The sequence below is a fragment of the Abramis brama genome (genome assembly GCF_963993115.1).
Source record: "Abramis brama genome assembly, chromosome: 3".
In the NCBI taxonomy this organism is placed as follows: Eukaryota; Metazoa; Chordata; class Actinopteri; order Cypriniformes; family Leuciscidae; genus Abramis; species Abramis brama.
The window spans coordinates 15,367,775-15,439,863 of record NC_139965.1 but is presented as its reverse complement, the minus strand read 5'-3'; the positions used below and the strand labels follow the sequence as shown (position 1 = coordinate 15,439,863).

General features: G+C 39.0%; 4 protein-coding genes across 4 annotated transcripts in view; 3 read left to right on the top strand and 1 right to left on the bottom strand.

Annotated features, from left to right (window-relative positions):
• Positions 1 to 6,824, top strand: part of focad (focadhesin) — a 61,339-nt gene extending 54,515 nt beyond the window's left edge. Inside the window, exons 39-44 of the mRNA XM_084109336.1 lie at positions 1,322 to 1,411; positions 2,799 to 2,976; positions 3,154 to 3,251; positions 4,500 to 4,751; positions 6,197 to 6,272; positions 6,416 to 6,824. Of these exons, the coding sequence (XP_083965462.1) occupies positions 1,322 to 1,411; positions 2,799 to 2,976; positions 3,154 to 3,251; positions 4,500 to 4,751; positions 6,197 to 6,272; positions 6,416 to 6,489 (768 nt within the window). The 3' untranslated portion in view covers positions 6,490 to 6,824. The remainder of the gene's footprint in view (positions 1 to 1,321; positions 1,412 to 2,798; positions 2,977 to 3,153; positions 3,252 to 4,499; positions 4,752 to 6,196; positions 6,273 to 6,415) is intronic.
• Positions 6,825 to 12,071: 5,247 nt separating this feature from the next.
• Positions 12,072 to 12,571, top strand: LOC311080309 (snaclec 6-like). Its single transcript, XM_084110198.1, has one exon. The coding sequence runs from the start codon at positions 12,168 to 12,170 to the stop codon at positions 12,540 to 12,542; it is 375 nt and encodes a 124-aa protein (XP_083966324.1). The 5' UTR covers positions 12,072 to 12,167; the 3' UTR covers positions 12,543 to 12,571.
• Positions 12,572 to 22,815: 10,244 nt separating this feature from the next.
• Positions 22,816 to 23,630, top strand: LOC311079894 (snaclec 3-like; the record flags this gene model as incomplete). The annotated part of the gene is made up of 1 exon (XM_084109616.1): positions 22,816 to 23,630. One exon carries the CDS (start codon positions 22,816 to 22,818, stop codon positions 23,593 to 23,595), a length of 780 nt encoding a protein of 259 aa, XP_083965742.1. The 3' UTR covers positions 23,596 to 23,630.
• Positions 23,631 to 24,830: 1,200 nt separating this feature from the next.
• hacd4 (3-hydroxyacyl-CoA dehydratase 4) lies at positions 24,831 to 33,209 on the bottom strand. Its single transcript, XM_084107807.1, has 7 exons — positions 33,076 to 33,209; positions 32,326 to 32,432; positions 30,827 to 30,954; positions 30,371 to 30,480; positions 29,451 to 29,557; positions 25,391 to 25,525; positions 24,831 to 25,036 (listed from the first exon to the last, which is right to left on the bottom strand). The coding sequence occupies exons 1-7, from the start codon at positions 33,078 to 33,080 to the stop codon at positions 24,954 to 24,956; spliced, it is 675 nt and encodes a 224-aa protein (XP_083963933.1). The 5' UTR covers positions 33,081 to 33,209; the 3' UTR covers positions 24,831 to 24,953.
• Between the last annotated feature and the right edge of the window lie 38,880 nt (positions 33,210 to 72,089).

The following is a 72,089-nucleotide window of genomic DNA, read 5'->3' as shown; positions in this document are numbered from 1 at the left end:
AGGAGATTATAAAAATCGTGCCAAAATCGGGCTAAAATCGTGTAATCTGAACCAGGCATTACACGCAGACGCAGAACGCACAAGCTAGTTAGCAGTCGCCTACAGTCTTAGCGGTGTGTTCAAGCGCATCTTTTTGGCCGAGACGCGGCCGACATGAAGCAACAACATTGTCAGCTTTCGTCAATTCTAGTTCTTTTACGTTGGCTTGGTGTGTCACAACCTTAATGGAAGATGTGTTATAGTCAGGGTTTGAAATGAACACCCGCCAACACGTCAAATCTGGGTAAAAATTAACTGTGGCGGGTAACGCTGTCAAATCACTAGCCAATTTGTGACCCTGGACCACGATTTTTTGAGATTTATACATCATTTGAAAGCTGAATACATAATCTTTCCATTGATGTATGGTTTGTTAGGATAGGACAATATTCGGCCGAGATACAACTATTTGAAAATCTGGAATCTGAGGGTACAGAAAAATCGAAATATTGAGAAAATCGCCTTTAAAATTGTCCTTTTCTATTGGCGATAGTGCTGCATTCACTCACAAAAATAAATGTTTTATATATTTAAGGTGGGAAATTTACAAAATATCTTCATGGAACATGATCTTTACTTAATATCCTAATGATTTTTGGCATAAAAGAAAAATCTATAATTTTGACCCATGCAATGTTTTGTTGGCTATTGCCACAAATATACCCGTGCAACATAAGACTGGTTTTGTGATCCAGGGTCACATTTGGTGCGTTACTCATTATTATCTTTACTCAGTTTGCTTGGGAAATTTGTACAAGACAAATCTGCGCAGATTTAGCGCAAGTCATCATGAACATCATCTTACTTGAACATACACGTCACTACACAACAAATAACGGCGCGCTTGTTCATTTGCATTGAAACAATGGCGAAGATTAAAAAGCATTTGGTTAACAGAAAATACATTGTTATTTTCCAACATCCTACATTTTTTATGTTCTTTGTACTGTGTTGATCTGTCCACCTAAAACACATTTTTGGTAAAAGGGATGAGGATGAAAGAGGAAGGGATGAGATGGCTGGATGACAGGATTTTGTTTGAATAAGAAATATATATATATATATATATATATATATTATAAATATATATTTTTATTTACTTTTTGGCTAGTAGAAGTTCTGAATGGCCGGTAACTTAAAAATTTAGTAGCCAAATTGGCTGGTAAGTGAAAAAGTTCATTTCAAACCCTGGTTATAGTCAAACATGTTGATTAAGCATTGAACACTTAGCCAGTCCTGCTGCTGTACAGTGATATTTTTGGGGTTTTGTGTTGGTCTGTAGGCTGGTGAGGTGGACCTCTATGAAGAGATGTGTTCCTGTCTGTCTGAACTGAGCGACACTGAGGTAGACCGCATCATCAAAGTCACCGAGGTAAAATAGAACTGTAATGTTTGTGATTTCTAACTTTATAAATCTGATTCCTTTGATTCTGTTGATAGTCACAATATCTTGCCTCAGGGTAATGGACACATTTCTTCACTGTGCAAGCTCAAGATGCGTATAAAATGACATCAGATGGTTAATATTGAAGAGAAGATTGAATAACCAAATGAAATGCTTTTTCTCGGTCACACCACATCATAAGGGTCATTTCATAAAGTGTGTGCCTTTGGTTTTTCATGAACATGTAAATAGTGACTTTAACTGTGTACAACTAATGTCAGCAGCAATTATAGAGTGCAACAGTCTAGAAGTAAAAACCACTAATTTTCTCCTTGATTTTAAACAACAACTTATAAACCTTTAAAAGTAGAAGCCCGCATTTTTCAACTTTTTTTTTTTTTAAATAATCATGTTTAACTCTTTCCTTCCCAGCGTTTTTTAAAAAGTTTACACCGTAATTTTTTTAAATCATTTTCACAAAATTTTAATGGCCCAAAGAATATTTTTTTTGTATGAATATCTGACCATTTTTTCCAAAAAAAATGAAAGAAAATAGCCTCTTCTTTTAAACAAAACAAACAAAAAAGTTTAATTCTAGCTTAATCCATTGTTCCACACTTGTTGAATGTGGGTAAGTTTAATTTTAAAAAAGCAACATTTTGAGTAAAAAGCTGAGAGAATTGTGCTTTTGTTAAAAACTACATCCGGACCGGATTCAGAATGAGTAGATCGAGTCCATCAACACGCCTAATGCTTGCACAGTCCTATAGCTATTCCTGGGTCGACATTTCATTCAGTAACATTACGCGGTTTTGATTTATATGCTGTTTAATGTTGATGGTCGTGCTATTTTACATATTATGTATCTTTACATATGCTATGGCTTGTTTCTGCTGCTGCTTCTCACTCTTTCAGACGACGTGTCATAGCGCCCCCTACCGTTTCATTTTAATTCCTTTTATTTGTATTTTGTTTTAATGCCTTCATTCTTCATGAAGATGCCTTTATTTGGAAATAAATAGATATGTTTGATTACATAAATATTAATAAACAATACATATTGCAATGAATAGATCAATATCTATTATAATTATTATCATTTATTGTATATATATATATATATATATTTGTTGGGTTTTAGTGAACATAATATTTTGTTTTAAAGACTTAAAGTTGTGTCCCCAGGTTATGCATCATGCAGTGGATGTAAGAGTTCTGTTAGCGTCAAACTGAGTCATTTATCATGTCATGTAACAACCATCCCAGATCCAATTTACAAGTTAAATGGCTTGCTCAGAGGTACACTGACGCTGACTAGAGACATTAAATCAACATATTTGTACAACCTCACACTGGTTTTGTGCTCCCTCTACAGGCTAATGTCGAAAAAACAGCTTTCATCCTATCCTACCTGACCTCTAAAGGCAGAGTCCCTCTCCTCGGGCTCAATGATGTCATCAGTACCATCCTCCGGGTGGGGAATAAAAAACAAATAAGCTGGCTTCTTCTGCAGGGCCTCCACCAATCACGGTTCGCCTCTAGTCCCAATACAGGTAGGCTAATAATACTGATATATATAATAGTAGAAAAAGTGCTTAAGTAAAAAGGCACACTACCGTTCAAAAGTCTAAGATCAGTAAGACCCCAAACCTTCCATTTCTAATAGCCACACTTTGATGAACTCGAATCATTATGTTGCTTCAGAAAGTAAAATGTTTGTTTGTTTTCAGGGGTCTCGAAACGAATGGAGTGGCTACTGGAATTAATGGGCCACATCAGAAACGTTGCATACGGATCTCCCTCTGTTAAATGTGTCAACGTTATGGAGGTATGTGCGATATGACTGCGCTGCAAAATCTTTTCGCTTTAATTTATTGGCCACTGGTTTCTTTTAGGCCGCTTTACAGTCGTATGTGGATTTGCCTCTCAGAAGAGCAGTCACTGACATCTGGAAAGTGTTTTTAGTTGCCTTGCTGTGGGCCTAATGATATAAACAGTTATTTCCTCTATAAAACGCGTTACCCGCTGCAGGAAACAAGAAACTACCTGTTCACTGACAGATTAAAACTATGCGGTAACGCAACGCTGGTTTACTTGGTCAAAACAATCATACTAAAAACACATTTGAGTGTGTTGAAAGTTACTCTGTGCGTTCGCTATGAGACACTTGTTGCACACTGCAGTAAGCTCGATCGATATTAGAATATCATATTAATAAAAGCTGAATGACTAGTGTTGCTAAATGGCATGCAATTGATTTTAAAATATAGTGTACGGCAGACAAAATGCTAATTTACTACAAATAAAGCTCTTTCTGATTATGCTATGTTAGCCACTTGACAGAATAGTGTCTCTGAAGTACAAACATGTTACTCGCGGTAAATCAAGAAAACAAGAGATTCAAACAATAAGACTAACCATGTTGAGCTTTATAACAATGATTCATTTTCTGTCGATAAAGGAATCCAAACAGTTGCTCACCGGTCTAATAAAACATATAATATATTAAAGCGTCTTTTGTGTTTTCATGGTTTCTACGGAAGTAAAACTGAAGGGTAACGCAGATATGACGTCACGTCATTTGACGACACATTGACACGGACTGTTACACTGGTTAAAATTGCTGATTTTTATTGATTTAAACATTATTGGAAACATTTGGCATGATGTAAGCACACAAGGCAACAAAATATATAACACCGTTCTAGTGGATTTTGCATATTTTAATCCAAAAATCGTACATATTTTGCCTTTAAATCGGCATGAAACAAGTCTTTTTATGTGCTGGTTTCTCAAACAAGAAAAAAAAAGTTATTTTGTCTATCGGGAATTGTTCGGATGGTTGTGCTTTGCTATTGGTCGATCTCATGTGAGTGACAGGTTGCCCCGCCCTCGTGCCAGTAAACACATCATCAGAGATGAGATGAGATGTTGATGCAAGAGAGAGGGGAAGATTTTTTGATTAAAGATTGTGAGGTCACGTGAATAACAAAGAATGACGTGCTCGGATAAATCGTTTATAATGCAGCAATATTTTACTGATTTCAAGGTGACTCTAAACGTAATGTCTTTGCAGGGCACAGACTTCCTCCTCGGTGTGTTTGCTGCAGCAGTGGCGTCCTGGGCGGACCATTGCTCCCCGCTTCTCATTGGCATCAGGGCCCAGTGGTTTCCCTGGCGTCAGTGCTCTCAGACAACAGAACTGACTCATGGCCTGTACGTCAACCCTGCCACCACTGAGCTGTCGGTCTCCTCATGCCTCTCTGGAGTCCCACACAGCATCAAGCAGCTCCTCGCCAAAGAGCCGTGGAAGGCCCAGTCACAAAAGGCATGGCATGTTTTACCTCTCCTTTTACTATTTAAAGGCCCCGTTCTTCGTGATCCCATGTTTCAAACTTTAGTTAGTGTGTAATGTTGCTGTTAGAGTATAAATAATATCTGTAAAATTATAAAGCTCAAAGTTCAATGCCAAGCGAGATATTTTATTTAACAGAAGTTGCCTACATCGAACGGCCGTTTGGACTACATCCCTCTACTTCCTTCTTTAGTGACGTCACTAGAACCGTTTTTTGACTAACCTCCGCCCACAGGAATGCTCCCTCAACTCTACCGAAATTCGTTTATGTACTTGCGCACTTCTTATAACTTACTGTGTTTACTCAGCTCTTACGGTAAGTAAAACTGACGCTTCATCTTTTGTGTGATGTACAATAAACTTTATTAAACTCATCAGTATATGTTTGATCATCATTCAGACAGCAGACTTGTAGGCTATTAATAAATAATGGATACATACAAGCAGATGACAAATACGTTATAGCCGTAATTAAACTACTAAACTATACCTGTTTCATCTCTATACAGCACTCTGACTCCGTAGGCATTATTGTCCGACTCGAAATGAACACCGTTACTGAGAGTTTCTGATATTATCATCATTCCGTGAGATGAAATTGTCCTGAGAGACTGAGCGCGAGCTCATGAAGCTCCGCCCCCTGGGTCGTCCAGCAGCAGCTTATTTGCATTTAAAGGGCACACACTAAAACAGCGCGTTTTTCTGAGCCCCAAAAAATGACAATTTAAACATGCTGTAAAAAATAATCTGTTGGGTATTTTGAGCTGAAACTTCACATACACACTCTGGGGACATCAGAGACTTATTTTACATCTTGTGAAAAGGGGCATAATATGGGACCTTTAAATATGTGGAGTTCTGGTTGATGTTATGGGTTGCTTTGCACAGTTTAAGATGTCATTCATGTCCATTGCACAAATGAGTTACACACCATTGTAATAAATACAGTCCTCAACCTTAAATATGAGCAATATCAGTAGTAATTAAAAATAAAGCTAATATTTTCCTGTTTATCTATCTACTCCACTGTTCAACATTGCATTTATTTGATCAAAAATACAGTAAAAAGTAATATTTAGAAAAAAGATTAAAATAACAGTTTTCTATGTGAATATATAATTTTCAGCATCATTCCTCCAGTCTTCAGTGTCACATGATCCTTCAGAAATCATTCGAATATGCTGATTTGCTGCTCAAGAAACATTTTTTATTATTATCAGTTTAAAACCGTTAATATTTTTGTGGAAACCGTGATACAATTTTTCAGGATTCGCTGATGAATAGCAAGTTCAAACGAACAGCGTTTATTTGAAATAGAATGTTAAAGTCTATTATCACTTTTGATCAATTTAGTGCTGCTTTGCTAAATGAAAAAAAAAAAAAGACTGACTCCATTCTTTCTTTCTGTATGCCATCAGTTCATCGACTGGCTGTTCAGCATCACTGAAGCTCCTAAGCCGAGTTTCTCCGAGACTGCCGTACTTACAGCCAGAGGTGAGAAGCTTTGTTTTAAACAAATGAAATGATTATTCTTTAATCTGTTTTAATAGCATGATCATAAGAAGCAAAGGATTGTTATATAGACTTTTTATATACATTCTCTCATTTGACTGATTTGTATCTCTTGTTTGTCTTAGCGGCATTAATGTCTCTGAGATCCACGGTGGAGTTCAGGAAGAAGGGTGTGTGGACCAGGGCGTATGGCTGGTGATCCTGTGAAAGCGACGGCACACCAACGGATAGATACTGTTCACTTGCCTGTGTGGAGGAGCATCTACATAACAGTGCTAATGTTTGAACAATTCACAAACTCCCCATAATCTCCATCTGTTACCAACCAGAGAGAAAACTGACATGTTTAATAGACTGAAAGTAGGAATACCATAGTATATTATTTTAAAAAGATGTGATGGTGCACATAAAAATGGGCTCAGAAAGCATCCTTTTCAACTTTTGTTAATTTCCACTTTCATGCTTTGCATGTAAAATGTATTGACTATTTTTTGTGACCAGTTATGTAAAATAAATGTATCTGTGCCATGCCAAGTATCTTTTTCTGTTTAAACGAAGCTCACTCTTTTCGCATAAATTTCCTTTCATTAAGAAGTTGAAATCCAGATCAAGCTGATTTTAACCTCTTGCTTCCTTTAACCCGACAGCTTTCTGTTTCCCATCAGCCACTCTGATACTGAATACAATATCTGATGCCTGATGGTCTATATTGTAGTCTGGTCCACACTGTAGCTTAGGCTAGCCAAGAACTGCCCATTTAGGCCACCATTTCAAATACCCTAAACAGACTAAATTGGGCTTCAAAGTGAATCAGGGTGAGACAAAAACAAAGAATTTATGATGTATTGACTCATTATTAGAGTAAAGACATTTAGAATATCACACAAGATTTCTATTTCAAATAAATGCTGTTCTTTTGAAATAATTCTGAAAAAGATTTACCACGGTTTTCACAAAAATAAAAATAAATTAAGTAGCACCTGTTTTTAACACTGATAAGAAATGTTTCTTAATTATCAAATCAGCATAACTGAATGATTTCTGAATGATATCTGAAGGATCATGTGACACTGAAGACTGGAGTAATGATGCTGAAAATTCAGCTTTCAGCACAGGAATAGATTGCATTTTAAAATAGGAAATGGTTGTTTATTTTTTAAATTATAATATTTTGCTGTTTCACTGCATTTTAATCAAATAAATGCAGCCTAGTTGAGCATAAGACACTACTTTCAAAAACATTTTAAAAAAATCGAACCAATCCCAAACTTCTGAACTCTTCTGTACATACTGTGTATTTTTCCAATGAATCAAATTACAATTTGTTTGAAGGAATGCAGTGTTCTCTTCGTTTCATCAGATTTGCCTAGCAGAAGATTAAACGATTTGTTTAGGGAATGGTTCAGGAGCCTCGCGCAGTGATTGGTCCGTTCCTTCTTGAGAGGAGTGGAGAGTCACTTTAATTCAACAAATAAAGCTGCAGCCATTCACAACTTAAGTTTTGTTTTTGTTTTTCAGCATAACTGCTCAACAAAAAAACATTTTAAAATCATTAAATGATTCATATTAAAATGAAGGCAACCTTTACAGTGGGTCTCTTTGGAATGAACATCAGAGACTCAACTTTCTCTGCGTCAAAAAGGGATTCTCTAAACAAGTCAATGTCAAATTCATCTTAAGGATACTTCAGTATAGCATTAAGCTTTGTATCAGTAGAAAACCTGTAGTATTTTCGAATTACCGTGCTTCCTACCCTCATATCCCCCTGAGACGAGAGATTTATGTATTTTTTGTCTGGAAAAAATCCTCCGATGACACAAAAATCGTCATTTTGCATCATCGGAGGATTTTTTGGCCAGAGGCGAGAGACTACAGCCAAGTAGGGGCTGTCCCGCATGTTTTCAACCCGCCCCAAAAAGGATGGGTTCTCACTCACAGAATGTACAAATAGTGTCAGCCATCTTTTTTTGGAAGGTAAGCCAACCATAGACAGTAGAAGCCAACAGGCTCTTGTTCTGTGGAGAAAGCTGAGTAGTAGGGGTTACCATACATCCTCTTTTTCCCGGACATGTCCGGCCGTCGAGATCGTCCAAAATGTCCGGGATTCAGTTTTTGCTTTCTAACAGTCGCCATTCATTGTTTACATGCACACCTTTTGTTTCAATCTAACTGAATTCATTCCGATTGGTGAATCTGAATAGTGTTTACATGAACGCTAATCAAGTGATCGGTTGATGTGCGTTATAGCATTGCGCGCAATCGGGGGGACGTGGAGGCAAAATAACAAAGTAATTAATCAGAATACTTAGCAAAAGTTTCTCTTGCTCATAGCTCATGGACACTGAGCTATGAGCAAGCACTCTGCAAGTTTCAGAAGGGAATGATTCAGATTTCTCTTGGCACAGCTACTAGAAGACAGACGGGTTGCTCACGTCACATCTACGTCGTCAAGCTCAGTTTGAGTCTGCGCAGTACGCTCGGCCATCAGGAATTGACTTCACTTTTCTCTGTTGAATCCAATGGGGTCGCTGTGTCCATTTATTTTACTGTCTATGGATAAAACGGCATCTTTTCAGTTTCGAGTCAACTAGTAGCTGCCCTCTGTAACCGGTAGGCGTGGCTTGGGAGTGGCCTCGTAGGGCAGCGAAGTAAGTGCATTTTGGGAGTTGTTGTCTTTCATTCACATGAGCCAAAAATATTTTTTTGGGCTTTTCTCAGTCTAGAAGGCTGAATAATTCAAATTCAAAAATAATTTTACATTTCTACTACATAAATGACCCAATTTAAATACACATTCATCTTTCCAGAGGTGAAGTATCCCCAGAGAATGTCTAATAAGGGGAGAAGTTTCACTTTCAGTAAACTTCCGGCTTCTGAACTGGTTGCAGTTCCACTCTGGTTCCATATGAGGGCGCTCACAGGATGAGTGCAGAATGAATGGAGGTCTATAGCGCTATACCCCTCAAAATCCACTTTCCTTAGGATATAATTTTTTGTCTAGTAATTTGAATGTTGTATTCGAAAGGAGATGCAAAGAAATTACACATTGCGGGGTGTTCGATTTTTTAAGAGTCACTTATTTGCTTTAAAAAGTCTTTTAAAGTGTCAATGACGTCATACACATCATACGACCAGAGATACTGCTTTACGGCAATCCTTCAGTCACTTTGATGCTTTCGCGCTCTGCACTTTCTTTTCTCTCGAGGCATCGACAACACAGCTGACACAGGTAAATAGACGTGCTAGAAGAGTTTTTGTTTTGTTCGTTTCTGGTCCCATTTCGGATGCCACGATGCCATCAAGTGGTATCTCTGGTCGTAATCAGTCCTTCACTGACCAATCAGCGTTCATTAGCAGAATGCTAGCGTGTTATGGGCAACAACAACTCAACCTGTAAGAAATTGAAAGGACATAAGTACTCGTTCATTCAACTTTCGACCTATAACCCATGTTGAACTTGCAAAACCTACAATCAAATCTGAGATTTCTCAACGGCAATTGGGTGAAAGAGACAAATTTAGCCGTCTAGCCCCATAGACTCCCATTCATTTTGCACTCATGGGCGATCGCCCCCAGTGGAACTGTGGTGGAACTACAACCAAAATTCGGTACAATAGGACTTAATAGGGAGTGGGCAGGCTGTCCGTAGACGGGCTCTGGTATCCCTTTAACATTTGGTTTGTCTCTTTGTTTACGTTTGCTGCCATCTACTGGTGCCTGAATATCACCGCAGTTTTCACTACAAATTACATACAAATAAAATGACTGTCATATGGTCAACTACTGAATTTTTGAGAATATGAGGTTTTATTGAAAATGGGAATGACTTTTGGAACTCTCAGTAAAATGGGTTGCAAATTACAAACCTATTAATGATCTTCTGCAATTTATGCCATTGTTTTCTAGCACAAGTCTGTTCCTACAGGTGTTGGGTCCGAGTCGAGTCCAAGTCCTTAACAATCGAGTACGAGTCCAAGTCCGAGTCTAAAATGTCAGAATCTGTGTCAAGTTCAAGTACAAATTCATCCGAGTGCGTGACAAGTCCGAGTTCGTTCAAAATTGGACTAGAGTCCGAGTTCGAGTACCCCAACTCTAGTTCCTACATTTACAGCTGTCTTAAAAAAAAAGAAAAGAAAAGAAAAAAAGTTTCTTAATGTACTCATTAAATTACTGAATTTAATGTAATTCTCAAATGTGCGTACGATAGTTACGTATGACACTGAAGCTTCGATGTGCGTATAGCACATGCTACACAATTTCTAGTGAAGCCCCGTATCGGGGTGTGTATTGGTTTACTAGAGTCACGTGATCAACGACAAATGAAGCCTCACTTTCTGTCCAATCACGTGCGCGTTTCGCTTTGGGTGTCAGAAGGCTCGAACCCCACATCTTATTTAACGAGTCAGTGTTGGCTCAGTCTGGTTGATGGGTTTGTGAGGAGAGACAATTTATTTATTTAATGAAAAAATCAAACACAAACATGTAAGGCTTTTATTTGTATACATAACATTGAAACTATGGAGTGTGTTGTGGTTGCTTCATCTGCCAGAGCTTCTAACACAGGCTTCTGGCTGCTTTATTTTCCATCTCGACACTCTCGAAGCTTTGAATCTTTTCCCGGAACAGTCAGGGGAAAGCCTCAGTGATTCATGAGGCTTCATTTCCCCATCCCTAGCGTACGAGTGATTCAGACCCGGACAGCAACACATGGAATCTACGTGTGCCAGATGTGGGCCGGATCTGGGCCGACACTTTGTTGCTGTCTGGGGAGAAATGAACGAATCCACAAAAAAGAACGTGTCTACGCCTCTCTTCCAGATGTGAAATCTAAATTGCAAATTCTCTTGAAATTGTGCGCAGCTGAATGGTTTCAGATCTCCGCCTTGTAAACGCCCCCTAATTAATGTCATTAACATATTAAACAGCACTAGTCGACGTCTAAATGCTTTACTTGAGAATGGCGAGCGGCAAGAATTGCTCAGATTTCCACATACCTGCAATGCTTCACATTAGGCCTGGTTTGACAGACTGCATGGTTAAGCAAGGACTAGGACATTAAAGAATTAAAAGACATTAAAAAAACATTACTGTGCATCTTGAGACAAAACAATGGCAGTGACATATTTTAAGATATGCCAGTCCAAGTTGCTTTCAGTTAAAATAGCTCAAACATACATTTTAGTCTGAGACTAGAATTAAGCCTTGTTTGTGAAACCGGGGGTTCATTTATCGATATTTCCTTTCTTTGAGTAACCTGATTTGCCTGTTGTTCACGTTTTGAGTAAAGAAATTTGTTAGTGTAATGCCTAAAGGACACAAAGCAGTGAAGGTCACTGTGATATCAGAGCTGACCTGGTTTTTATTGGTCTATTCATGGCAGAAATTTGTGAAAGGTGTGGCGAGTCAGCAGCATCATGACATAAAAGTGGAATCCCACATTTATTAGGAGTCCAACTGCTTCACTGGGAGATGACCTGTAGAGACATGAAGGCTTCAGTAACCGTGTTGCTCTTTTTGAGTCTCTTTGAGCTGAATCTCAGCGTCTACAGAAATCACTCTTTAGTGAATGAGAGAAAGTCCTGGAAAGACGCACAGAAGCATTGCAGAGCGCACTACGATGACTTGTCCACTGTCAGAAGTGAAGATTTAAAGAATCTCTCTGACAATCCTCTAATTAATGAGAATTTTTTTTGGATTGGACTTGAGAGAGACAGTGAAGACAATAACAAGTGGATATGGTCCGAAGGTGGGCAGGCGACGATTACATTCTGGGCTTATGGAGAACCAAATCATGATTATGAAAAATGTGGCGCTATTGATAAACGCACATATAAATTGTGTGACGCCGGCTGCTCTTGGAATCTAAGATTTTACTGCATGACGGTCTTTGAGCTGATCCTGGTGCAGCAGGAAAGCACATGGAAAGAGGCTCTGGAATACTGCAGACAAAACCACATCGACCTGGCCATACTTAACTCAGAAGACATTATGGAAGAAGCGCAGATAAACAGCACAGCAGCCAAAACAGCTGACGTGTGGATTGGTCTGCGCTTTATCGCTGGTAACTGGATCTGGGTAAATGGAGAAGATCTGGGCTATAAGGCCTGGTCTACGGATGGAGAGCTCCAGTGTCCTGCCATGGATCAGCGCTGTGGAGTTTATGATGTAAAGAACAAGGTTTGGAAAACCGCAGACTGTGAGAAGAGACTCAACTTTCTCTGCGTCAAGAAGGGATACAACAGAGTCTATTAATCTTTGAAGGTTAGCAGATACTGTGAACGGGGAGTCATTTTCAGAAACATTTACTTTCTTTGCTTTGTTTGTAATGGCTGAACATCAAGATGAAATTGACAATGTTGTCCTGAAATTTTAGCTAGTTTACAGGCAAATGTTGATGTGTAATGCGTAAGAAATCCCTTTTAGCCGCACTCATGTAACTTATTTTATTCAATGCATAGAAATGTTCAAAAACTGAAAAGAAAAAAAAATTGTTTGAATTTTTTTATTTAATATTCACTTGTATTTTGGTAACAGCACAAGTCTCGCTGCGTAAGTGACACTGTAGCAACTTTACATCATGACATATAACGTAATCACGTTGGAAAGGTCACAATTTTTTTTTTAAATAATAATAATAATAAATTAAAACAAAGATGTCGGACGATTTTGAAGTTGGAGGAGAAAATGAGATGGAATTTTTCACCCTTCCCTACCTTTTTGAACCAGAGTACACAGACAAATAACTTAGATAGATGACGTGACACGTGACCTTTCCAACGTGATGATCAAATGCTATCCAGAAGTTAGGTAGTTTAATACATTATCTTATTTCATAACTAAAATGAAATGTGAAAAGCAATAGATAATTTCATTAGAATGCAAAGTAATATTAGTGTCAGTAGAGTGCAGTCTTATGAATATCGATATTGTCCTATTAATGCATTATCTGGCTGTGGTTACTTTGATTTTAAATAAATGAATATCAACACTCTGGTAGATATTTTCAATGAATGTTAATTCATGAAAAAATGTTTGTTACAACATGAGTGGAAAATGAGCTCTTTTGCATTGCAATTGCATTGAGGCCGGTTTCACAAACAGGGTTTAGATTAAGCCAGCATTAGACTTTAGTTCAATTAGGACATTTAAGTAGCTTTTATAAATGTGCCTTAGAAAAGAAAAACATTACTGGTGTGCATTTTTCTTGAGACAAAACAATGGCACTGACTTATGTTAAGATATATCAGTGCAAGTTCCTGTCAGTTCAGACAACTCAAACATGCATTTTAGTTTGAGACCAGTTTAAGCCGAATCTTGCAAAAAGTGTTTTGTTTTTCAGATTAGTAAAGTCCCTCATCTCACGTAACTCTCAGGCAAATCTGTGTTTGTTTTGTAATTCAATCGGTTTCTACAGTCTCTTGATTTCCCTTTCCAGCTTAGTTGTCCCTGTTTACTGTGCATTCAAAACAGCCGGTGATGAAGTGAAGTAATACCAGGGTTATTAGTTAAATAAAACCTGAAAAGTTTGTTACATGAAATAAAAATAAATAAAACTTATTTTATATCAGCTAGTTAAGCATTTTCATTTAGTTTATCTTTATGTACTAAAATAACGTATTAATGTGCTAACCCTAACTACTAAAAAATATATTAAGACATTTAAAAATAATAATAAAAATGACAAAATTACTAAAACTTCAACTAAAATTAAACTGAAAAAAGAAAATATAAAAATAAAGAGTAATTCAAAATATTAATAAAAACTATAGTAGTTTCTATATGATAAGCTGTTAAAATAACACTGTGTAATACCAAGTACCAAAGGCCAGTTTCGTCAGATACCATTTTTTATTTCTGGGAATGAGTTAATTATAGTCGTTAAACATTATATTTGTTATCGCAATTTTTTTATTAATATTTATAATTACAGAGCATGCTCAATATTAATTATTATTCTTGTGTCTTTCAGCACTTAGGCGCATGTTCAGAAGTAGCTCTTTTTATAACCTTATTGCAGAATAGAAATAATTCCTTTAACTATAGGCCTATTAGTTATCGCTAGTTTGATTGCATGCAAGGATCGATCCACTTGATACAACCCAGTAGCACACGTACATCTCCAAGATGTCTTTTAAAGAGTACTTCATCTGGAAAACATCTGTTGTGTACAAACATCTAATAAACATCTTTTAAAAAGCAGTTTTACATACATTCTGAATCATAATCTTAAAGCCATTTAATGTCTATATAACATCTGACAGGAAACGTCCAGAGAGGTATTGCAGATGAGCAAACACTAAAAAAATGAAAACATCAAATAGACGTCTCTGAGATGTATGTGTGCTATCAGGGAACATCTGTATCACAAGTACCGATATTGCTCCGCCCATCTCGATCGCTAGTTTTCACGTATAAAACTACAGGATAGACCAAGTGAACATCCACGAGAGCATCTTTGTGAGCATCATTATCCGCTCGAGCACACAGAGGAACGAGTGTGTCTTAACATTATTTGCATGGCTAATGTAAATAAGGGTAATGCCCGACGAGGTGTCCATTGTCAGGTATTAATGGACGACGGCGAGCGCGGAGGACGGTTGCCTCCGCCGAAGTCCATAAATTCCTGACAATGGACACCTCGAAGGGCATTAACCCGCTTATACCATGGTCACTTGCCAAATAACACATTTTTAAAACATTAGTTTATATTTTAATTAGTTTTACAATCGAAATCTAAAGTTTTTACAAACAATAACTTGGTTTCCCTGGTTACGCCTGACAGTTTATTTAGCAACCGGAGATATTTATAGTCCGCTCAGCTCATAGAACCCTTCAGTTTACTGCCTGTTGTTATGGTTACTCACAGCTGATGTAGCCAGCACATTTATTTATTAATTTCGAACGGTAAACAGTCAGTTTCACCAGAACTCCTTTACTAGGTGTCCTCTATCACTTGGACACCCTGCAGCCAATCAGAATCGAGTATTCACCCAGACCATGGTATAAACAAGAGTAATAGCAAAGAGTATAGAAGTAACAAGGCGAAACTCCGTTGCAGTTTTGACAACAATCCCTAGAGGGCGCTGCTGTCGCCATTTTGGACTGAACCAACGGCTTTACCGTTAGCACAACTACCGTATACAGCATTAACATTATGTCTGGAAATAATTGGAAACAAAGAAAACAGTGTTCTGCCATCAACTGCAACAACTACCAGTGTACAACCAATCAACTAGCATTGCATAGATTCCCCAAAGATCCAGAGAGGTAAAGTAGAAAAGGTTTTTATTAACGTTAAAGTGAGCTAATGTCAACGATAACGTGCTGTAACGGTAATGTAAGCTAGGCTATCCCTTAACCACTGCGGTCATTTGGTCGAAATTGAGTCAAGACTCGAAATGGGCTTTTTAAATCGCATATTTTCAGAGATATATGAACACCTAACCTGACCGCAAATGACCGCTTTATTAATTCATTGTTATCACTAAATTAACCCTGTCACCCCCCGCCTGCATAAACATGAAAAACACTATCCAAACTTAAATGGTTGTAATTCAAGAATGCTTTGGAATATAGACCTATGGTTGGTCTTGTTTTAAAGAAGACATTTGCCAGATTATTCTGAAAGTGAAACAGAAAAAAAGTTATATAAGTTTGAGTTTATTAAAATGTCCAAATTTAAAAATATAATTATTTATATTTTATATAAAATAAATATATATATTACAAAATATATTTTACTCTATAACTGCAAGAAAATTAAAGCAAAAAATCTGAACAAGTTGTGTTCCACATTTTAGGTTGATATCTCAAAAAATGAGCTCACACGCACACGCAAGGTCTCTCGCTCCCTCACCCTTTCTTTCTTGTTCGCTCGCTCTAGATTCCGGGAGATTTTTATGGCGGCATAATAATGTCAATAATCGCGAGAGGGAATGAGATCCTCGCGAGGGGAAATTAGATCCGCGCGCGCACAAGCAAAAGCCGCACGCGCGCACATTACTTTTGCGCGCAGAATTTCTCTGCTCGCGCGAGCAGGATTGTAACCCGCGAGGAGAAAACTGTGCTTTAAGCGCGCAGAATCCCATGTACGTCTCATCCCATCATACATCTCTGCTGCTCGCGAAGCTTTAAAGGGGTGGTTTACTGCTTTTTTTCTTTGCATGATTGTGTTTATGGGGTGCAATATAACATGTCTTCGGGGTTTTTTTGTTTTGTTTAAGTCTTATTTTTCATAAATTTCACCTTTATTGTAAGCCGCTTTCTCCTCTGTCATTTGAACGACCGGTTGACTTCCTGATTCTATGAAAACACTCCCTCGGAAACAGGCAATGGGCTCAGATTGGTTAGTTGGGCCGATGTGTTGTAATTGGCTAAACTGCGTAGTGCATGTTGTCCGGAAACTTCACGCCCATTACCTTTATGGGCGAAAGTTGCATGTGCTCCGGTCAAATGTCAGACCCAGAGAGCGGCAATGAAGAGAGTCAAGCAACCTTCGCAAACACGGCTCTTACAAAACGTTTCTGAATGGTACATTTTTTATTATTATTATTCTATTCTAATCTACTATTATTATATATGTATTTCGATATGCTGTTACTTGAAAATGCTACTTCTGCTTGTTAGCTTTTGAGATACGGTTTTCTCCTGATTAAACATTTAATATAACTGAATAAATGACTGAGTAATACCGTTTTTTAAAGTTATTGTTTTAACTTCAGCAGCTGAAGTTTGCTGTTGCGATTAGGCTACATATATATTTTTTTAACTTTATACACGTTTGTCTACACACAAAATAGCACCGAACTAACTGGCTATAAACAAACAGCGTTGGCATTGGTTTACGTTCTTGATCAAATCGATCGTCATAAAATATACATGGAAAATACATTTACAAAATTAGTGCATAATTACAAATTCAGGTTCAAAATGTTTGTACGCGTTTGTACGTGTAAGTGGCTACTAAAGCCAGCGCTGGCATTTGTTTACGTCCTTGATAAAACTAAAACATTACGTCTGAAATTATACATGCAAATACATTTCAAATTATTAAGTCTTACTTACAGGTTGTGGCCCAACAACTGCTGTCTCTGGTTGTAAAGTTGGAACTGCTTCATGTTTTAGTAACAGTTTCTTGTTGAATCCGGCATTGAATTCGTGGAGATTCTGGAAGCTGTCTTCCGTAAAATGCGCAGCACAGAGAGCTAAATTACGATTGAAATTTTCAGGAACATAATCAAACATAAATTTTAGCCATTGTTGACGAGCTACAGCGTCCGTATGAAGCCCGAACACAGAAGACCTGGCAGCTGGGTGAAAATAACACACTTTCGACAGCATGGCTACAGCTCTCCACTATAACTCCTCCTCTTCGACAAAGCCGCAGAAATATGGCCATGCCCCCTTTTTTGCATGGGTTAGTTACGTATAAAACCCGGGAAGTACCTCGTTGTAGTCCCATTCGAGTCGTTTTTGTAGGCATTAAACTTCCTGATATTTAAAAGTCGATATCTCTGCTTACATTGAACTTTCAGCGCAGCAACTTTGCAGATAATGTTCATGCACCAACAGCAACATTACACACTATTTAAAATGAAAAAAGTGAAATCACAATCAACCACCCCTCGCTCGCTCGCGGTTAATCTTTTTGACAGTAGGTGGGCGGATCCAGTCGGCATCATTTCACTACACATGATTGGTTACAGTTCCTGTCCTCTGTGATTGGCTGTATCATTTCGCTGTGTGCCAACCGCCAATAAAATCCCATGAAGAGAAATTAAAGGCTCTTCCCTTGTTGATATTTCTGTATTATACATTCTTTATTCTAATATTCTGAGATATAGAGTTTTGATTTCCATGAGCTGTAATCATTGGCAGAACTATTCAGATAATTTACTTAAGTAAAAGTAATATCACACTGTAAAATTAAAAAACATGAATGCAAGTATTGAGTATGAAGTAGAAATAGATGTGTAAAAACTCTTTGTACAGTAAAATGTTCCCTGTCAGTCACTAGTCAAGTTGTGTAATGTGAAACCATTATATCTGATGATTCTGGTTTAAGAAGACTGCTGCATTGATGTGTATGTTGCATTTTATATATAAGCATTTTATCTTTATTCTAAACATTCTAATCTGGGGACATTCTAATCTGCATTAAGCCACATTAAGCGTTCTTATAGGCTAATGGTTTTCTATGGGAGGAAAATGCTTAACGTGTAAATGCATTCATATTATGGGCTCATCAGATTTTTTGTACATAGCATAGCCTATTATTTGTTAGGATTTTAGTATCATAATGGTTAATAAATGCACGCACAATTATCCGTGAACTTGATTTGAACAAATGCCTTTCAACTTGTGTGTGCAAAATTCAGAATTAAATTAATGTGCAGAAATTTGTACAAATAGAGAGTATGTAGGCCTACTATACTGTTGTAGCTTATTTTAGCTAATTTGCGGCATCAGGGAGCCGCTATCAATATGCGGGAGACTTAGGATGTCTGCTATAGAGATATTAAAAACTAGAAACTACTATTTAGTTCCCTTAACCGCTTTTGATTTGGAACCGGTATTGTTCAATCCTATGACAGCTGTGTTGCGTTCAGTCCAAGATGGCGGAGCTGCAGCTCTGCGCATGGGTGCGTTTGTTGCAATGGAACGTTCTATTGAGTTTCGCCTCTTGGTACTTCTATACTCTTTGACTTTACTACGGTTAGAGGAGACTGAGGTCGGTGTGCACATGCAGGGTTAATTTATTGTTCATAATTAGATGCTGATATGAATCTTTTTGATTCACACTCATTCATTTTAAAAAAAGCATAAAAATCTAAGTCAATGGTGAGGACAACTTACCATTACCTACAACATAGGTTATAAAAATAGTAAGATATGTTAAGTAGCATACATGAATGTTAGATAATATACCAGTTATATCTGGATATAAGGTTTGGAAGTCTGTGATTCAATATTTAATCTGTCGGACTCGGTCTCGGACAGGCTTCTGTGCGTCAGATGCCATGTCACTTAATGTTAAAACTGCTACTGGGAGAATGAGGGGTTTAACATTTGGTTTGTCTCTTTGTTTACGTTTGCTGCCATCTACTGGTGCCTGAATATCACCGCAGTTTTCACTACAAATTACATACAAATAAATTGACTGTTATATGGTCAATTACTGAATTTTTGAGAATATGAGGTTTTATTAAAATTTGGAAATTTTGGAACTCTCAGTAAAATGGGTTGCAAATTACAAACCTATTAATGATCTTCTGCAATGTATGCCATTGTTTTCCAGCACAAGTCTGTTCCTACTAGTGTTGGGTCCGAGTCGAGTCCAAGTCCGAGTCTAAAATGTCTTCTTAATGTAGGCCTACTCATTAAATTACTGAATTAAGGAAAAATGTAAATATTTCTGGCACATATTTAAAAATGTTACTAAAATGTTTACATTTTGTTTTACTTGTGGTGGATCCAATACAATTTTGAACTATGTGTCAGTCCTGGCCAGTTTAGAAAAATCCATAATATTCTTTGTGGCAAATCTGAATATGTTTTCTCACTATATTTTTATGTAAGGTGAACCTTCACCTAATTTGCCACTTGGCTTGTTTCATGTCTGTAATATGTTGAAGCAAATGTATTAAGCATTGGTTTTCTCAAAATTATAACAGGTTATTCAATTAGGCTTTTGAGTAAGATTTATTACAATTTTCAGCCTCTTGATCTTATTCACTGTGAGCTGTAAGCTATTATTCTCTGTAAACTGTTTTTAAGTCTTTTTTTTTAGTTCAATCAAATCAATTTGAATTGAAGAAAAAACAAGGGGCCTCATTTATAAAATGTTCACAGTAAAAAGTGATCAGTTGACTTAACTTAAAAAAGTAACTTAAACCCGTTGACTTAAAATTAGTAAGTAATAAACTTCATGCATAACTGATAAAAATTAAGTTATGTGAACTTGACAATTCCACATAATTTTTTTAATTACACATTAAATTTATACTTAATTTTAAGTCAATGTGTTTCCTCACTTTTTTTAAGTTAAAGGTCCCGTTCTTCGTGATCCCATGTTTCAAACTTTAGTTAGTAATGTTGCTGTTAGAGCATAAATAATATTTGTAAAATTATAAAGCTCAAAGTTCAATGCCAAGCGAGATATTTTATTTAACAGAAGTCGCCTACAGTGAACGGCCCGTTTGGACTACATCCCTCTACTTCCTTCTTTAGTGACGTCAGTAGAACTGTTTTTTGACTAACCTCCGCCCACAGGAATGCTCCCTCAACTCTACCGAAATTCGTTTATGTACTTGCGCACTTCTTATAACTTACTGTGTTTACTCAGCTCTTACAGTGATTTTCTGAAGTAAAACTGACGCTTCATCTTTTGTGTGATGTACAATAAACTTTATTAAACTCATCAGTATATGTTTGATCATCATTAAAACAGCAGACTTGTAGGCTATTAATAAATAATGGATACATACAAGCAGATGACAAATACGTTATAACCGTAATTAAACTACTAAACTATACCTGTTTCATCTCTATACAGCACTCTGACTCTGTAGGCATTATTGTCCGACTGGAAATGAACACCGTTACTGAGAGTTTCTGATATTATCATCATTCCGTGAGATGAAATTGTCCTGAGAGACTGAGCGCGAGCTCATGAAGCTCCGCCCCCTGGGTCGTTCAGCAGCAGATTTTTTTTGCATTTAAAGGGCACACACTAAAACAGCGCGTTTTTCTGTGCCCCAAAAAATGACAATTTAAACATGCTGTAAAAAATGATCTGTTGGGTATTTTGAGCTGAAACTTCACATACACACTCTGGGACATCAGAGACTTATTTTACATCTGGTCAAAAGGGGCATAATACGGGACCTTTAAAGGAACCATATGTAAGATTGTGGCCAAAACTGGTACTGCAATCCCTTTCAAATTACTGTAGAGCGGTGTATCCCCTCCCCCTCCCCCCTGACTCGAGGTTGCCAGTTAGGCTGCACGATCCAGCAGGAACGTAGGCTGCTACAAGGAGTTTCCAATGGCAAGTGAGGAGTCCTACACAGTAAGTTTTTTTTATGTTAATTATGTTTATGCTTCATGAGAGATGTTTTGCGAAGTAATTTGTATCGCAAAAATTTACTAATGGCGATTAGCCAAATATAATCGTAAAGATGTACGCTCGTATGTGACAGTACATTGTTAGAACAGTAGCTGTTAGTCTAACTTGTAACGGTAGGTATCTGTCATTAACGTAAGTACAAGCACAAGCCTAAGTCACTATGTGTAACATATCAAAGATACAGCTATTCATTTATCTGACGCTATAAGTGAAAGTGACCAGCTGTATTTTTTAACTTACCCTTGCAGTACACGTCCATAACACACGTTTGTATAGCTGCAGCTGTGGTAACTAGAGCAGAGCTGGCAACCCGGATGCCGAAACACTACTGACTTCGTGATTAGTAGATAGGTGGAGGGTGGGGCATCAGACCAAAACACAACATGACAACATCAACATCAGTTGAGGGCTGCAACTTCACTTTTAAATGACAATATCCTGGCTGGACAACTGTTGTCAGTGATATAAGTATTTGAAATGAACATGATTTCTTAATGTCTAGTGACATATCAGGGCCATTTTATGATTAATTGAAATACATTTCTTACATACGATTCCTTTAAATCAACTGATCACTTTTTACAGTGTAGAAACTGTCCTACATTTCTCAAATGTGCGTACAAGTGATTCAGACCCGGACAGCAACACATGGAATCCACGTGTGCCAGATGTGGGCCGACACTTTGTTGCTGTCTGGGGAGAAATGAACGAATCCACAAAAAAGAACGTGTCTACGCCTCTCTTCCAGATGTGAAATCTAAATTGCAAATGCGCTTGAAATTGTGCGCAGCTGAATGGTTTCAGATCTCCGCCTTGTAAACGCCCCCTAATTAATGTCATTAACATATTAAACAGCACTAGTTGACGTCTAAATGCTTTACTTGAGAATGGCGAGCGGCAAGAATTGCTCAGATTTCCACATACCTGCAATGCTTCACATTAGGCCTGGTTTGACAGACTGCATGGTTAAGCAAGGACTAGGACATTAAAGAATTAAAAGACATTAAAAAACATTACTGTGCATCTTGAGACAAAACAATGGCAGTGACATATTTTAAGATATGCCAGTCCAAGTTGCTTTCAGTAAAAACAGATCAAACATACATTTTAGTCTGAGACTAGAATTAAGCCTTGTTTGTGAAACCGGGGGTTCATTTATCGATATTTCCTTTCTTTGAGTCACCTGATTTGCCTGTTGTTCACGTTTTGAGTAAAGAACTTTGTTAGTGTAATGCCTAAAGGACACAAAACAGTGAAGGTCACTGTGATATCAGAGCTGACCTGGTTTTTATTGGTCTATTCATGGCAGAAATTTGTGAAAGGTGTGGCGAGTCAGCAGCATCATGACATAAAAGTGGAATCCCACATTTATTAGGAGTCCAACTGCTTCACTGGGAGATGACCTGTAGAGACATGAAGGCTTCAGTAACCGTGCTGCTCTTTTTGAGTCTCTTTGAGCTGAATCTCAGCGTCTACAGAAATCACTCTTTAGTGAATGAGAGAAAGTCCTGGGAAGACGCACAGGAGCATTGCAGAGAGCACTACGATGACTTGTCCACTGTCAGAAGTGAAGATTTAAAGAATCTCTCTGACAATCCTCTAATTAATGAGAATTTTTTTTGGATTGGACTTGAGAGAGACAGTGAAGACAATAACAAGTGGATATGGTCCGAAGGCGGGCAGGCGACGATTACATTCTGGGCTTATGAAGAACCAAATGATGATGAAGAATGTGGCGCTATTGATAAACGCGTATATCAATTGTGTGACGGCGACTGCTCTGAGCATCTAAGATTTTACTGCATGACGGTCTTTGAGCTGATCCTGGTGCAGCAGGAAAGCACATGGAAAGAGGCTCTGGAATACTGCAGACAAAACCACATCGACCTGGCCATACTTAACTCAGAAGACATTATGGAAGAAGCGCAGATAAACAGCACAGCAGCCAAAACAGCTGACGTGTGGATTGGTCTGCGCTTTATCGCTGGTAACTGGATCTGGGTAAATGGAGAAGATCTGGGCTATAAGGCCTGGTCTACGGATGGAGAGCTCCAGTGTCCTGCCATGGATCAGCGCTGCGGAGTTTATGATGTAAAGAGCAAGGTTTGGAAACCCACAGACTGTGAGAAGAGACTCAACTTTCTCTGCGTCAAGAAGGGATACAACAGAGTCTATTAATCTTTGAAGGTTAGCAGATACTGTGAACGGGGAGTCATTTTCAGAAACATTTACTTTCTTTGCTTTGTTTGTAATGGCTGAACATCAGGATGAAATTGACAATGTTGTCCTGAAACTACAGCCAGTTTTACAGACAAATGTTGAACCGTGTAATGCGTAAGAAATCCCTTTTAGCCGCATTCATGTAACTTATTTTATTCAATGCATAGAAATGTTCAAAAACTGATTTGTAAAAAAAAATTATAATAATTAATGTGTGAATTATTTTATTTAATATTCACTTTTATTTTGGTGACAGCACAAGTCTCGCTGAGTAAGTGACACTGTAGCAACTTTTATTATACCAGTCTGGTGACATTCCCATTATAATTTACATTCAGAATAATTGAATAAAAAATTGACAAAAAGTTAATTTGACTCGTGCTAGAAGATATTCTGGCATCATTAACCTAACTGATTTTTTTGAGTAACAGTGAATTTTTTAATTTTTTTAATTTCACAAATTGCCTACATTTTCAATTTTATGTCTAATAATATTATTTGTCTTAAATTAGTTTGTAGGTGTTGGTGTAGAACAATGTATACAAACTGTGTGCTGGTTTTAGTAATAATCAGTGAACAAAAAAATATGTTAATATAAAGGCAAGATATTCTATTATTTTGACCTTGGTTTCTTAAAGGCATGCCTAAAGAATGGTCTGGGAAACACTGCTAATCTGCTAATGTGTAACTTAATGTTGAGTATGACCGTCAACAATGTATCCAGGCTTTTTAGTTCGCTTTAAGACGCAGACTTTTTAATGCTGGCTCCAAAATTTTCTAGAATACTGTTTATTATTTGGGTCTTTGCACTGGACCAAAAAATTGTCCGTCGTCCTCGTTGTCAACGTTTATATTGTGGGTTTATATGGTCAGACACGGAATCTGTCATTATATTATTAACATTAACCTAAAATCTAGGTTTTTCCCCTACCAGTATCTAAGGAGCCGTTTATACGGCACAGTTTTCAACTAAAAACGGAAGATTTTTTATGCGTTTTGGCCGTTCATTTACACAACACCGGTGTTTTGCTGGCCAAAATGGGTACTTTCAGTACCATGATTTATCTCAAATACAGGAATATTAATAATCAAAACATGGCATTGTGTGTACGTTCCCTGCAGTTCTGTAGCATGTGCTTAAAATAATTTCAGAATCAAACAGAATAAAAAAATTTAAAAAAACGTTCAAAATGTTTTTCTTTCCAGTTAAAAACTTTATTTTTAGGAATGCACTCCCCCGCCAATGTAATACTCTTATGGTTAGAATATTTATCTTTGGTGAATGAGCCAATGCCGATATCTTGTTCTTCTCTGGGTTAGTCTTTCTTCAGTTTCTTATTCCAACTGCACAGAATCTCCTCCCTTTCCTTCAGCAAGAGTAGTGCTGTCAAACTGGATCCTTCAAAACAGAGAGAAGATGACAATCCACTGACACACTCATGCTACAAGCTGAAGTAAATGACAGAAAATGAGCAAATGTCAAAAAAAATACAGTCGCCCTGAAAGTATTAAGATACTTAAGCCACATTCAAAAAATGTATGAATGTCATTGCATGAGATAATATGACAAAACGTGGCACTTTTTAATCTTGGTTCATCACTTTAAAAATGTCTTGATACTATGTCTGTATTTATACATTTTGGTAGAAGTTTGATATGCCACATTTTTTGATTCATATGCATTGAAATTCAGACATTTTTAAGCGTGGCTCAATTGTACTTTTCTGGGCCACTGTACAAGTATTGTATTTACCTAATACAAGAAGTAGTAACCAACCCATAAGCATATATGGGGAATAAAAGTACATCGATGCAGGTACTTTAGGTTGGACTGAATCCGTCCCTTCAGATTCGGACCAGTATGGCAACATATGTACAATGCTTATTCCTAAAACAAAAAAAAGATTGTGGTTAGTGATTGAAAGCTGTGCAAAATATTTTACCCTAATTAGGCTCATTTTTCTGTATTGTCAAATGAAGTGAGCCGTGCCTCTTTATCACAGTTTGACATGTTGCAGCAGGATCAGGCTTTCTCAACACATTTCCTGACAAACCCCCATAAAGCCTTTCTCAGCAACATACGCTGCTTCAGACAAGTGTGCTCACTCATTTCCGGCTGGCTCAGATCAGCTTCCAATTTGAAATGAAGCTCTTAAGACGACTTGTGCAGGCCCAGACATGGCTGTGCTCATGTGTTGAGCAATAATTTGGGATGTACAATGTCAGATTGTACATTGTTAATGTCAGCAAACTTGGTTGTATCAAAAAAGCATAAATTATACTGTTTAGATAGATAAACAGATAGATATGACAAATATTATAATTTTCATCATCAGTTAATTCTAGAGGACATCAGGACTCAAGTTGAAAATTATGGCAAGACACTAAAAATCAAGGTTTTTTCTTCAAAACATTTTTTTTCTGGTTGTGGTCAATTTTAGTTTTAAACATTAAAAATATTACAAATGCAGAGATGTTTATTGATGTCTACTGTACATACATTATGTATGAATTAGCAGTGCAAAGCAAAGTTTAAGCTAAATTTCAACTTCCATAAAGAAACTTAATATTTTATGTATTATTGTATTACATATATATATATATATATATTTATTTTTTTTGTAATAATAAAGCATTGACTATCTCATATTTCTTAGAAATATTGTTGCTGTTATTACTATTTATCTATAGTGTCTCCCTACCTGGAGAAAACATACACAGTCCTAAAGGATTTTTGAAAAATAATTATTGAAAATAATCAATTGTATAAAATATATATATATTTCCAAAGCTATCTGATCCCATGTGATGGCATTTATTTTAGGGCTGTCAATCGATTCAAATTTTTAATCGCGATTAATCGCATGATTGTCATGAGTTAACTCGCAATTAATCACACATTTTTTTATTTGTTCTAAATGTACCTTAAATTAATACTTTTCAAGTTTGTAATACTCTAATCAACGTGGGCATGGATAAATATGGATGCTTTATGCAAATGTATGTTTATTATTGAAACCACAGTCAACAGAGCATGAAGACGAGACATGTTTCAAAGGTCATAGATGTTTTTCAAAGAACTTGTTCATGTCTATTAGACACATGTAGAAAGAACAAAGAAATACCAGGTTCCCATTACTTCTCTTTCTTTGCACTGAGCAATTAACACAAACATGTTTAGATTTTTGCATGACAGGGCAGCTCTTCTGAAAATGCTAAATGTACATTTATTATTTATTATTACATTATAGTTTGTCTCTCTCTGTGCCCATTTTGATGAAGCTAAATTCTCAATAAAACTGTTTTCATTGGTATATTTTGCTGTTTCTGTTGTCAAACAACGCAATGAATATGAAATGGTGACTGAAACGCGACCCATTAAGACATAACCAGCTCTCCCTTCCAAGATGTTAATCTGCAAAAAAATCCTGATAATCGAGCCGTCGTCTGGTGAAATCAAATACACATAAAATAAAGACAATATCTGTGCTCTGATTTCGGCTATACTTGCATGTAAAATTAGAGAAGCAACATAAATTCTGTGTTTAACTGAATTAAAGCGCTGCTCTATGGAGCGAATTATGTGCCATAATTTAACAAACAAATCCAGCATTTTGCAAACAACCTCAATCTACTTCGCAAAGGAAAACTCGACTCGCAAACAAACAGAAAGCAATGTGCAAGCACAAAGGTCAGTTTGAGTGAAAATGCAGTGGAGTTACAAATATGTATTGTGTTTTACAAATATAAATAAATGAACCAAGATAATACTTAACAAAATATACAAACCATCCTTCAAATTGCATGTAACCTTTGAACAAATACCAAATCTAGTGCATACAAATGCATATCTGTCTGTTATGATTGTGTGACACTTCGCTTTTTATGAGATCTCTCGGCTCGATTTTCTCACAAATGTATCCAGGCAGATTTTCTCACAAATGCGTCCAGGCAGATTTTCTCACAAATGCAGTTGAGCAACTTCCTCTTCTAAAACAGTAGATGGCGCTAAACTAGAGGCTAATTTAGCGCTAGTCTCCCAGGAGAAGCACTGATTTGAAACTTGCCTTTGCCTACAGCTGAGGAAAATGACCGGTGAACGGGTGTGTTTCTGTCTTATTTGATCTATAATTAACCTTTTTGAGGTTTTCTCTTGCAAAATGTTTATTGCCTATCTAGACAGAAATCCACATTAGCACTTAGTAGCACTTCATTCTCTCTAGGATCGGGGAATCTAAGCTGAAAGCTCTGCCATCTTGTTGCTTTTTGTCATTTTTTTCTGCATCGGACTCATGCGAAATGACTAAATTAGTAATTATGTCTACACTTGAACAAATCTATTTCTTTCGTTCTCCATAAATGAATGAGAACATTTCATTTAATTGAAAGGAGGGTCCCACTTATTTATTTATTTAGTTGGAATTCAGTCAGCTTTACTGTTAATGTAATAAAATAATTAATGAACAAAACAAACAATATACAATTGTTTCTTAACTTGTCTGTGACGTATGCCGTGCCCAAATTATTATTTTGGACACACAAATGAAACCCGCCGCTCAATTAAATGAAATGTTCTCATTCATTTATGGAGACCGAAAGAAATAGATTTGTTCAGTGTAGACTAATCACTAATTTAGTAATTTCGCATGAGTCCGATGCAGAAAAAAATGACAAAAAGCAACAAGATGGCAGAGCTTTCAGCTTATAGATTCCCCGATCCTAGAGAGAATGAAGTGCTACTAAGTGCTAATGTGGATTTCTGTCTAGATAGGCAATAAACATTTTGCAAGAGAAAACCTCAAAAAGGTTAATTATAGATCAAATAAGACAGAAACACACCCGTTCACCGGTCATTTTCCTCAGCTGTAGGCAAAGGCAAGTTTCAAATCAGTGCTTCCCCGGGAGACTAGCGCTAAATTAGCCTCTAGTTTAGCGCCATCTACTGTTTTAGAAGAGGAAGTTGCTCAACTGCATTTGTGAGAAAATCTGCCTGGACGCATTTGTGAGAAAATCTGCCTGGATACATTTGTGAGAAAATCGAGCCGAGAGATCTCATAAAAAGCGAAGCGTCACACAATCATAACAGACAGATATGCATTTGTATGCACTAGATTTGGTATTTGTTCAAAGGTTACATGCAATTTGAAGGATGGTTTGTATATATTTGTGAAGTATTATCTTGGCTCATTTATTTATATTTGTAAAACACAATACATATTTGTAACTCCACTGCATTTTCACTCAAACTGACCTTTGTGCTTGCACATTGCTTTCTGTTTGTTTGCGAGTCGAGTTTTCCTTTGCAAAGCGGATCGAGTTTGTTTGCGAGTGGAGTTTTCCTTTGCGAAGTAGATTGAGTTTGTTTGCAAAATGCTGGATTTGTTTGTTATAATTATGGCACATAATTCGCTCCATACTGCTCCTCTCTCCAGCGCGAGACGCAGAGAGAGAGAGAGAGAGAGAGAGAGAGGCGCGCGCGCGTGCTGGGAGAGCAGTACCGGCGGTACCGGTAGATTCTCAGAAACTAAATAAGGTTTGGGCGCTTTGTTGAAGGGAAAAAAATCGCTAAATGGGTCTGCAATGTCGCTAAGTTGGCAACACTGTGTATCTCCATTTCTCCAACTAGGTTTTGGGCCACGGGTTAAACAGAAAATACGCGCTGCGTTAATCGAGCGTTAAAAAAATTAGTGCCGTTAATATGATTTTGCGTTAACGCGTTATTAACGCGCTAACTTTGACAGCCCTAATTTATTTATTTTCCAAATTGCCACAGTATCTTAAATAATATTATTGTAATCGTAATCATATTGTACCTTCTGTGACAGCAGACAGCAAGTACACTGGAACTGACAGCGTTTGATGCACCCAAAGCATTTTCAAATACGGTGTGCCTGTAAGGCAGAATAACTCATGTGGATACCTGTGGGACAAACAAACCAAAATATGACCAACAGAACTACCACGTTTAGCATCTACTACACTCTTAAGCCCTATTCATATTGGACTAGTTTTCTAATTGGCATTTGAGTTACAGTTCTTATCACCCGATGTATGTGATTTCATGTACCGATCCGGATGGGACTAACATCTCTGTGTTCTCTAGAAGTGGACATTACAGAAGCTCATCTGCATCACATATGAGACATTTATAGAAGTGGCTGTTTATAATAAACCCACAAAAGTGAGCAGAGTCATCTAGACAAGTTTCTTACCTGACACTGATATTAAAATATCTTAGCAGTTTCTGTGATTGGGCTCTATTTATTAATTTTATCATTAAAATTTTTTGTCAAATGCCATCAATAATGAAATGAAAGCATGAAAAAAAAACACGGAGAAGCATTAGTATAATACAATATTATTCATAATAGTTTTTATCTCGCAATTCTGCTTAAATTCAGAATTGTGACTTATTTTCTCAGAACTGTGTGATATAAAGTCGCAATTGTGTGTTATAAAGTCAGAGTTGCGAGTCAGTCTTTTTTTCCTCAAAATTGGACTAGATTATAACACAATTGTGAGTTTACATCACGTAATATTGGGGAAAAAAGTGCAATTTTGAGGAAATAAGTCACAATTATGAGATAAAAAGTCACAATTACCCTTTTTTTCAGTGGCGGAAACAAACTTCCATAGTAATCACAGACATTCGCATTCAGACGGGATTAGATTATTCATTATTCATATCACTATTATTCACTGAAGCCTGGATGCAAACATAAAAGACACAAACCTTAGAAGGCCCAGTATATTCCACAGATAAAACTGCACACACACGATTGGTTTACTCTGAAACTCTTCCAGACTGATGAGGAGAAACAGAAGGACATTTCTCTCCATTACCTGTAAATGGAAAACAGCTTTAAAGAATAATACATGTACATATACAAATCATGCAGCTTAAAATCATATAGCCCTATAGCTCTGAAAAAGACACACATTTTTCATATTTTCAATGAGGCACTTCCTTAAATCTTAATTTGTGGCAACAGTTTGGGAAATATTTCATAATATCACAAAAAACAGGAACTAGATTTTAAAAAGTGTGAGAAAGAGAAAATACATGTGCAAATTAGCTCTTTTGGTAACACTTCACAATAACAGTACATGAATAATAACGTATTATAACTTGAAATAGTAAGTACATGGCTTGTACATTAGTGCTATGAGTATGGTCTTTATATTTTACCTGCATAAAGCGAGGGAAAAGTCTGCACTCCTCAAAACCATCTGCTATGTGAAACAGTTCTAACAAAGACAGAAGCTGACAAAAGCCCATCGTAACACCAACAAAATAGAAGGTGCCGGCCTGGGCATCTAAGAACACAACACAGGATATCAGAAGAGCTGTGTGATTATTTAAAGCAGTAAAACAGCAATCATTAAGAACAGTTCATGTTAATGTAAGTAAGTAGACAAATTCTAAGTATTTTCAGTAAAATATGTCTATTAAAAATGCAGGCCTGGTTTCACAGATAGGTCTTAGATTAAGCCAAGATTAGACTTTAGTTAAATTGGGACATTTAAGTAGCTTTTATAAACGTGACTTAGAAAAAAAACATTACAGGTGTGCATCTTGAGACAGAACAATGGCACTGACTACTATTTTAAGATATATCAGTGCAAATTGCTTTTAGTTAATACAGCGCAAACATGCATTTTAGTCTGAGACTAGGTTAAAAGGGATAGTTAATTAATTCTTTCATTAATGACTCACCTTCATGCCATTCCAAACCCTTAAGACTTTTGTTCATCTTCAGAACACAAATGAAGATGTTTTTGTTGAAATCTGAGAGTTTTCTGTCCCTCCATTGACAGCTACGCAACTACCACTTTGACACTTCATAAAGTTCATAAAGAGATCGTAAAACAAATCCATATGAATTGAGAGGTTTAGTCCAAATTTTCTGAAGAGACTCTATCACTTTATACGATGGACAGATTTAATTTAGGCTTTTATTTACATTAAAACATTGATCAGTAAACATAAACAGAAGCTCAACCGAACCTGCTTGACACGCGAGAACAAACCTCATTGGTTCTTGCAGAAGTTCAAAAGTGCTGCGTAACAAGAGAATGAACCTCATTGGTTCTCGCACATCAAGAGAACATGCTTGAGCTTCCGTTTACCACAGCTGATGTGTGAGTTTTTTAATGCGTTTTTTTGTGTGAATAAAGGCCAAAATTAAATATATTTATCATATAAAGCGATCGTGTCTCTTCAGAAAATTTGGACTCAATTGATATGGATTAGTTTTACGATCTCTTTATCAACTTTTTGAAGCGTCAAAGTGGTAGTTGTGTAGTTGTCAATGGAGGGACAGAAAGCTCTCAGATTTCAACAAAGTTTTTCATTTGTGTTCCGATGAACATTTGAACGAAAGTCTTACGGGTTTGGAACAACATGAGGGTGAGTAATTAATGACAGAATTGTCATTTTTGGGTGAACTAACACTTTAAGCCTCATCTCTAAAACCAGCGGGTAAAGTAATATGTTTAGCGCTGATTTGTGTGGAAATTAAGAGCCCTTTCGTAAGTGTTCTGCTTTGGTTGTTACACAACTCTTAACAACCACTTTCTCTGACAACAACTGTGTACATTTGGGACAGCTAAACAAACTGAGTGTTTGTTTACCAGATTAGTTACATGAGCACACATTTCAAATGCTAGCTCATAACTGTTGCTTACCTTCCCCAAAAGAGAGAAATCTGGCTGTCATATTCGCGAAAATCCATGTGTGTCCACAGAACTGAAGCAAGTTGTATGAAAAGAGATATGTGAGACTGAGGCTAAACCTGCAAAAGATCACATTTAAGTAATAGACTTATACAGCGAATGAAAATAAGTAATTATTCAGTCATTTTTATGCATAATTGAGGTTCATCTGACGCAACTTTTTATCTTAGGAAGGGCCTTCTATTTTATGATATTTGTAAATAATCCATAATAAAGTGATAAATCATTTCAGGACGTGTCAATGTGATTCCGACACTGATCCCAATGCAAAGCTCTCAAGCGATGCGCTGTTGTTATTACGTCCTCACCTCAGGAGATCGCGAGAGTTATAACGTAATATAATTTGGTAATTTAATGTGAAACAATGTTATAGCCTATACGTTTATACGTAAACAGAATCTTTAGAACGCGTCCCGTGCGTTGAGTTCCATTCAGCTCCGTTTCGGCTCAACGCCCCCAAGAAGCCTTCAGAATCTGACATTTTGTTTTATTTCTTTATTATTATTATTATAGTGGTTAAATACAAAGCTACCATTTTATTTTTGCTATGCTGCATCCTTGCAACAACTAAGTCCGGTCTGATATTTTATGTAGACTATGCAGATTGGACATATGTTTTGGGTGAGGCTGCGCGCTGATGGCCGACATTAACAACTGAATGATGTCAACAATACAAGTCGATATAACGATGCTGATATTTACCTCATTCCTCCCAAGCTTCCGTAGTGAAGAGACAAAATAAGGCAAATTTAGGGCGAAATCAAAAGTGTGAGGAAGTTCTGATCACAGAACTCCCCCTCTGACGTCAAGAGGGCAGATCTACTGTTGGTTTTCCCAACACACACACTACAGTGTGCTTGCCTTGATGTTTGTCTCATACAAGCCATAATCAATCAATAGCCAAAGTTTTTTTCTTTTTTCTTGCAATATATCGACGCTTCTCATGATATTTTTAATTTCAGTATTTATGTGATTTTTTGTTAAAATAGATTTTTAAAGGTCTATCGTGTTATCATTTACAAATTGTAATAATTTACATTGCAATTAATAATGAAGAAAGCAGATGATGTATTCAGTATGCGTCATGAATTTGTATCTCAGGTGCAACCTTCAGTCCAATCTGAATGTCTGATTTGCCTATTAAATCGTTTTTTAGATTTTACTATCATCTATTTAAATGTGGAGAATCTTAAGGGCTCACACAGTTGGGTAAATAAGGCAAATCTACAAAAAGACTATCAACATGCTTGGTAAGAGACATTAATGTCGAGAAAAAGACAACGATCCAAACACATCTGACTTTCTTTCTTCTGTTAAACAGAAAAGGAGAAATTTAGAAGAATGCTTACACTGAGCTGTTAAGCTCCAAAATGTACACTTTTTGTTTGTGCATAAAAGCATCATAACTTTCTTCAATAAAACACATGCACTATATTCCAAGTCTTCAAGCTGTTTTTATTGGTCTGTTTTTATAAATCTGAGAGGTTTGGTGAAAAGTCAACATTCTCCTCAAATAAATGTGGAGCAACACCATCCACATCTTCATTTGGGGGATTTCTGCATTCCCAATTGAAATGAACCCATATTCACATATTCCTCATTTTGAGTCTTCTTGAGCACTTTACAGCTGGATATAAGGTCTGGTCTGATGAAGGAGAGCTCCTGTGCCCTGCCATGCATCAACATTGTGGAGTTTTGGATAAAGGATACATTTAAGTGAGTAATATTAAGTAATTACTATTTTTACATGTAGGGTTAGGATTAGGGTTAGTTGCATAATTTACTGTTATTACTATAGTAACTAAATGTAACATGTGCAACAATGACATGGTAAGATAAAGTGTTAACAAAAACTTTCTTAAATACACATATAAATCACATTAATAGCAGAGCACTGTCATTGTGAATATGATCTCTACTATTTTGAAATAAACTAATATTTAAACAGACTGAACAGCTGGAGACTCATTTATATAATGGTGTGGATGAATGCTAAGCAAAGAAAGCTGAAGAAAGACCCATGAATTTGTTTTTTCCTCAGCTGTTTTATTTTTTATTTTTTTTGAACAGTATATTTGCACAGATGATTTGCCTCTGAAATGGAAATTTCTTCCACTATTTCAATTTGGACAACCTTAAAGGGATAGTTCACCAAAAAAAATTTGTTTACTCACCCACAAATCTCTGACTTTCTATCTTCTGTGTAACATAAAGAAGATAATCCGAAATATGTCTGTTTTAAACAATGACCATACAATATCATACAGTTTTCCAAACACATCTTCTTTTATATTAGTAATACAGTTTTGAATGAAGGTAAGTCAACCCATCCTTAGGAATAAAAATAAAAAAAGTAAAAAAATTGGGGCACTTTTCTTGGCTGTTCAACCAAATCTCATTGCATGTTTGAGATCCTATAATGATTAGTTTAACCATTTACATAGATATAAGCTGAGTTGCATGTGGGTTTTTTGGTTCTGGTTTTGTAAAAGAAAAAGAAAAACAACAGTTGTAACGTTTTCTCTTATAATAATTTAAAGTAAAACTATTTCTGTCATGACAACTGAAGAGTGTTTACCATGGTAATGGATATGACAATGTTAATGTATTTGGTATTGGCAGAATAGATCTGCTACACTGCTGCTGCAGAGCAAGTACAACAACCTGCTAATGCTAATAGACAACCTGTTAAGCTGCAACCCCACTTTTGAAAAATCCCCAGAAATGACATACCCAAACTGAAACAGATGCAGTTCATGAACCCTTTGTACTAAAAGCACAAGTATGATCTCATTTGAAAGCTGACACCTGGCAGTTTATTGTAAATGTAGAATTAATTATTGTCATAATGAAAAAAATTGTTATAAATAGCTTCAAAGTTTTGTAAAGTTATTAGAAATTAATTTTTATGAAACATCCTCATGAAAATAAAATTGAAGTTGGCACTGGAGCAATCTAGAAATGCACTACAGCTAAAGCCACATGTCTAAACATTTTATGTTTAAAATCTGAAGATAATAAGTCCAAAACTCTGTATTTAGTTAAATGTTTTTCAAGACCATATCAAATGACTTTATTTTGATTTGACTCTAAAATGCTACTGATGTTTATTGTCATCTTCTAACCATCTATCCAGTATATTGTCTCTATTGTTTTGTGGTGCAAACGAGCCCCATTCAGTCTCAGTCTCCCCCTGCACACATTCACACTTCTCCAGCCCGGTTATGGCTCTAAATATGCATTTCTTTTGTCTGCATTATAGTTACTAACGACTGGCTATTCACAGGCTATTCATAGGGTTTCAGTCCCTAATTTCTTTTATCAAAGTTCACTTCACCTTTTAAACTGTATCAAATGCACTTCTTGAATAAAGAAACATTTCAGTAAGCATTCAAAACATCATAAAAGTATAACTTCTAGTGGCAGGTGCACCTAGGGCTAGCTAGCATGTTAGCTTAGCACACCATCAATACACGACAATTTATGAGATTAAAACCATGTTTGTGCTCCAGACTTACTTTATAACGCAAGTTGAGTGTTTTAAATAATCTTCTGTGATCTAATTTGGCTTCAGATAAAAAAAATCAGACAGAAAATATATTATTTTATGTATTCTGCACGAATGATAGTCTATATAGATTTGCATTACATTATAAATATAATCTATTATTATGAAAATACCTGACATGGTTTGAAGAACACAGGAAACTCAAATATCATTGCAAACATGTTTATTGTCTTCAAAACGTCTTTATCTGCATGTAAGCGCGATCTCTGATAGCTGTGTGTGTATCAGTGACGTCCTGGAATGTCACATGATCATGGCTCTTCTTCATGTTCTATATATGGACTAATACTGTGCACAGGGCGGCGAGGGCGCCCTCAGGCTATTGGTATGAATTAAAAACACAGTATCAGAGTATCTAAGCGCTCATAATGATTACATCGACGCATTTGGGTATAAATTCAATAAATATTATTCCTGTCAATAGAAATCTGATGTAAATCTATGAGAATCTATCAATATTTCTCCAAATCTGCACATTTTTGAGCTAAAGCCCTGAGGGACGTTGTTTTGTGTATCGCTGTCATGACGACAGCACGGGAGTTTTTTATGAATGAAAGCGGCTGACGCGCATAATTCATATTAAAGGTATGGACGCATTTTTTAATTTCATAACTCCTGACACAAATTAAGAAATAACTGTCACTATAAGTTTCTCAGAATACAATAGTGGTCAAATACTGAAACTTGAGTCTTATATCTTTTTAATGATGTATAGTTTGTCAATGTATAACATTAAATCTGATAGTAACTTTGAACTAAATAATAAAAAAAACGCTTCAGTGCGCCGACGCACTGGTGAGGCTTAACAGGTTTTAACTTTGCTGCTGTAAGCAAGTAAGACATGCTGCTGCTTCTGCACAATATTACCTGAAGCAGATCTATAAAGGTGGAGCTGGGGAAGGTGGAGGGTTTCTGAAAGATTGCTGCAAACTGCTATGGCAAACGCTGAACAAGTATTTGAAGGTTGATCAGCGAGCTCATTGGCTGCAGATGCAGCAGGAACCAATCAGCTGTGCCTTATTGAGAATGAGTTACAAGAACCTATCAGCCTCCACCATCTAGTTTCATGACAGAACTATGGATTTAAAAAAAAAAAAAAGTAATCAAGTAATTTATTGCACTTTATGACATATATGTTATTAGTTTCTCTCACATTTATCTCCTATTGGTTTTTAAATAATCTGTTTTGTGTTTACTGCTGTAATGCTTCAATGTCCCATTTCTGTTCTGCCTTGTCTTATAACATGTAAAAGTAGTTTGCAACAATAGGCTACTTTTGGTCTATAATGTTTTTGAGGAATCTTTACATTAAGTTTGCATATATTTCTTTCTTAATTTGCTTGGGGGTACAGCCTTTTTCCTTTGTTGGTATAAACAAATTTTAGACAAAACTTTCATTGCTCTGCGCTGTTAAGATGAAGTACCATTCCTATCATCTAAGACATTACTGCTGAGGCTGTAGTGGGAGATCAGCTATGGATATTGTTGTAAAGTTTTCTTTGATCGAAGCAGAGACCAGTGAGACAGTTGGGATCGCGTTCAACAGAAGTTGTTCTTTATTGAGAACTCCACTGTACGCGGCTGTAGAAACTTCCAACATGATCTGACTGAGGGAATTTTACATGGTATCTTATAGGCCATTCAGTGGGCTGTCCTTAAAGGTGCTGAACTTACACACAGCCTTAGAGATGACTACTGAATCTAATCATCTAAAGACAATAGAGGCAATTACCCCCAACTGAGATAATGGTACCCCCAAATTGTATAAACAACACATGGTCACGAGAACCAAGACTAGGTAAACATTCACACATAGTTCAACTCTTAGTAGAAAGATCAAAGACTAACAAAACCCCTTCAAAGGAAACTGTTAAATCTAATCAGTAAATGGATGCCCTCATGTTCACCTTGAATGCCCAATACAGTATAGTTCACCTTAGTTTTTTATGTGATGTTATGTAGGGAAATAGGATCAGCAGATCTAAAAACATATTCTTAAATTTTAACCCTTCAATATGGAGACTTTTGTTACGGTGCTCCTCTTTTGAGTCTCTTTGGACTGAACTCCAGTTATAGAAAACATCGTTATGTGAAAGATAAAATGAATTGGAAAGAAAACGTCTCGGTTTTGGGGATTTCACCTGAGAGCGAAATATTAATTTTTCACAAAAAAAGTGACATAGTGTACCTTTAACTAAAACTAACAGTGCTATTTTTTCAGTAACTCAAATAAAGCTGAAATAAAATGACCCAAATGATAAAAATAAATACAATAATCAAATAAATAAAAACTACATTAAAACTATATAAAAATATTTCTATATATAATAATATATATTATAACTATATAAAACTATATAACTATATAAAATATAGCTATAAAAGGTAATTCAAAATATTACTATAATAATACTATATATAATAGTATTTTAAAAAGTACTGGTAATTCATATCTAGCAGCATTTGACTGAGATTTTCACATTTGTGATTCATGCACAATTTATTGTAATGGTTATTGGCTGATACCAGAGATTTTTTTATTTATTAGCATTGGCCAATATTGGATATTCAATTGCTAAATGTATTTATACATTTACAGTAAATTGCCTTTGCTGTTATTGGACATTAAAAGTTCTTGAAGCTTTAGCACATTTGAAAGAGAGCTTTCCCAAACCTCAAAATGAATCAAATTTCCATACGGTACATTAGGCCTATATATTTTAATGCACATTAAACTGTAAATATTGTACAAATCTATGTTTTCTCATTTGAATGCCTTTTACCTTTTTCTGAGGTCAATCTGAGTTTGTTTCTTTCAGTTAGTTTGAAAGTTAAACAATATTTATTTGCATCCTCTGATTTGCATCACAGGTCATTTAAAAAAAAAAAAAAAACATTTTCAATTCCAGTACGGCCCTCTTTTAAAGTGTACTTGAAACATTACACAAACGGTGAGTCAGTATTTTTTCAATCAAAAACAGAATCACAAAATGGGGACAAACAAACATGTTGTCTCTGCATTTAAGCGTTCCTTAACCGTTTCTTACATGATAAAAAAAATAGAGGTAAATCATGATGATGAGCCACCACATCCAGTCTCTTTAAAAAGATATAAAGACACAGCCTGCCTCTATCAACATTTTAAGCACATTGACTATTATATTGTCAAGATCAGGAACTACAGTGAGCCATCAGATAAACAGTCTGCAAAAACAAATGAATGCAACAGGATGAGAAACTAACCTAGACCTGAAATGCTTGATTTTTTTAAGCATACAAAGACAGTTCTACGTTAGTTCAATATGTTACTTTGGAATGACAGAAATGTAATTTCCACATTCTCCACACATAGCCTATAAATTATACTTAATTTTACTCCTAAATTTGTGTTTGTGAGAATGGTATTTATCAGATTTGTCTTATACTGAGCAGCATGGACCCTGGACTTACTGTCTGTGAAACAATTTGTGCGTTATTTCACATCAAATCACTTTATTTTCATTCAAAGCTAGACATTTTTAGTCTCCAGGGTTGGGGTGTCCAATACAAAGCAACTCAAAGGAACAAGGCAAGTCAAGAGGAGGAGTCTTAAAAGTAGTGCTTGACATTTGATTGGTCAAGGCTGTCCTTGTCTTAGTAAGAAATCTTCATAAACTCAGACTTGCAATCATCACTTCGGGCATTTCTGCTGATGGTAAAACACTGGATATATTGACAATATGGCAATGAAGGCTACAGTCACTGTGTTTGTGTTTTTGAGTCTCTTTGGATTGAACACCAGCCTCTACAGAAAACATTATTATGTGGATCAGTCTATGCAGTGGTCAAATGCACAGCAATACTGCAAAAATCACCATGATGACCTGTCCACCGTTAGCAATGAAAAACTGCGACCACTTTCTGATAATTGGCAGATCACTGGTGATTATGTCTGGATTGGACTTCGTAGAGATGCCAACGACCAGTGGAGATGGACTGGAGGTGAGAATGCAACTGATGTCATATGGGACAGTGACAGACAGAGGGACTCATGTGGTGCAGCCATAAAGCACTCTTCTAAAGTTCATGATGTTGATTGCACTTGGACTAAACCATTTTATTGTATGGAGGTCTTCGAGCTGATCCTGGTGCCGCAGGAAAACACGTGGAAAGAGGCTCTGGTATACTGCAGACAAAACTACATTGATCTTGCCAGTTTAAGCTCAGATGTGATTATGAAAGAGGCAGAAGATAAGAGCACACCAGCCCTGACAGATGATGTTTGGATTGGTCTGCGCTTTATCGCTGGTCACTGGATCTGGGTAAATGGAGACGATCTGGGCTATAAGGTCTGGTCTGCGGATAGAGAGCTCCAGTGTCCTGCCATGGATCAGCGCTGTGGAGTTTATGATGTAAACAACAAGGTTTGGAAACCCGCAGACTGTGAGAAGAGACTCAACTTTCTCTGCGTCAAGAAACCATGAAATTATTCATGGTTAGTTAATTCAATTTAAAAAATTTCGAAGCATATTTTAATAGTTAATATAGACTGCCGTGCATTGTGATAATAATGATAAAGTCTAGTCTTTCTTTTGAAACTAGTGAAATATTGTTAGCTGCATCCTACACTTGTTTAGTGCTTTTAAATTTTACATTTGTAATAATAAAAATACCTGTCAAGACGAAGTTTTTTGGTACGTTATACACACATTTGCTTTCTTAAACCATTAAACAAAACTCTCAAAGATGTTGTAATCGATGTTTTATTCAACACAAACCTACTGAAACACTATATCTTTATTACATCCAGTGTAAAACAAAGTAGCCAATCAAAAACGGCCTCTGGACGTGAGGTGAGTCATTTTGATCGTTTGAAAATGTAGTAGCCTATGATGAAGAAAGGGGTGGTGTAGTTCAGTGGCTAAGTTACCAATACCAATTAAACCAATTCATTTAACGCTATACATTTGACTGACAGTATTTCAACATTCTCAAGGTGTGCGTCCATTGTTCTCTGTAGAATCGTGATGTAATCACTGTGATTCAAAAAGTGGTTAGGCAAAATGATCTGAATCAGTTCACTCACTCTTGCATTGAATAGTTTCTGAATGAAAGCAATGTTCAACCAAAAATGAAAAATATATAATTTACTCACCATCTGTCATTTCAGACGCTTAACTCTCTTCTGTAGAACACAAAAGTCGAATTCTACTGGTCCCTTCCACGCAATTATGACCTGACCTCCAGTAGTGAGGATTGGAAAGGACTCGGGACGCAAATGTATGATAAAGACAATCCGTATATGACTACATGTGCTATTCCAAGTCTTCTCAAGTAATACGATAACACCGTGTGAGCAACAGAACGAATCGCGAAATTTTACTAATAAACTTGACCAGAAAGTTGTTTACCTCTACAACTGGATCTTTTAATCCACGAGTTGAACCGATCATTCCGATTCGTGAATGAATCATTCAAACAGTGCCTGCGTTTCCAAAAAGCCTATCTATGGCGTTATTTTTTAGTCAAAGGTTATGAGCGTGTAAGACATGCTCACGAGCACATTATGTTATTTCACACGCGCAAAAATGAACCTTCAGCTGGCATGATAAAAGTACTCGCGCACAAATTCAACAACCGAGAGGTGTACAGGTAGCTGCGAGCGTGGCAGGGGCAGCTGCCACTGGCGCCTGTCACTCGACCTGCCACCGCTATACGCGCCTGTCACTCGACCTGCCGCGCCTGTCACTCGACCTGCCACCGCTATATGCGCCTGTCCCGCGACCTGCCACCGCTATACGCGCCTGTCACTCGACCTGCCACCGCTATACGCGGCTGTCCCGCGACCTGCCACCGCTATACGTGCCTGTCACTCGACCTGCCACCGCTATACGCGCCTGTCCCGCGACCTGCCACCGCTATACGCGCCTGTCACTCGACCTGCCACCGCTATACGCGGCTGTCCCGCGACCTGCCACCGCTATACGCGCCTGTCACTCGACCTGCCACCGCTATACGCGCCTGTCCCGCGACCTGCCACCGCTATGGTATTATGCATTATGCACACCGCATGGTGTGCATTATGGTATTATGCACACCGCTATTATGCATCTGCCTTGCGTCCCATGAGCGTTAAATGCGCCTCTCACTCGAAGTCGAACCACTGTTTGTGCCTGTCACGTGACCCGAAGTTAGGCTACTGTTAAAAAAACAAAGATAACCTGGAAAACGCATCCCGATTTTGAATGTTTTTTTATTTTTATTAAAATCTAACACTGTTTAGGTTAGATTTGAAAAGCAGACAAGACATGCCAACATTGCTGGGAGTGTCAGACCAACTGCAACCAGCAATTAAACACTTTTTGGAGGATTTTGGGCAAATGGCTGAAAAATCAAACAGTAGCCTAACTTATGGTTAAATGGTAGCCTATATCATTTTCGACCAATAGGTGGCGCATTACGAAATCGATGTGATGTGGTCAGAGTGAGGTGACAATGACAAACCTTACCAGTGGCATTACAATAGGCAGATTTATTCAAAAGTTATCAACATTTTTGGAAAATATGTATAACTTTTGACCAGAAGGTGCACTGTCTTGAAATATTTTGAATATCCTTTGAATTACAAAATAGGCTACAATGAAATAGCTTGGCCGTGACTAACGTCTCAGTAGTCCAACATTAGCTAGTGCAAGTTTACCTTAAGATAGCATGCAGTGAGGCTGGCTTGATATAGCAATGATTATTATTACTATATTAATTATTATTATTATCATCATTATCAATATTATTATTGGTATTATTATTATTATTAATTTATTATTCACTGTAAAAAAAAAAAAAAAAACGCAAAAAAACGGCAATTTTCTGGCAGCAGAGGCGCCAGAAAATTTCTGTTAAAAAACGGAAAAATACTGTAAAAAAATTTTACTATAAAAAAAATACTGTAATTTCTTCCCATTGTTTTTACGGAAAAAAACTGTATATTTAACATTGGATTTCAGTAATATGATATAATGTTAATTTACCGTCCTATTGAAGTATTAATATCTGTTTTGTACACTGATAACCACCAATCACAGCAGTGATGAGAGTCACATGATCAATCAAAGCTCAACACAAACAGTTCTTCCACAAGAAAGTTAATACTAATATAGAAGCTGCACAGTGTCCTTCACACAAACATTAAACACCATCATGGTAACACATGAAATTTTAAAAATGCAATAAACATTAATTTAACAACATTAAATGTAACATAAACCCCTAATGTACATAACTGATTAGAAAAAAGAAGAAAACTATGAAGAAACAAACATAGTTATTTCAACAAAAATACATCAAATGTGAAGTGTCACAGGGAATTGTGGGAATGTCAATTTACGGTTTTTCACTGTAAATTATACAATGAGTTGTTTTTTCACTTTCAAAAAATGTAAATTTAACGGTATGTTACAGTAAAATTACATTAAATGTACCGTTAGATCTATCACAGTTATTTACCGTATATAGTACGGAAACTTTCTGTTAACCAATTAACAGTTTTTCACTGTAGCAGTTTTACAGTCTTTTACCGTTAAAATTACGATCATTTTTTACAGTGTTTATTAAGAAGTCTTATTTCGACATGATAAGTCGTTATTTCGACATAATATATTATTTCGACATAATATCTCGTTATTTCGACATAATAAGGGGACATTCTAATCTGCATTAAGCCACATTAAGTGTTCTTAATGTTTTTCTATGGGAGGAAAATGCTTAACGTGTAGTTAAACTTTGCGTTCATATTCTGGGCTCATCTGATTTTTTGTACATAGCATATCCTACTTTGTTATGATTTTAGTATCATAATGATTAATAAATGCACGCACAATTATCCATGAACTTGATTTGAACAAATGCCTTTCATGTGTGCACAGTTCAGAATTAAATGAATGTGCAGCAATTTGTACAAATACAGATGTAGGCCTACTATACTGTTGTAGCCATTAAATAAGCGCATTTAGTTTCATATTTGTTAAAATATTATAGTATTATTTTTTTCCATTTACGTTGATTTATGAAAAGTGAACAGCACAAGTAAGAGGATGCACAATATATATCGAGAGACATGGAGCGGGTCAGACATGATTTTGACCACTTTATTAAGTTTTGTTTTGTAGAAAACCTTTCTTTAAAGTGAATTTCGTTTTGTATAAATTGTATCTTAATTTTAATCAATTTTTCATCAACCAATTGCCTGGATTTAATAAATAGGAAGCAAATATAACGGCCAATATAATCATGGAGGCGCACGTGCAGTCACTTGCATTGCACGTGAACTGGAGCGCATCTCATCCTAACTTAACGAAACTCAGTGTATGCCTCACATAGACATGAGAAATACATCAAATACACCAAGCTTGAAATGTCTTTAAACGAAATAATTCAAAACGAAAAGAAAAAGGCTACTCTGTGATTATGTAATCCATTATGTGCATTTCTCTCTATTGGCGCGTTCACTACGAATATGGCGATCGTCAACTTCATCTTTGCAGCCAACACTGCCAGAAAACACTAGTTTATTAATAAAAATCAATGCACGCGTCACCGGATTTACAAATGCCCATCTTGCTTGTTGCACGCACACATATTATGTCGGAATAACGAGATATTATGTTGAAATAACATTATTATTAATAAAACATCTTTTCTATTTGATTGAATGCTGAATATTGCGCTTGTTCAATTTAATAAAATTAAAACTTTAATTGTGGTCATTAAAATAATTGAATATTATAGCTAAATATTTAGTGGGCAAGTTTTGCTCATTTATATGGAAGCTTGTTTCCGCCACTGAATAATAAATAAATAATAATAATTGCGACTTTTTATCTCACAATTCTGACTTTTTTTCTCACAATTGCGATATATCAAGTCAGAATTGTGACTTTTTTTCTCAGAATTGCGAAATAAAGTTTATTTCTGAGAAATAAAGTCGCAATTGCGAGATATAAAGTCAGAATTGCATGATATAAAGTCGCAATTGCGTGTTATAAAGTCAGAATTGTGAGATATAAACTATTCTGAGGTAAAAAAAAAAAAAGTCCGTCTTTTTTCCCCTTAGAATTGGACTTTATATCTCACAATTGTGAGTTTATATCTCACAATTCTAAGAAAAGATGTTAGAATTGCGAGATATAAACTCACAATTGCGTGTTATAAAGTCAGAATTGCGTGATATAGTCGCATTTTGCGAGAAAAAAAGTCAGAATTCTGACTTCATAAGACGCAATTGCGACTTTATTTCACGCAATTCTGACTTTATATCTCGCAATTCTGACTTTATAACACGCAATTGCGACTTTCTTTCACGCAATTCTGACTTTATATCTCGCAATTCTGAGAAATAAAGTCGCAATTATCTTTTAAAATGTTTTATTCTGTGGCGGAAACAAACTTATGTATGTAGCCTATATATATATATATATATATATATATAGCCTATAATTAGGCAGCTCCCCCAGTCAATGATCTAGCACCCCCTCAGCGATCTAGCACCCCCTCAGCACATGTTAAAAATTCTCTGGAGCCGCCCCTGGCCGTGACAGGTCGAGTGACAGGCGAGTATAGCCGTGACAGGTCGCGGGACAGGCGAGTATAGCCGTGACGGCTCGCGGGACAGGCGAGTATAGCCATGACAGAAAGCGGGACAGGCGAGTATAGCCGTGACGGGTCGACTGACAGGCGAGTATAGCCGCGACAGATCGCGGGACAGGCGCATAGCCGTGACGGGTCGCGGGACAGGCGCGTATAGCGGTGGCAGGTCGCGGGACAGGCGCATATAGCGGTGGCAGGTCGAGTGACAGGCGCGGCAGGTCGAGTGACAGGCGCATATAGCGGTGGCAGGTCGAGTGACAGGCGCATATAGCGGTGGCAGGTCGAGTGACAGGCGCGTATAGCGGTGGCAGGTCGAGTGACAGGCGCATATAGCGGTGGCAGGTCGAGTGACAGGCGCGGCAGGTTGAGTGACAGGCGCATATAGCGGTGGCAGGTCGAGTGACAGGCGCCAGTGGCAGCTGCCCCTGCCACGGAAAGATTTTACCCTAACTGACTCTGCTTGTACAGTGGAATCCTGCTCGCGTGCAGCGGGCTTCTGCTCGCTCAGCTGATTTCTGCTCCCTCGAGTCTACACGACTTTTGACAATTTGGGGGCGGAAACCAAGGAGGGCACTGACCCTCTTATGATTGGTCACTTTCATCATGGAAAATCTTGGGAAATCCTAACCCCGCCCACCTTCTGACGCAGCGCGCGTCACTCAGCTCGCCCTGCTAGTCCGGTTATCTCTGTGGCAACGAAATATGTGATAAAACACTATACTAACTATTTTCGTTTTCATTTAAAGAAATCTTAAACATGATAGCCACACAAATGTGGTTCATGCAATGCGTATTGATTATATTCACTGCACATAACGTTTGCCTATTTATAAAAAAAACAAAATATAAAACACAAACCTGCCTCTTTTCGTTTTAAATATAATATAAAAACATTAAACATTTTAATATGGCCCAGGCAATATGTGTATTATTTTGCAGTAAACAACATTACAGTACAGTACAGTACAACGATAACCATACAACGATGACCGGGCGCTCGGCGCTCATGTACCCCGCCTGGAACAGCCTTTCCTCGGCTATAGTCGTTCTGACGTTCGCCGCTTTCTCTGGCGTCTCTGTAGTGGTTAAACATGAGATATAATTCGTCTTGTGTATATCTAACGGGCGATTTTTGGTCTCGTGAATCTATAATTTATTCCCTGGCCAATCGTTTTAGCTGAGGGGAAGTTTCATAACTTTATAAGCTATTTAACATTACCGTTGTATGGTTAGACTAGAGCGCTGACTTTGGGTGTTTGACTGAATTGTTTGCTTTATTTGTATAGCTTCTTATACCTTTTACTTATACTTTTATAATGGCTAATATTGATAAAACTGAAATTTAACAAAAAGAGACAATAATTGTAATAATTGTATTTAAAAATTTAAAAACTGTAATGTTTACTGCAAAATCTGTTGTTTAGTACAAATGCACATATTGCCTGGACCATATTAAAATGTTTAATGTTTTTATATTATATTTAAAACGAAAAGAGGCAGGTTTGTGTTTTATTTTTTTTATTTTTTTTATAAATAGGCAAACGTTATGTGCAGTGAATATAATCAATACGCGTTGCATGAACCACATTTGTGTGGCTATCATGTTTAAGATTTCTTTAAATGAAAACGAAAATAGTTAGTATGGAGTTTTATCACATATTTCGTTGCCTAAAATATACACAGAGATAACCGGAGTAGCAGAGCGAGCTGAGTGACGCGCGCTGCGTCAGAAGGTGGAGCCGCGATATCAAGGCTCCGCCCACACTCCCAAAGAATCGGTTAGTAGGCTACAGGTTATGTAGGTGTTAAATAAACAGTTATGGAAATGTAGAAATTAAAGTTTAAGCTCCAATCTCCCCCCGAAGATCCCCAAAACAGTCAGCTGGCATAATTTTGAAACTTTCTTTGGAAAAAAATGTATTTGAAGTGTAATTTGATTGTTTAGTTTGTCTCACGTTCATTACCTTACATGGAAAGGGGCGCTTGGTTCGACCAGTACATGCTTGCCTAGTAGCGCCAATCACAAAAAAGTCACACTGCCAGCAACTCGAGGCAATTGATGTGCCAATGCAGTTGGGGTCAATGAAGTAGGGGCTGTAAAACCATGACTACATATCATCAGACAATTTGTTTTGTTCCCTTAGACGCAAGTACATATATATTGTGTCATTGTTGACGGTTAGGAGGCTAACAGACTGTTAGGAGGTTAACTGCATGACTACACAATTGTGTAAAGGCATTTTCTTTTTTTAAATGAGCATATAGCATAAGTATTGAGAGGGAAATGAAAATCCAAAATAATTATATAATATAATATAATGAACTTTGCTACAGCATAAAATAATTTCCCCCAAAGTAGTATGCTAACTATGAAAAAATAATAATTAGAACATGGCAAAACAATGTATGTATTCATTTTACTTTGAATAAAAATAATAATATTGACTTTGATGATGATAAATGCTACAAGAAAGAAGTTTTTTTAATAGAGTAGCTATAAATATATTACAGCTGTTGATTTTACACGTTCATTTAATTAATTAAATTAACGAGTTAAAATTATTTAAAGAGTTAAGTTCAACCAAAAATGCTCAGATTTTATTGAAAATATCTTCATTTGTGTTCCGAAGATGAACAAAAGTCTTACGGGTTTGAAACGACATGAGGGTGAGTAAATAATGACAGAATGTTCATTTTGTGGGTGAACTATCGCTTTAATCCCTGAATGATTCAGCCGTTTGAATGAATTGAATGAATGAATGAATGATTCAACTTACTCATTTAGACATTTACCGCCACCTTCTGGCAGTTTGTTTCTTTTTTAGAGTATAATTTAACTAAAAAAAAATTTTGGGGGGATGGTTTGCCCAAAAACTATTTATTTACATTTACTCACCTCAAGTCGTTTCAAACCTGTATGGCTTTCTTTCTTTTATAGAACATATAAGAAGGTATTTTGAAGAATTTTTGGTAACCAAACCAAATGTATGTTTTATCTAAATACCAATTCAGATGCCGTTGTAGCCTAAAAGTTTGTTTAATAAATTCTGTGTTCAGTCAAATAAAACATTTCACTCTAAAGCTACTTCTGTAATGTCTATTAGATGATTTTCTAATTTAACATAATAATGACTTTAAATTATCTGTTGGGGGTTATCAATTATCATTTCTCAGCAAAATGTATGTCATTAATTGGATTAATTTTAATCGTTAATATATATATATATATACACACACAGCCCAGCCCCCCCCAAAAGTCGCTGTTTGAATTTAAATAGGCAAATGCTTAAGAGTCTATGATTGGATCATTATTGCAGTGATTATTATGTTTCTAGCATGTTATATATTTGGCAACAGTTCTCCAGTGTGTTGCTTTTCATTTCTTAAACAACCATGTTGGAAGACACATCATGGCCATATTCCAGGATGCCAATTTAAAAAAACAGGCTCAAATTGGGAGAGAGCATGAAGAATAATTTTTATACATGAATTAAAGTCTAGAATTCATTGAAAGGTTTTGGAATGTCAAATATCACAACATTTATTTCCATCAAAAGGCGCATACATTTTTTATCAAGATCTTGTATTGACAATGCAAGAGTCCAGCACTCTGTAAAGTCTCCTCCAGCACATCCCAAAGACTTTCAATGAGTTTAAGGTCTGGACTCAGAGGTGCCGATTCACATGATGTGTGAATTTGAGCCTGATTTTTTTAATTTTCATCCTGGAGTACGGCCATGATGAGTCTTCCTACATGGTTGTTTAAGAAATGAAAATATACACACTCCATTAGTTAGAGTTAGAAAAACTGTTGCCAAACATATAACATGCTAAACATAATAATCACTGCAATAACGATCCAGTCATAGACTTTTAAGTATTTGCCTATTAAATTCCAAACTGTGACTTTTTTTTCTTTCTTTTTTTGCCAGGCAGTGTATTTGTACACACACACACATATAGATCACAAAGTATTTTATTATATTGTATTAGATGTTAACCCATGATTGATGGATGCCCTCTACTGGTTCATTAGGAGCAATGGTCATTCTGTTAACACTGTAAGCTGTCAGTATAGCTCAAGAATGTCAAATAAAGTAATTTTAAAGCATTCTGTCAGTGTAGATATGATGTTTGAAAGAACTAACACTGTGTAACTACACTGAAAGAACTACACTGAGCTCTGATAACATTTCTACACTGTAAAAAAATCTTTTGTTGACTTAACTCATTTTTTGTTATCTTTTTGCATGGGTTTTATTGAGTTAAACTAACTTATTTGGAAAAGTGTACCTGACAAATTTGGAAAAGTTTACCTGACAAGTTTCAAAGTACAATGAACTGATTTAATTTAGTTAAGTAAACTTCGAATTGAAGTTCAGCCAACTAAAGTTAAGTTTTCTAAACTACATCCAATGAGTTCAGCCAACTAAAGTGGTGTTTTGAAACCTGCAGTAGTACCAAATAATTAATTACTACTAGAACATTAATTTGTAAAATACATTTGATTTAAAAAAAAAAATATGGAAAATTAACGATCACTGATACAATTTACAATAGTTAAGTCACCTTTATTTATATAGCACTTTTTACAATACAGGTTGTATCAAAGCAGATTCACAGTGATAACATGAAAATAATACAACAAAGTTTGTTTCTAGAAGAAAATTGCGTCATCTTCCACCTTAAGTAAGGCAGATCAATAATATTGTTGAATATTAAATGTCCCCAACTAAGCAAGCCAAAAGCCAAGACAACAGTGGCAAGGAACCAAAACTCCATCAGGTGACAGAATGGAGAAAAAAACCTTGGGAGAACCCAGGCTCAGTCGCTCAGTTCTCGTATACTGAGATCCGGCTGACTTCAGTAAACCTAGGAATAAACAGAGACTAACATTAGTGTAGATGCCATTCTTCTTATGATGTAACGATTACATCAGGTGTTATATACACAATACAATTTTCTTTGCAATGAACTGCAATGAAATTGCAGAAAACAACCTCATGGAAAGGTGTTTTACACCTGTCTCAATGCATGTCTTGTGGATTAATCTATTACATAACATTAAACAAGATCAACCCACAGCATTCAATATAGAAACATCCTTTGTTCCAAAATAAACCGTTAAAACATTGTTAAATGGCTTAAATGGCATAATAATATCAACTAAGTTACCAATTATTTATGCTCTCAAGCTTCAACAAATTCATCAATTAAACTAAAAACTCTAAAATGCCACTCCCACAACATACCATTAAAGGTGTTGTTCCAACCCCATAAGACTTTCGTTCATCTTCGGAACACAAATTAAGATATTTTTGAGGAAATCTGAGAGCTGGCTCACTCCTCCATAGCCTGCTAGGTAATCGATATCAGCCAGCCCAGAAAAGTTGGTAAAAACATCGTTACAATAGTCCAAGTGACTACAGTTGCTCAACCTTAAGTTTATCAAGCGACGAGAATAGCTACCTTTTGTGCAAAAAAAAAAAAAACGACTTTTTTCAACTATTCATTTTATTCCGTGTGGGCCTCTGGCCTATTCATTTTGCGGCACTGGTAAGGCACTTTTACATTTTCTCGTTGGTTTCTCACGATTCGGACATCCAGGAAATGCACAATTTAGAACCATTTTAAACACTACCAGAGAACGTCTAATAGGAAGAGAACTGGCACTCTCTGGTTACTTCCAGTTTCTGGACTGGCTGCAGTAACACGTCTCTGTCCATGCGGGGGCGCTCGCAGGCGAGTGCAGAATGAATGGGAGTCTATGGGGTTTCACCCCCAGAATCCACTTTTCTCAGGATATCATTTTTTGTCAAGTAATTTGAATGTTGTATTCGAAAGGAGATGCAAAGAAATTACACATTGCTGGGTGTTTTTTTAGAGTCACTTATTTGCTTTAAAAAGTCTTTTAAAGTGTCAATGACGTCATACACATCGTACGACCAGAGATACTGCTTTACGGCAATCCTTCAGTCACTTTGGTGCTTTCGCGCTCTGCACTTTCTTTTCTCTCGAGGCATCGACAACACAGCTGACACAGGTAAATACACGTGATAGAAGAGTTTTTGTTTTGTTTGTTTCTGGTCCCGCTTCGGATGCCACGATGCCATCAAGCGGTATCTCTGGTCGTAATCAGTCCTTCACTGACCAATCAGCGTTCATTAGCAGAATGCTAGTGTGTTATGGGCAACAACAACTCAACCTGTAAGAAATTGAAAGGACATAAGTACTCGTTCATTCAACTTTTGACCTATAACCCATGTTGAACTTGCAAAACCTACAATCAAATCTGAGATTTCTCAACGGCAATCGGGTGAAAGAGATACATTTAGCCGTCTATCCCCATAGACTCCCATTCAGTCTGCACTCGCGATCACCTCCAGTGGAATTCTAATGGAACTGCAACCAAGATCGATACAATGGGGTTAATAGGAAGTGCCAAGGCTCTCCGTAGACGGGAGATCTCTTCTCATCTTCTCAGTTCTCGCGCATGCGTAGTTGCGTTCTCCTGAACTCACGTCAGAGGCCCACACGGAAGAAAATGAAGAGTTGAATAAAGTTGTTATTTTTGTTTGTTTTTTTGCACACAAAAAGTATTCTCGTCGCTTGATAAACTTAAGGTTGAGCCACTGTAGTCACTTGGACTATTTTAACAATGTTTGTACTAACTTTTCTGGACCGGCAGAATGAAATTGCCTAGAAGCCTATGGAGGAGTGAGACAGCTCACAGACTTAATCTAAAATATCTTAATTTGTGTTCCGAAGATGAACGAAAGTCTTACGGGGTTGGAACAACATGAGGGTGAGTAATTACAGAATTATTTTACAAGAAATAATTAATGCATGACAGAATTTTCATTTGTGGGTGAACTAACCCTTTAATATTTTTGCTTTCAAATGCCTAAAACTTCAGACAACAGGTTTATAAACGATTCACATGATGAATTTAGGAAGATGGTTGAAATGTGTTCTCAAATTACAAGTGACTCAAACATGCATCACTGAAACATGCAGTGTGTCAATCACAACCATTTCCAATATTAATAAAAACAGTCACATTTAAAAGTAGGCCTACAGATATAATAAGTTACTTATTTTACCCACATCAATTCAAATTGATAGTTAATTTTAAGAATTCCCAAAGATTGCAGCGAAAACTCACCTGTATCTGGTGCTCTGCAACTGAGATGTAAGTTAAGTTAGTGACTGAGGTAAAAAAAAATCCAGTTGGTGAACAAGCTTTTTGACGGAACCTGTGAGTCAACACGAGGAAATACAATGAGTGAATCTTCTATATGTGCAAAACACTCTGATTCGAAATACACTCAATAATCTTAAATTCGTGACAACATCGTGACTAATTCACTCAAGATTTCTTAAAACATGAACATAAGCGCGACGACATGGCGCAAGATCCAAACTCCGAATAGTAATAAATGAAAACATTCAAACCACAGACGTATTAATTTTAGGCTATAGCCCATCACCCATACCGATTCAATTTGACATTTATTTTTTTTAATTCAAAGATTGTGGTCAAAACTTACCTTTATCTGGCGCTCTGCAACTGAGTTGAATTGAAGTGACTGAGGTTAAGGTGAACAAGCTTTTAGTCAAAGTAAGTAACGTTAAGCGCACCAGAATGAAATATAATATTCAGAAGTAACCCAGCAAACACATTTACGTTGTGGCAACGTCTCTGGCACGTTGTATTTCTGCTATGGCAACGTCGCTGTATACGTGCTCGCAACATTGTAACAACGTAGAATTGTAAGACGTGACAGGGCTGTAGCAACGTTGTTGCGCGACATTCAGCAACTGAGAGACGACGTTCTGACAATATTTTTATATGGTGTATTTTGTTAGATAATTATATACTTTTTATCGTTTATTGTTTATCTATATTATTTAATGGGGCTATCAACACCTGCAAGTGTAGCCTACACTTTAAAGAGTAAAAATGACAGAAGGTTTCGTTAATTCAACTTTATTAAAATTGCATATAATCAAATTGCACTTCCAAAAGTCATACATTTGTGAAAAAAGAAAAAAAGAAAGAAATAAACGAATACACATTTATTTTAAGTATAATAAATAAAACATGAAAATCAAAGGCAGATCAGAACATTTAATGAACAAAACCGGGTATGTATGACAGACAGTAGCCGAGCAGGTGTCACCGGGGAAACATCCACAAATCCAGCAAAGGAGCAAAGAAACGAATGAGACTAAATAGCGGAAAAATCAAACGAAAAACTAAACAGTGCGAGCGATGCTTCATTAATCACATTAGAAATTAAAGCTGTAGGTTGTGTTTGATAGCTGAAGTAGGCTAAACGCAATACTCACGTATCCTTGCTCGATGATGAATGAGAACACAATGAGCCCAACAACAGGTGGTTGGAATTTAAAAGTCTGATTTTCCCGCTTCAGGGCAGTGACGAGTACATTATGTAGTCCAGTGGTTGTCAAGACACCCTAGGCACAACCTTAAGCAATGGCCCTGAACGATGGTTTAATGTCAACATTGTGACAACGCTGTAACAACTTCACCACACAACGTAGTTATAGCAACCTTTTGGCCATGTTGTTAAAACGTTGTTAGAAGGTTGGCTACGTTGTGCCAACGTTCTGTGTTTGCTGGGAAACGGCATAGCTGACTTATAGATTCAGTTTACATCCACAAATGAATAAGCCCGTTCAGAGAGCAGTGCAAAGTGCCCGTGCAAAATCAGTTTTTGTGAGCAGCTGATCGCCGTCAAAAAAGTTCAGGAGATATTTCTTGGCGATGGCTGATTTCAACATTTCAATATGATAAAAGAATAACTTTTATATTGATTCAGTGGATTAATTGCATTATGGAAAAAAAAAGTGTCATGAATTTATTGCATTTTGGGGGGGGGGGAAATAATCCGTTTATAATAAATCTTTGAAAATCAAAATCTGGATTTGAATTTTTTATGTTATTATAACCTAAAGATGCTATGTGAAAGTTTGAAACAGAAAATTTTCATCTTGCCACTTTCTTGGTAAAGAAAACACATTTTTACTCAAATTAATCAAAATGGATTTATCACATTTTGGAACCAAACTATAATATTCAGAAGTAAACAGTGTAGCTGACAGAGTGTTTTATGAATGTTTATTTTTAAACCACAACCTTCTTTGGGGCTTCTTTGACCGAAACAACCCTCTAATGTCAGAATGTTTATTTTTAAACAACAACCTTCTAAAAATGATATATTTAACGATATCTTTTGCATTTCTCATCCAAACAACGTCAAACTTGGCACTCCACTTACTCATGACCGTAGCAAGACACCTGTCGAATTTGAAATCAATCGGACTATTCACATCGGAAATTGATTTTGGTTTAGATTTTGCAAATCTAATCAATGTTGAAATAGCAACGTCATTCCAACGTCACGTTTCTCAACATAGGTGAATTCGCCAACATTGAATCAATATTGATTTTGGTTTAGATTTTGCAAATCCAATCAACGTTGAAATTTCAACGTCACTATAAAGTCCTGCTTTTCAACATAGTTTATTTTGTTAAACTGTTTTCACTAAAGTATTGATGTGTTCAACAATAACACCAAACACCTTGAAATGGATACATAAACACTAAGTTTGCGGACACGAGCAGTCAGCTAGGAAGAAGCCAATTGGTCAAAGCAAGACCAGGAAGAAGATTAATAAAGACATTTCACTGACGTAAGAAACATGCTTTATTGCATGGCTGCAAGTCTGCCAACATTTCACACATCATTTTACACGTGTCGAACTTTAACCTTTAGAAAAACGGCCCAAACATTGGGCAACATTGAACACAGCTGGTTAAATCTTCCCTTCTTGTTACTTCTTTCTGCCACCGCCACCTATCCTCTCTGGTGCATATTTCAAGTATTTGGCCATGTATTCGTCTACTTTTGTTGTAGTTGTATCAAATGAGCTCAAGACAGCGTCTGATGAGGTGGGAAAAAACAGATCAGTATTAGCAAACGTTAACCTCTCAAATTAAAATATTTTGCATATCAACTTTTGTGGAATTGCCAATGTTTCAAGTATATAAATTAGTATTTATCAATGTGCAAGGTCATTGATAATCATGTGCTTGGACAAGCAACAAAAGGCAGTTGGTAGTAACCAGTGCTGCTGGTAGAGAAGTTAGTCTAGAGCCCAGAATGGAGTATTATATATAATATTAGAGCATGCTCTGTAGAGTCCTCCAACTAAAATGATTTCTTCATTTCTTATTAATTATTATTCTGCTTACTATATTCAATTATTTAAAACACTGTTACAAAACTACTATGTTAAAGCAAACTCACCACAGATTATCTTGTAGAGACGGGTCTTCATGAAGGCAACCTTCCCACTTCTTCCTCTGAGGCTCATTATGGCCATCATTTTATTTGTCATAGTTCTGCCATGGTAAAACAAATTTATATTAGAATATTGCAATCAAGTTCATTATGAAAATGTAGCAGAGAGCGAGTAAGTGGGTGTGTGGGGGGAGTGCATGACAGTATATGACAGGGAACATCACTGTAAACTAATGCAAAAAAGGAACAAAGTTACTTACGCAGCCATTGACTTCTTCACATGGTCTGCAGCATCAACGCCTCCCAACATCTTCAGATGTTTACTCAGAAAAGAACAAGAAACAAGAAATTAAAAATATAACCAGAAAGTGGTCAGTAGAGTCCAGACCTCCACAAAGCAGGCACATGATGAGGACGAGAAGTTTGTAGTGGTCACCAAAGTGAACAAGCCCAATTGTCATAATGAAACTTTGCCAGCACTTTACAAGATTAATTATTTAAAACTTACCAGTTCTGCTCCCTCATTCTTGTCCTCCAAGCGATTCTCTAAAGCTTCAAGCTCTTCTTCAGTGTTTGCCGGCTTCACTTCATAACTTATTCCAGCAGATGAGGTGGCAACGTGAATTGTATCCTTGATTTCGACAAGGAGCTGAAGAACTCTCTTCTGGAATTCTAGCCAAAAAAAGAAGCGATTGATTATTATTTTTATAATGTACTGAGTACGCTCTACACCACAAAATCCAAGTTTTTTCATTTGCCCAATAAAAATGCACTGCAAAAACTCAATTTTACTAAGAATATTTATGATATTTCTAGTCAAATGTCTATTTTCTATTCAAAATAAATCTCATACACTTAAAATAAGACACCTAAAAAGTAACTTGTATTTAGACAATTTTCACTTGTTTCATGCAAATTTTCACAAAATAAATAGAAAAATCTGCCAGTGGAGCAATTTTTATTTTATTTTTGCTTGTAATAATAATAAATAAAAAAAACTTACATGTGTTAGGCCTACATGTAAAAAATCAGGTTAGTTTGAAGAATCAGCAAAGTGTCATATTGAACTGCTGAGTTCTGGATTCTCATTTGAGTCACTAGACTCCACCAATGCGCGTAATTGTGCATTTTGTCGTCTCCATTTTTTGTGATACATCTGGGAGTGTAAAATATAAAAACTAAATATTTTTAAGCCTAAATTTTTTATAAAGAAAATCATTCAATTTGAAAATAAGTCATAAAAACATTCAATCAAATGAGGGCTGTGCTCATCATTTTTTAAATAATATCTTCCACATCAACTTGTATTTAAATTTTACAAAAATGTAAATGATTTTTGTTTTAAGGGTTAAATTACTTTAAGATTCAAATAGATGGTTGGGTTAGGTAACGTTATGGGGACAACTCACCGTTGAAGGAGACTTTCAAGTCGTGTTCTTCCAAATCTCTGGAAAAGAGAAGGAAGAAGAATGTGAAATCTCAACCTTATTTTTAAAGTTTATGGATGGAAAGTGTGTCAATGTGCCGCGTTCGACCAACAGAGACATCCCTAACACTAGCACACACACAAGCCCGTAGGCAGGGGGGGTTCGGGTGGTTCGAACGAACCCCCCCCCCTCACTGCCAAAGGTCCAGAATTTAAGTCGTTTTTTGTTGTTGTTGTTTTTTTTCATGTGATTATTGTCATCATTGTTTTAATCAATGCTTGTGACAAATATTCTGGGTTGCTATTTCAAATTAATATGATTATTGTAGCTGGACGTGTGTGTGTGCCGCGCGTGCAGTTCAGAGAGAGTTCTCAAAGCAACGGTGAAGAAGCATCGCCTCTGAATGGGGGGGGGGGGGAGGGGGGAGGGGGGGGGGGGGGGGTAATTCTCGCTAATTGGGCTTAAGCCCCGAATCTTTTAGGTTTTTTAAAATAACTTCAACTTTGTTTAATTTCCTCTCAGTCTTTCTGACTGGAGCGGCAAAAAATGAAACACAAGCTCCATTACCGTGCGTGGTGGCGGACGGTAATGCATCGTGCATCACTCAGCTTGTTTGCCAACTGCCATAAAAACTAACGAACGTCGTTGTCATCAGCGGCTGGCGGGCTGTTGTATGTTTCACCGGCGTCGTAGCGAGCTTACTGGCTAACCGGCTGAAGTTAATATGGACATATCAAAGTTTTTTTATACGGAACACTAACAGTAAACCACACCGGCCGGAGAGAGATTCAGAACACTCAGACAGAGATTCGTCAGACGAACCGCGGACAATGTAATGATATGATGTAATGATGTTTACATTAAATTCCAATTTTACCTATGTAGGCTAACTTAAAAATAGTCAGATAATGGTTGCCTCTTTTTAGTTGCCAGGGGTGAAAATGAGTCATCCTTAACATTTTTGGTGTTTTGGATTCACTACAGCTGGAGAACAATTAAATACACAGGCCCGGTTCTAGAACCAAATCACTGAGGGTGCTTCTGAATATAGTGAGGGTGCTGCTTACATAATCGTAGGAAATAGCTCAGTCATCAGTCTGAAACATAGTATCTCAAAATTGGGAATGTTGTATACAACAATACTACTGTAATTGCTGTTATGTTAAACAATATACGATCTGGCAGTAAATTATAGAATAGCATGTAAACAAGCAGCAATCTTCACTTTGCAAAACATTAAAACATGCCACACATAGCCTACTTACACTGTGGTGATACCCTTGTTGTAACCGGCTTCAACTTCAATTGAACACTCCTAGAATGGCCAAAAGTTCTCTTACGAGAGGTTCTCTCGTATTGCGTAAGCTTGCTTACGCTGCGGGAAAGTCTTCTTTTCTCGAGATACTGAAGCCAAAAATTATCCTTAATTTCATATTTTGTCAACGCAGTGCAGCTGCGGGCAGCTGAGCTAGAGCGGCATACTGCACGCTCATTGGCTGCCGCGCGGCAACTGCTTAAGCCTACCAGTGAGCCTGGCGTGACGTCGCGCCCTCGCGCGTCACAGCCCGCCAGATTGGGCGGCGTCAGAGCGTATATAAGGAAGGCTCGTAGGCTATATTCTCTGATTTCTGTCTTTTCAGCGAAGCACTCGCATCGCTGAACTCTGAGAGGAAGCCGTCACCATTGTCCTGCAAGGAACAGCTAACGAGCCAGCTTACGACAGCCTGAGGAAGCCGGACGAATCTTCGCCGCCTTCAGCCTGCCGTGCCAGCTCAGCTATCCGGCGATATCCTTTGCAAAAGCTCTTTTCTGTGTGTTTTGCTTCCGCAGCACTATCTAAAAGAGCGGAGGCGTTGTTGCAAATGCCTCGCACCACGTGCGGCTCATGCCGCTCTACGCTCAGCGACAGAGACCGCCATCTTATCTGCGCTCTCTGCCTGGGCCGGGACCACGCAGCCGTCGCGCTTTCCACGGGCGGCTGCACCTTCTGTGAAGAGCTGCCGATGTCGACCCTGCGGGCTCGACCCGCCCTCTTCACAGAGCCTGCTCCAACCGTTGTTGGGCCGCGAAAGAAGAAACGCCGCTCTCAACGACCACCGGAGCCCGAGACTCGAGCCAGGGCCTCGCCGGAGCCTCTCCCGCGAGCCTCGCTCTCTCCTTCTCCGCCCCCGCTCCCCGACGCGCAGCCGACGGCTCTCGCCCTCGATGCCGTCGCCTCAGGGGATGATGCGGATGACAACGCGCTACTGGACACGTGCTCATTAATGGCGTCGGACAGCGAGGGATGGTCCGGTTCTGTCCGCTCCGCCTCCTCCACCAGAGCGTCCAGCAGGACTCACGCCAGTGTGGACGCCGAGCTTCTCCGCCTCCTCACTTTGGCAGTCGAGCACCTGGGCCTCGAATGGTCTCCGCCAGCGGTGTCCCCGCCCAACAGACTCGACGGATGCTTCCTGCCCGCCAGTCGACAAGCTCCAGCGTCCAGACCAGCGCCTTTTTTACCGGAGCTTCACGAGGAGCTTGCTAAATCGTGGAATGCTCCAGTTTCGGCCAGACTCCGCTCTCCGGCCGCCTCATCAGCTCTTTCCCGCGTGGATGGAGCCACGGAGAAGGGGTATGACCGGATCCCACCGGTCGAACAGGCGGTTGCAGTGCATCTTTGCCCCCCATCCGCTAGATGGCGTTCAAAGACTGCCCTCCCGTCTAAGGCCTGCAGGACTACTTCGGCGTTTGTCAGCCGCGCTTTCTCCGCCGCTGGGCAAGCCGCCTCAGCCCTGCACACAATGGCGGTCCTTCAAGTTCTCCAAGCCGACCTCCTCCGCCAGCTCGACGAGGGAGAACTGAATAAGTCTGCCTTGACCGACCTGCGCAGTGCGACGGATCTCTCCCTTCGCACGACGAAGACAGCGGCCCAAGCTATTGGACGTTCCATGGCTTCGCTGACCGTCATAGAGCGCCACCTCTGGCTAACGCTAGCCGACATGGGGGAACAAGAGCGGTCCGTGTTTCTCAACGCCCCGCTCTCACCCACCGGTCTCTTCGGCCCTGCAGTGAGTGGCCTCGTGGACCGCTTCTCTGAAGTACAGAAGGCGTCACAGGCCATGAACCTCTTTCTGCCCCGCCGCTCGAGCTCCGCTGCAGGCCGCTCTAACACTCAGCCTCCTGCACGCAGCTCCACGCAGCGCCCGTCTCGACCTCCAGCTTCGCAGCAGCGCCAGCGCGGCCGACCCAGGTCCCGCTCCACCAGCCAGCACAGGCCGCTACCCCCGCGGGGTCCCCGGCCTAGAGTTTCGCTGAAACCCGAGCCTGCGAAGTCCTCCTAGCACTCGTCGAGAGGAAAAGACGGTTGAGTCCCGCCGCGGCCGGACCGCCGTCAAAGCTAACTTGTATCCCTCTGCCAGTCCCCTTGATAAAGGCTACTGCAGTAGTGTCCACCGCAGCCAACGAGTCAGTTTCTCAACTCTCTCGCCTGCACACAAACGCCGTTTTTACGGCGACCCAGATAAATCAAATAAAGAGTGTAAAATCTGGTCATTCGGCTCACGCCGTCAGTGTTATGAGTGTAGTAAACATGCCCACGTCCCAGTGTTCATTGCTACACACAAGCACAATCTCCCCTGTGTACCCCACAGAGCGCACTCACATAAAGCGCGCTGCGGCCGCTCGAGTGTTAGTTGTAGGTCACGTGCCCACGCCCCAGTGCTCACACCTACACAGTGCTCGCTCTGTCTCACACATTCGGGTTCCAGAGCAATCCGTCACCGGCTGTGTGTTAATAAAGAGCCCTGTGCCCGCTACACAGCACGCACACTCTCATGTGAACACTCACGAGCCCGCCCCGCTTCCGCGCCGCGAGCCGTCACACACAACGCTCTCTCACAGCGTCACTCAGCCGGCTGCCGCTATCAGCGAGCCCCCGTCTCCCCTCACTGCCACTGCGCGACTCGCGCACATACCGCCACAGACTCCTTGCCCCGCGCTGTGCGGCGGGCGGGAACCGGAGGCGATTCGACCCCTAGCTATGAGTGCGAATGCATGGAAAGCTATTCCGGGAGTGTCGAAGTGGGTACTAAACACAGTGATAAAGGGCTATTCGCTTCAATTCGCTCGCCGCCCCCCGCGCTTTCGCGCCCGGGTCGAGACTCAGGTGAAGACGGATGCAGCTCATCTGCTTCACGCAGATGAGGGGCGATAGAACGAGTTCACCCGCCGGTTACCGAGGCAGGCTTATACAGCCGTTATTTCCTCGTACCCAAGAAAGGGCGGAGCGCTCAGACCTATATTAGATCTGAGACATTTGAACAAAGCGCTCATGAAACGACCGTTCAAAATGCTCACGACCAGTCAAATCCTCGCGCAGATTCGCCCGGGGGACTGGTTCATCTCTCTCGATCTGAAAGACGCGTATTTTCAGATTCAGATTATACCCCGTCACAGGCCATTCTTGAGATTCGCCTTCGACGGTCAGGTATATCAGTACACCGTCCTGCCGTTCGGCCTGTCCCTGGCACCCCGTACATTTACGAAGTGCATGGATGCGGCTCTCGCACCCCTGAGATCGAAGGGAATGCGAATTCTGAACTATCTGGACGATTGGCTCATTATAGCGCACTCAACAGAGGAACTAGTTTCTCACAAGACAGCGCTTCTCGGTCATTTGGAAAGCCTGGGTCTTTCCGTGAACTGGGACAAGAGCTCTCTAACCCCCAGCCAGTCTATCACTTTTCTGGGTATAGATCTGGATTCGGCGGCAATGACGGCCAGATTGTCAACACAGCGCGAGCGCTGTGTTCGACACCTCGCCGCTTCCATTCAAGTGGGGAAAGTTTTTCCCCTGAAAACCTTTCAGAGGCTTTTGGGCCATATCGTCAGCCGCAGCGGTCCTGCAGCTGGGTTTACTTCGAATGCGCCCGCTTCAATGCTGGCTAAAGTCGGAAGTGCCCCACAATGCATGGTTTTCGGGCCGTGCACCAGTCAGAGTGACTCAGCGCTGTGTCTCAGCCCTGCAGCCCTGGCTGGCGGCCGAATGGTATCAGCGGGGAGTGACGATGGGGGTCATCGCACACCGCAAAGTGGTCTCGACAGACGCGTCCAACATGGGTTGGGGAGCGACTCACGAGGGCAGTCCGATTTACGGCCCATGGTCGAATACGGAGAAAAGCCTTCACATAAACTGTCTAGAGATGCTGGCGGTCGAGAAAGCGCTGAAGCACTTTCTACCGCTTCTACGGGGACACCATGTGCTAGTTCGCTCGGACAACATGTCAGTGGTGTCTTACGTGAACCGCCAGGGCGGAATCAGATCCAGAACCCTGCGCGCTCTCACAGAGCGCCTCCTATCCTGGGCTCAGGGCCCGCTGCGCTCCCTAAGGGCAGCTCATGTACCCGGTCGTCTGAACGACGGCCCGGACAGACTGTCCAGGGACAACGTTCCCCCAGGGGAATGGTCTCTACACCGCCAGACGGTCCAAACGCTTTGGCGTCGTTTCGGCGAAGCGGAGATCGACCTCTTCGCCGCGAGCGAGAACGCTCAGTGCCAGAGGTTTTTCTCAAAACACGAGGACGCGCTGGCCCAGACCTGGCCCAGCGTTCCGCTGTATGCGTTCCTACCGATCTCGATGCTGCCCCAAGTGCTAGCGAGGATCAGGGAGGCGGACTGCGCAGTGCTCCTCATAGCTCCGCGCTGGGAAAACCAACCGTGGTTCCCCGAGCTAATGAGGCTGGCAGACACAGCCCCATGGCCGATTCCGGTGAGGAGAGATCTTCTCTCTCAAGCCCGAGGATCGATTCTGCATCCCCATCCAGAGCACTGGTCTCTGCATGCGTGGGAAATCAACGGATATTCGTTGATCTGCCAGAGGGGGTAATTAACACGATCACGCAGTCCAGAGCCCCCTCGACGAGGCGGCTCTATGCGTCTAAATGGTCGGTGTTTAGCAAATGGTGTGTGGAAAAGGGTTCTAACGCTCAGTCCTGTGGGGTTCCACAGGTATTAAACTTCCTCCAAGAGATGTTGGACGCGGGCAGGTCCCCCTCCACGCTCAAGGTGTACGTCGCGGCCATAGCAGCGTTCGCCGATTCGGCGCGCGGCCACTCGCTGGGCAGGAACGAACTCATTACCCGCTTTCTGCGCGGGGCCAGGAGGATGAACCCTCCTCGGCCCCCGTCAGTCCCTATTTGGGATCTGTCTCTGGTCCTAGAGTCCCTAAAAGTGCATCCCTTCGAGCCTTTGGACTCTGTGGAGTTGAAATACTTGACGCTTAAAACCGTTTTTCTGCTAGCTCTGGCTTCAGTCAAACGAGTGGGTGATTTGCATGCGCTGTCCGTCAGCGCGTCGTGCCTAGAGTTTGGACCTAACGACTCGTTAGCCATTCTCAAACCGAAGCACGGTTATGTCCCCAAAGTGTTAGGTACTCCCTTTAGGGCTCAAGTCATTACCCTATCGGCCCTGCCGTCATCCGGCAGCGAGGAGGGTGTTAACCGCCTTTGCCCGGTCAGGGCGTTAAGGTGTTATGTCATGCGCTCTGCAGCCTTCAGGCTCTCAGAGCAGCTTTTCGTCTCGTTTGGAGGGCGCGCGAAGGGTTGCGCCGCCTCGAAACAGACGCTATCCAGATGGATAGTGGATGCTATTGCAGCAGCATATGCGTCAAAAGACCTGCAATGTCCGTTGGGCATACGGGCTCATTCCACCAGAGGCATGGCCTCATCGTGGGCATGGTCCAGCGGGATTTCCATTCATGACATTTGTATGGCGGCGGGCTGGGCGTCCCCCTCTACATTTGTTAGGTTTTATAACCTGGAAGTTCCCGCCCTGCAGGCTAAACTTCTGTCAGTCTAGTCGTGTTCATGTCCTGCTCATGTGCGCAGGCTGTATTATCGATTAGTTTGTCTGTTGAGCTGCACGCTCAGGGTATCAGTATGCATAGACCGGCCGTGCCGTTCTTGTGTTCCCTAGGTGTGCTTATGAACATGTGTTGGCCCGCACCGCTGGCCACCTGTCATTTCACCTCTATGCTTTTCATAAAGAGTCATATGTGATCGTTAGGCGCGCACGGCGTGGACAAGGGGTTCCCGCAGCGTAAGCAAGCTTACGCAATACGAGAGAACCTCTCGTAAGAGAACGATACTTGGTTACTCACGTAACCTCGGTTCTCTCTAGAGAGGGAACGAGTATTGCGTTCCCTGCCGTGCTTAAAGCCTATAGCTCGTGTCGCTTCATTCGACAGAAAACAGAGAATATAGCCTACGAGCCTTCCTTATATACGCTCTGACGCCGCCCAATCTGGCGGGCTGTGACGCGCGAGGGCGCGCGCGCCCTCATTGGGCGTGACGTCACGCCAGGCTCACTGGTAGGCTTAAGCAGTTGCCGCGCGGCAGCCAATGCCGCGAGTATGCCGCTCTAGCTCAGCTGCCCGCAGCTGCACTGCGTTGACAAAATATGAAATTAAGGATAATTTTTGGCTTCAGTATCTCGAGAAAAGAAGACTTTCCCGCAGCGTAAGCAAGCTTACGCAATAGTCGTTCCCTCTCTAGAGAGAACCGAGGTTACGTGAGTAACCAAGTATCGTTTTGTTCAGTTTGTAATGTAACTGATTGTATTGCTGGTTGCCAAGATAACATAGAGTCTTAGACCTAAGTTAGCCTGGGGCAGGGACGTGCGGTCAGGGTAGGCAGGGTAGGCAGTGCCTCACCAAAGGAAATGTTGACATTACATTTATTAATTCCAAGAACTTTATTAATTCACCACATTATTAATTGCATTTATTTTATTCCAAATATTAATTTTTGTAACAAAAATTTTCAGGAATACACATATAATATACTCATTTTGCCATTGTTTGCTCCTAAAACCATTGTTTCATGCAGGAAATTCAAGGCCATGGCCATTGAGGCAGAGGTTAGCAGTGCCTCTTTGGTCCATAGAACGTAGTTTACGTAGGTTTGCGCATGCGCAGTCAGTTCTCATGCTGTCTTGAATCATCAACATTGAGGCAGAGACCGAGCTTGCTTCATGTCACGTGATCCACTCGCTCTCACTCAATCCGCACTTCCCGATCTAGCGGCGCCTAGCGTTGGCTGTCAACAGGCGCGGGGTGGGTAATCGGGAGAATTCCCGGTGGGCCGCTTCACTTTTGGGCCGGTCGAGGATTTTTGTTTTTTCACATTTGTCACGTTAGTTACATTAGGCTACACACGTTCCGCATTCTGACACCGCAGCGCGCACCCAGCAAACATGCTCCTTTGGGGCCCGAATGGGGCCCTTGCGGGCAGCCCACTGTGGGCCCAGATACCGGCGTGAAATGCGGGGCACATGTGGGCCCCACACTATGGGGCCCAGGTGGGGCCCCATCGGGACAGCCCAAAGTGTGGGCTGACTGTGGGCTAGCCCACACTAAGTAGAGTGGGCCCCCATTGGGGCCAGTTGTGGGCCCACAGCAAACCCCTTAGGGACCCGTGTGGGACCACTGTGGGCAGCCCACTGTGGGCCCAGATACCAGCGTGAAATGCGGGGCACATGTGGGCCCCAGGTAGGGCCCCATCGGGACAGCCCAAAGTGTGGGCTGACTGTGGGCTGGCCCACACTAAGTAGAGTGGGCCCCCATTGGGACCAGTTGTGGGCCCACAGCAAGCCCACGCTGTGGGCAAAGTGTGGGTATACTGTGGGTACATTGGGTTAAGTGTGGGCATACTGTGGGAACACCTGTAAAAAGTGTGGGCATACTGTCGGTACACTGGGAAAAGTGTGGGCATATTGTGGGTACACTGGGAAAAGTGTGGGCATACTGTCGGTACACTGGGAAAAGTGTGGGCATATTGTGGGTACACTGGGAAAAGTGTGGGCATACTGTGGACAATGCAAAGATGTATTGTAATATACCTGTGGCCTTAACAAACAACAAGATTAGTTTGGTTGTACTTTGCATTTGCCACAATACATGCAAAATAATTGCACTTGTTGAAAGTTGAAGTAGTACATTATAAGTCATATATGTTTCAAATAATTTCATTTATTCACAGTCATGTAAAATATATATATATATATATACAATACATTACCGTTCAAAAGTTTGGGGTCAGTAATTTTTTTTAAATACTTTTGAAAGAAATCCCTTCATCTCATCAAAGCTGCATTTATTTAATAAATACATTAAAAAGAGTAATATTCTGAAATATTGTTGCAACTTAAAATAACTGTTTTCTGTTTTAATCTATTTTACAAAGTAATTATTCCTGGGATGTTAAAAATTATGTTAATAATTTATTACAGTAGCCAGCATCCAGTCGTCAGCATGTAAATCGTGGAAAAAAAATCAGGAACGTTTGAACAGAACTGTCAAAAGAGCAGCATTTATTTTAAATAGATTTTGAGTCTTTTGTCTTCAGAGTCCTCAAGTCTTCTGGTTCTTCTACTCCTTCCACCATCCCAGTCTCTTGCATTATGATTTAACAGGATCAGGATCAACCCCTTCGGATGCTGCGGCCTGGCTGTTTTTTGTGTCAGTTTTTTCTCTAAAGTGAGAAAAAAACAACAACAATTGAAATGTTAACATAATTTTTTTTACAAAAAACAAAAACAAGGGTTGTTCCAAGTGTAATTTATATATGACTGGAGAAACCTGAGAATAATTTGAGTTCTGGAAAAATAGTTACAGGTGTTGTTTATTATTATTAAAAACAAATGTAGGCGGTGTTGTTGAAAGAGAAACATACAGAGATTGAACCAATTGAGGGCATGATGAAATAAGAGCATGAGAACAGTTTACTAAAATTATCAACACAACGTAAAGAATAATTTTGTCAACTTGTACTCACACTCATGTCATTCCAAACCTGCATGATTTCTTCTGTGGAAGATGATATTTTGAAAAATGACTCAAAAAGTCAATGGGATCCAATGGGATTTTCATTGTATGAACAAAACAGATTAAACATAATTCAAAATATCTTCCACAGAAAAAAGTAAATACATGTTTGGAACAACATGAAGAACAATCCTTTTAATGTCTTTATCAATAAATCATTGATAGATTTAACTTGCAGCCTGAATATGTTATTTTTATTAAAAAAAATAGAGGGAATGTGTCTGACGGTCAAACGAGTACTTGCACAGAAAAAGAGTGACCTGTGCCTGAGTGGCTCTTTTGGGTTTATTATTTAGCTGTTTGACACACATCACAATTGAGGAAAAAAGAGAGAAGACAACTGAATATTAGTCAAATATTACATAAATCTATACAAATAAAAATGATTATTTTTTCATCAGTGATTATTGACTAATTAATAGTCAATCTCTGGTCCTCGAAGTGCACTGTCTTGCAGTTTATGTCCAGACCTGATCAATCTCACTTGCTCTTTTAACCAAAAGAGCTTGATTAGCTTGTCCAGGCGTGCTGGACCAGGGTTGATGCTAAAGTCTGCAGGACAGTGGTCCTCAAGGGCCAGAGCTGAGGTCCCCTGCAAAATGTTCGGAACATGACTAGATGGATCACTTACAGCAGTGGTGTCCAGTCCTGGTCATGGAGGAGTTCAGCTCCAGCCTGTCTGTAGTGTCTGCTGATCCTGAAGACCTCGATCAACTGGTTCAGGTCTGCTTAACTGGGGTTGGAGCTCAATTCTGCAATCAGGATTAGACTGCAATAAATACTGAAAAGAGAGAGGACAAACAACATTTCAAATACAGTATTTAATGTTGATCTTAACTTTAAGATTAATAAATGCTGTAGAAGTAATTGTTCACTAACTGTTGGTTCATGTTAACTAAAGCTAACAAAATGAAACCTTATTATAAAGTGTTACCATTTATTAATAATGAGAGAGTTGGCCATACGAGTATAAAATTAATTAATAGGAATCTTAAACTGGTTCAAACTAGGCTACTGTATTGTATATTCATGTTAATACTAGGCACAAATGGCATTATAGCACTCCTTTCATTTGCCCTCCAGGTGGGCGTTCCTATAATGGTGCGAGTCATGTGACGTCACGTGAAATCAATGAATTAACCGTCCAGTGAATATTTTTAAGTTAAATAAATTAGTTTACTTTCATTCACACATTTGGAAATTGCCAGCAAAACCTTTACAATACTATCAAAATCTCTCATATACTGTACAAATACAGTGTGATTAAAAGCCTAAATTACAGCTCAAGTTAACCTGCCTTTAGCTATACAGTTAGCTGCTACTGTTAACTTAACGGTTGAGATGCTAGCGGACTTTTCCTGAAGACACTAAATCATATCTATAAAGTAAATATTCAACGGGAGCGTGTCATTTACATGAAAGAATGTGTTAGAAGCATTTGTATGTACTATTTGTGTAAGTTTGGGGACTAAACTTACCTGAAAGTAGTGAAAACAACAGTGAGAGACGGAGTTACTGCTTGTGTCAGTTGAGCTGTCGTCCCGTTTCCATGGTAACGGCCTCCGCTCCAGTTCAAACGCGGCTCGAATGTTCAGCGCGAGCGCCCATTAAACCACGTAAAAGTCACGCAGCATTTACATAAACATAGAATTGATGGAGGGAATTATTTGATAATCAGATAAAATATCTTGAAAACTTTGGTTTGTTCCATTTGTTCCTATTTTAATAAAACCTGTTTAATTATAACCTCAGTGAGATCAATTATGCAACATAATAACTTAAAAATATCCATTAGGGAACGTTCTCTATAAGTAAAATAAAACCAAAAAAAGAATGTTCCCCCAACGTTAGTATTTGGTTCCCAAAAAAATAACCAAACGGGAACCAAAAACCAACGTTAGGGGAATGTTCTGTGTTAACTGGGTGGTCTGTCTGACTTTATCAGTCTGTCTGGGAACAGCTGCTACAAGCAAACAGGTAAAGATAGTACTTGTCTTGCTATCTTGTTGACTGTGTGCAGTTTTAGTTAAGTATGGGATTGACTGTTGAATGAAATAACATTTATGACATTTTACAGGATCGTTAAAATAGTTTGATTAACCCTGAGCTTCTAATCTTAAAACAATGATTTAACTGTACTGTTATGGTGGGTTGCCCACAGTAAACCCTCATGGTGGCCCCACAGTGAAAAACAGCTATGGGCCCCGCATGGGCTAACCCACTGGGGGCCCGTGTGGGTTTTCTGTGGGCAGTCCCACAGTGGGTTGCCCACAGTAAATCCTAATGGGGGCCCAAATGGGCAAAACTGCTATGGGCCCCACATGGGCTAACCCACTAGGGGCCCGTGTGGGTTTTTCTGTGGGCTGTCCCACAGTGGGTTGCCCACAGTAAATCCTAATGGGGGCCCAAATGGGTAAAACTGCTATGGGCCCCGCATGGGCTAACCCACTGGGGGCCCGTGTGGGTTTTCTGTGGGCAGTCCCACAGTGGGTTGCCCACAGTAAATCCTAATGGGGGCCCAAATGAGCAAAACTGCTATGGGCCCCACATGGGCTAACCCACTGGGGGCCCGTGTGGGTTTTCTGTGGGCAGTCCCACAGTGGGTTGCCCACAGTAAATCCTAATGGGGGCCCAAATGGGCAAAACTGCTATGGGCCCCACATGGGCTAACCCACTAGGGGCCCGTGTGGGTTTTCTTTGGGCAAGCCCACTGTGGGCTTGCCCACAGAAAGCCCACATGGGGCCCGAAAGGGTTTGCCCTTGCCCACACTGTCCCACAGAAAACCCACACTTACCCACAGTGGGCCCACACTGGCATGTTTGCTGGGCAGCCTCTGCATAGGTTGTACCATGTGAGGGAGTTCTCCCCTCCCCTCCTATAGAGTTGGTTGGGTCCATAGCCCGTGTTTTCCAAAACGTTTTCTCAGGTAACTACCCAGCAAACACAGAACGTTGGCACAACGTAGCCAACCTTCTAACAACGTTTTAACAACATGGCCAAAAGGTTGCTATAACTACGTTGTGTGGTGAAGGTTGTTACAGCGTTGTCACAATGTTGGTATTAAACCACCGTTCAGGGCCATTGCTTAAGGTTGTACCAACGCTGTCTTGACAACCACTGGACTACATCATGTACTCGTCACTGCCCTGAAGCGCGAAAATCAGCCTTTTAAATTCCAACCACCTGTTGTTGGGCTCATTGTGTTCTCATTCATCATCGAGCAAGGATACGTGAGTATTGCGTTTAGCCTACCTCAGCTATCAAACACAACCTACAACTTTAATTATAATGTGATTAATGTAGCATCGCTCGCACTGTTTAGTTTTTCGTTTGATTTTTCCGCTATTTAGTCTCATTCGTTTCTTTGCTCCTCTGAATTTGTGGATGTTTCCCCGGTGACACCTGCTTTCGGCTACTGTCCGCCATACAGACCCGGTTTTGTTCTTTAAATGTTCTGATCTGCCTTTTCTTTTTATGTTTTATTTATTATACTTAAAATAAATTTGTATATTCCTTTTTTTTTTTTTTTTTTTTTTTTCCACAAATGTATGACTTTTGGAAGTGCAATTTGATTATATGCAGTTTTAATAAAGTTGAATTAACGAAACCTTCTGTCATTTTTACTCTTCAAAGTGTAGGCTACACTTGCAGGTGTTGATAGCCCCATTAAATAATAATATAGATAAACAATAAACGATAAAAAGTATAATTATCTAACAAAATACACCATATAAAAATATTGTCAGAATGTCGTCTCTCAGTTGCTGAATGTCGCGCAGCAACGTTGCTACAGCCCTGTCACGTCTTACAATTCTACGTTGTTACAATGTTGCGAGCACGTAGACAGCGACGTTGCCATAGCAGAAATACAACGTGCCAGAGACGTTGCCACAACGTAAATGTGTTTGCTGGGTACCACGGCACCGCCGGCGCCTACCGATAGCTGGGCCGGCCCGGTAGCTATGCGTCAGGGAGGATGGATGGGAGGAAGAGGCCAGGAGGTATGGAAGCTTGTTTCCGCCACAGAATAAAACATTTTAAAAGATAATTGCGACTTTTTATCTCACAATTGCGAGTTTACATCTCGCAATTCTGTCATTATTTCTCAGAATTGCGTGAAATAAAGTCGCAATTGCGTGTTATAAAGTCAGAATTGCGAGATATAAAGTCAGAATTGCGTGAAATAAAGTCGCAATTGCATGTTATAAAGTCAGAATTGCAAGATATAAAGTCAGAATTGTGTGAAATAAAGTCGCAATTGCTTCTTATAAAATCTAAGTGAATTATTATTTAACCTTTACATTATTTTTTGAACCATGGCATTAATACAAACTGCACAATAGTGACTAGGCTGCTTGTCGGTTCGCTGACACCGCGCCGCCTCCCTCTCTAACGGTGCGTGTCCACTACAGCGGCAAAACTCCGCTCAGTGCCGCTGGCAACGCTGTAACGTCTCCGCTTTGGGGTGTGTCTGTTGCGAGTGTGTTTAATCTAAGTTTTTTTCAACACACGGACAGTATAATCATCAGCGCTGCACGCGATTACATTTAGAAATAGACAAGCTTTGTTTCCAAATGCCCCAAGCAAAGATATCCTTTCAACTGTATAAACTTTTATAAAACCAGCCAATGTAATTACAATAAACATATCCAAAATGAAATATTTAACATATATAACAACTGCAAAGCATCTAATTTGTAAACAAAATGATTTACGCACTAAATGCAGCATATACTCCGTCACAATTTGCATATTTTTAAACTCTCAAAACAGACGTCACATCCCGAACCTCACAGCAATTGGCTGCCGACCGCGTTTTTCGCTTGATATTTGCATAAAGTCAAGAACGGCCCAACCTTTTTGACGCTCTCTGTCGCTCTCAACGCTTTCTCCGGTCCGCTGGCAATC

Bases quoted from the DNA above. Each gene is read 5' to 3' on its own strand.
- LOC311080309 (XM_084110198.1), top strand. From the start codon at position 12,168: ATGACGGTCTTTGAGCTGATCCTGGTGCAGCAGGAAAGCACATGGAAA.
- hacd4 (XM_084107807.1), bottom strand. The intron at 29,558-30,370 runs GTTTGTGTCTTT...TTTGTCCCACAG, and splicing joins AATATACTGGGCCTTCTAAG to GTATCCACATGAGTTATTCT. The intron at 25,526-29,450 runs GTACAATATGAT...TTTTTGTTTTAG, and splicing joins GCTGTCTGCTGTCACAGAAG to GAATAAGCATTGTACATATG.